Raw genomic sequence first — 72,089 nt, 5'->3', positions numbered from 1 at the left:
CTCGCTCACGCACGGGCTTCGCACGCTCGTGACCGCGCTTGCGCTGCTTGACAAGCTGGATCCAGCCTCTGTTGACAGGGATTCCAAGGAAACTGATTTAACCGTCGGCGGCGGCGGCTTCGCCACTGTGATTTTCCGGCTGATCTTCGAGCGACTCTTTCGCAAGACCTAGGAGTAGTTTTAGAATTTTCAAATTTTGATTATAAGGAAAATTAAAAGCCAAGTTAAAACAAACATGTTGGAACGTGATTGGAAAAATTGAACAAAGTATGATCGTCTAGAGCGTTCAAATCAAGATGTTCTAGAAATTTAAAACAATATTTCAAACATTTAACAAAATTTGAATATTCTGGTAATTTTCTATTGAAATTGGACTTCAAATTCTTCTGACTTGTCAAATAGAGAAGAAAGCAAGTTCAACAGTGAAAATTTATCATAGCAACACAGAATGAGAACCTGTAAGCTAATCCAACTGAGAGCCAGTGATCAAATTTTAAGAAAGATCAATCACATTATAATTAATGACTAAAAACAGAGGTATATCAACTTAACCAAACAACAATCAAATCGTTTACGAGAAATAAAACAATAGAAGAATGAAGTAGCCAAAAATTGTATCCAAATACACAAACGCTCAAACTAAACCAAAGAGATGAGTATACCTTGAGTTTCATTTCGTGACAGCGAGCCACCAAAGCGATGATTCGAAGCTGGTGAGCTCGAATCTCATCAGAGCTAGCTTCACTGGTAAGCCACGAAGCAGAGCGTTTGGATCCACTACTACTTGAAGCTAAGCTCTCGTTCATGCTCACGCTCTCTTCGTCGCTGTAGCTCTTGCTTTTCAGCAACAATTCACCATCAGTGTCGAACCTGCACGTAAAACAACATGAAACTTCAAAAAAAAAAACAAAAAACAAAAAGATAAACATATTTGAATAGCGAAATTAAAATTTACTGTGGAGAGGAGTAAGAAGGAGGTGGCTGTTGGTCGGGGGAGGAGAGAAGGAGAAGAGCTGAAGCGACAGTGCGTTCGAGAGGAGACGGAAAAGGAACTTCTTGTGTCATTGTTTATAAAACGACGACGCTTTTTTTCAAATTGTGGAAATGGCGCGCAAGTAGAAGAGAGAATTATTTGAAAATTTACTCTCTTTTTATCAACTCACTCGTTTAATGGTGTTTCTCAATTCTCACTAAATACAGTATAAACAAATCACACACCTCTCTGTCTCTGTCTCTGTCTCTCTCTCCCTCCATAAACGGTTTTGATTTTTACTTCTACGGATGGAGAGTATTATCACGTGAATTGCACCATTGTGGGACATCAAGTCATCAAGATCGTTGCTGGGGTGTTGGACAAACTAATTATCCTAGTTAGTAATAGGGTACGGCAAAAAAAAGGTATGAGAATTTTACAGGTATGATACGGTAAATGATGAAAAATACATTTGTAAAAATTCTGTCATAAAATTTCGATACGGGAAAAATGTGGTATGAGTATATACGGATTTAATACAACATATTGTCAATAATATGTTTTAAAAAATACGACAATATCAATCTTGATTTTAACACTTTTCATGGACCACTAAAGGTGTTAAAAAAAATACAAAAACCAAACCAAACCAAAAAAACCTGTTAACCCAAAAAACGGTTCAAAAAATTCAAAAAACCAGATTTTCGATTTGATTACCGGTTTAGGGAAAAAAAAAATATATATATATATATATATAATAAAAATAAAAATATATATTATTAATTTTTAATATATATATATATGAATGTTTAATTTTTATTTGGATATGTATTGTTAATGTTTACAATTTAATTTAGGAAAAAAAATTTAAAAAAAAAAAAGTTTTATCCAATAAAATAGGGTTTTCCCCAAAAATCGGTTCAATTTCGGTTTGGAAATTTTCCTGAACTGAAAAACCGGTTCGGTTAATTGCTTTTGAACACCCTTATGGACCACCTAGTTAAAATCAATATAACATTTCAAATACAAAATATTCAATTAAATAATAACCATTAGACCTAACAACATAACACAAATACACAATATTGAGATTCAAATTATAGTCTATAGACTCAAACACAATATATACCCAAGATTCAATTATAGTCTCAAATCAAACACATAACAAAACCAAAATTCAAAATCAAATTAGAGCTTAAAACAAATAAAATACACAAATAATACAACCAAGATTCAAATTATAGTATATAACCGTAATTAAAAATAGAAGTCTTGGACTTGAAGCTTGGGGGAGAGAGTTAAAAGAGAAGAAAAGAAGAGATCAAGACTCAAGAGATGAAGAACTGTTGAAGATTTGAAGAAGAGATGAAGAACTGTTGAAGATTTGAAGAAGAGATGAAGAACTGTCGAAGAGAACTGAGGAAGAAGAGAAGGAGAAAATCTTTTAATTTTAGTCAAACCCCACCCAAAACGACGTCCTTTTGGCTCTTCACTCCATGATTTTTTTGTCTGCAATAATTCGCGAATTATACGGTAGCCTTGATAAAATATGTAAATTCGCGTATAAAACGCGAATTTACTAACTAGGCCAATTACTTAGGTGACATCATTTTACGAATTAATTTATTTAAATAAGAGTTTTTAATGATGTTAATTATGATATATATTATTACTAAATAATGTAACCTTGATATAATAATATGAAAAATAATTATACATAAAATAAGACAAATAATTATCTATACGTGAACTAAATATCATGTTTAAATGTCTTGTATCGTATTAACTTTTTGGTTTAAAAGTCCAAAATTGTAAATGTGAAAATATAGAATTGTCATGCTTGAAAAAGTAAGGTTGACACAGAGCCCAGTCAGTGTAAATAATCAGAGTCTAGGCAGATCCTACAGCCATTCAGATGCAGCCACGTCGCATGTTGGCGTGAGTAGCATGCTCTTGTCAGTGCAGTAGGTGCGCGCCAGACTGATGAAAGGCCAAAGGCCGTCCACGTGTCCAATCCCTACACAAAACGAGGAAATCACTGGAGTAGGTGAGCAACGAGATACAAAGAAGGATTTGCACGGTATCTGCCCCCTTTTTACGGATTTTGTAATCATTACTCTAATTCATCCCACTATAAATAGAGGGTTCATCTCCCGTTTTTTAGGATTGGCTCATTTCACTTTAGATTAGCTAATTTCTCTCTGTACTAGCTTATTCTCTCTCTTGTAATCACTTGTAAGTCAGCTTGCTGAATGCAACTTGACCCCTCATATCAATACAATATCAATCAACGTAGGAGTCGCTTGTTTAAGCATCCGAACCACTTTAAACATTGTTTCTTCATCTTTTTATTCATCTCAATACCCTCATTCACGTGTGATTTCTGGCCCAGCTCAGCATTCCATACGTGCGTTTAGTTGGTGTCAAAATCACGCATCAACAGTTTGGCGCTAAAAGGAGGACTTGATTTAGTATTCGTCCTTCATCAGGAGAATCTCTGACTAATCGGTCCTAAAACAGTAAATGGCTTGCAGATTCGAATCTGAGCGACCCCATAATGGTGAGGGAGAAGTCCCCCAGGTGCAAGAGGGCACTTCGCCCAGTTCCGCAAAATCTCATGGGGGATATTCCCTCAAGCTCACAGCTCGATCCAACCGTCATGAGCTACATGGAGAGGCTCAACAATACTCTCCAAACGGTTAACCAAAGGTTGGACTGCTTGGATCGGGTTGCACCACCCCAATCAAATGAGGTAGTGCTACCACCAAAAACACTTACAGGTCGCATGAAAGCACAGAAAAGGGCGATAGCCCGTGTCGCGCGCACTATAGCACGTCAAAGAAAGGGAAAACAGGTGGCGAACAATGGCCCTAGAGGCTCCGAAGGACCAGCAAACACTGACCGCACCCCGGGTAGAATACCCGTGGCGCAAAGACTCGGTGACAGGTCACAGATCAAGCTGTCCTATACCATATCGCGCAAGCACTCCCACAAAAGTGCAAGGCGGGGAAATTCCCACTATAGCCGAAATGACGACTCCAATCATCGTGCGGGAAGTTACCACACTCGCGGGTCGGTTTGCACCACCGCAGAAATCGTGAAAGTTCCCCAAATCATGCAACTCCATCACATGGCTCTAGCCAGCGTGTGTCAAGATTGGCCAGAGCTGCCGGCAGAGGCGAGAAGGAATCCAACCTACAGTCATTCCTCAAGCGTAACTGTGAGGGTCAACCCACGTTGTAGAAAGTAATCCGCAGGTAGTGTCGCTACCTCAAATCGAAGAGCTGCAGCGAGCTTTGGATCAGCTAAAGGCTCAACAAAATGAGCGAGGTCAAATCACAGAGGCATCTCCCTTTTCTACGGTTGTGTTAGTCGTCTTTCTCCCTTCTAGATTCAGAATGCTCGATATGCGAGCGTTCGATGGGAATTCTGATCCGCAGGATCGTTTGTATGAGTTCAACGACCTGATAGAACTTCATCAAGTTTCTGATTTGGCGAAATGCTGATGCTTGGCAGTGACCCTTAAATCTCACGCCAAACGATGGTTCAGGTTGCTCTCGGGAGGATCGATTAGCTCGTGGAATCAAATGAGCTTGACATTCTTGAGACACTTCCAAGCGAACAGGAAGTTTTCAATGCCTTTAAGCTACCTCAACAACATAAGGCAAGAGAGAGATGAATCCCTCCAATCTTACATCGACAGATTCCATAGAGAGCTCCATAAAGTAGCTTACACTCCCGAAGAGTCCGTCTGACTCTCATCATAGCAGGAGTTTGTCCATAGACAGATCTGTGGAAGGAGCTACAATCAGAGGATGATGTTTCTCTTACCCGCTTTTACAACCTTACAGAGAAATACCTCCGTATTGAGAACTCTGTAGCGGCGCTCCACCACCATGACCCTAGCATTTCAGGCAGTGCGCCAAGTCGAGGGGAAAATAGGAGGACTGATCGTCAATGGGCTAACGATGATCAACAAAAAGGAAAGAAACAGCGGTTTAAGCCCAAGAAGTCTTATGCTCCCGTTCCTCATTGCGATCGCGACAGGAATCGATATACCCTTTTGAATGCATCTGTCTTGGCAATTCTTAACAAGTCAGAAGAGGCTAATCTACTCGAAGAGCCTGAGCCCATGAAAAATCCCCCTTTAGCTAGGAACAGTAAAAAGTACTATCGTTATCATCGGGACAATACGCATTACACCGATGAGTGTGAAGCTCTCAAGCAAGCAGTCGAAGATCTTATCAAGCAAGGGCATTTCAAAGAGTACGTTGATGACTCTGTTCCCGTAAGGGAGAAAAATATAAAGGAACCGGGCAAGAAGCGTCGTGATCGCAAAGGTATCTATAGCGTGGGGATAATCTTTGTGGGACCACACCTCAGGGCAAACTCACGAGGTGCCCAGGAATGATATGCTCGTGAAGCCCATCACGACCTTATCCGTGTGATAAACACGATGTAGCGACCATCAAAGGTTCGCAAAGAGAAGGAGATCACCTTCTTTAAAAAAGACACAGTCCGATTGCATCATTCCCACGATGATGCTCTCGTCATTACGCCCCAAATAGGGCGTTGCGAAGTCCACAGGATGTTGGTGGACAACGGAAGTGCTATGAACATCCTGTTCTAGCGAGCTTTCGAAAGAATGAACTTGGATGAGGCTGACCTAAAGCCCGCCTCAATCCCCCTATATGGTTTTACAGGAGGTCACCTGATCCCCAAGGGGATGATCTTGCTTCTCGTCACGCTGGGTGACTTCGACGAAGTGACCAGGGTCACCGAATTCTTGGTAGTAGATTGCCCCTCCGCCTTCAATGGTATCCTAGGGCGACCTCTACTAAGAAGCTTTAAGGCAGTCACTTCGATCTATCATCTTAAGATGAAGTTCCCCACCCCGACGGGGATAGAGGAAGTAAGCAGATCTCAGCGCACATTTCGCGACTGCTATGTAAGGGCAGTGCAGATGGCATGCAAGGGGAAAGACATTTCGCGCGACATTCCCAGACAGGTAATGGCCATCAGCTGGATCGAGCCACAGCCTGGCCTAGTTGACGATAACATGGATCCTCGTGTCCAAGAATGCCCTTCCAGTGGATCAGTTGAGGATTTATCTGAAGTGTCAGTCGATCAGAGCGAGCCAAGCAGAGTGTTGAGGATTAGAAGTAATCTTAACCCCCAGCTCGCTAGCACTTGACCAGCATCCTCAGAGAGAATATCGATGTGTTCGCATGGTCGCATGCTGACATAGTCAAGATCAGCCCAAATGTCATTTGCCATGCACTGAACATCGACAATGAAGCCAGACCAGTTCGCCAGAAGAAAAGAGCGATGGATCCAGAACGATATGCTGCCTTGAAACTTGAGGTAGATAATCTCTTTCGGAACGGATCCATCCAAGAAATGCTCTATCTGAGCTAGGTTGCCAACCCGATTCTAGTAAAGAAGCCTAACGACCAGTAGCAGACCTGTGTTGACTTCACCGACCTCAACAAAGCATGCCCAAATGACAGTTTTCCCTATCAAAGATTGACCAGCTCGTGGATGCCACCTCTGGGCACGAGCTGCTAAGCTTTATGGATGCATACTCGAGGTATAATCAAATTCTGATCTATGCGCCGGACGAAGAGCATACCTCATTTGTTACAAATCGGGGGCTATATTGCTACAAAGTTATGCTCTTCGGCCTAAAAAATGATAGCGCAACTTACCAGCGGTTGGTTAACCGGATGCTTTCCGAGCAGATCAGAAAATCAATGGAGGTCTATGTAGATGACATGGTGGTCAAGTCACATGTCGCTTCAGATCACATAGTGCATCTCGCTGAGATGTTTGACATCCTCCGAAAGTACAGAATGAAGCTAAACCCTCTCAAGTGCTTGTTCGGAGTGTCCTCAAGAAAATTCCTAGGATACATGGTTAACCAGAGGGGAATAGAGATCAACCCCAAGAAAATCCAAGCTCTCCTCGATATGAAAAGTCCAACCAACAAGAAGCAGGTTCAGAGCCTCAATGGGCGAATAACGGCACTTAGTCGCTTCATATCAAGGGCAACAGATCGTTGCTTGCCATTCTTCAATACCCTAAGAGCCAATAAGAAGTTTGAGTGGACTCCCGAGTGCGAACAGGCATTCTAGAGCATTAAAGAGCACTTTGAAAAACCACTTCTTATGTCCAAGCCTCTCCCGCAAGAAATTCTGCTCCTATATTTGTCCGTCTCTCAGTACGCGGTCAGTGCAGCTTTAGTTTGAGAAGAGAGAAGGGTTCAATGGCCTCTTTATTACCCGAGCAAGCGTCTGCTAGATGTCGAGATGCGATACCCGAAAATGAAGCGATTGGCTTATGCCCTGCTGATCGCTTCCAGAAAGTTGCGACCTTACTTCCACACCCACACAATCCATGTAATGACCAGTTGACCACTCAAGCAAGTCCTCCAGAAGCTAGAGGCATCGGGTAAATTACTCAAGTGGGCCATGGAGCTAAGTCAGTTCGATCTGTAATATAGACCGAAAGCAACTATCAAAAGGCAACCTGTTATCGATTTCATTTCTGAATTCTCATATCAGCCGATAAGAGAATCCGAGTAACAAGCCAGCGAAGTCTCCTAGGAAACTATTCAGAATCTGTCAACCTGGAGCCTATACGTCGATGGATCGTCGAACAAAAAGAGGGTTGGGGCAGGTCTTCTTCTCCTAAGTCCCGAAGGGACTCGTATCCACAGCATCCTCCGGTTCGGGTTCAAAGCGACCAATAATGAGGCCAAGTATGAAGCTCTACTCGTTCGGTTGCAGTTGGCCAGAGAAATGGGATCAACCGCGATCAGCATCCATAACGACTCCATATTGGTTGTCAACCAGATTTTGGGGGAATATCAGGTCAAGGAAGAAAATATGATCTACTATCTAAAAAAGGCTAAGGTCGCACTCGAGCCGTTCAAGCACTTCACGATCATACAGATTCCTAGAGAGAGCAATTATGTGGCAGATGCCTTGGCAAAGATAGCCTCATCGCTGGACTCGGATACACCGGAAAGTATTCTTATTCTGTACATAGAGGCCCCCAATGTCGGCTTAACCGAATAGGCCGTGAATGTAGCAGAATTAGTTTCTTGGATGACTCCTATCATTCAGTATCTCCGAGATGGGATCTTGCCCAGTGACAAAGTCGAAGCAAGAACCCTACGAACAAGATCTGCCTGTTACACACTCGTAGGAGATCAGCTATACAAGCGAGGGTTTAGCGCCCCTCTTTTCCGATGTGTGACCGATGAAGAAACAGATTATATCATGAGGGAGATACATGAAGGAATCTATGGCAATCACATGGCTGCATGATCTCTCGCCAACAAAGTTGTTCATCAAAGGTATTACTGGCCCCTGATTCAAGAAGATGCTTACAACTTTGTCAAAAGGTGTGATAAGTGCCAACAGTTCGTGAACATACCACGAGCTCCTTCCCACCAGCTAATAACCATGACTAGCCCCTGACCATTCTCCATGTGGGGAATCGATCTCATTGATCCCATGCCAGTTGGTAAAAGGGAACTTAAGTATGCGGTGGTTGCGGTTGACTACTTCACCAAGTGGGTCGAAGCAAAGCCCTTAGCCGCGATCACCACCAAAAAGCTGGAGGACTTCGTCTTCAAAAGCATCGTGTGCCACTGTGGGACTCCTCATACCCTCATATCTGATAATGGAAAACAGTTCGATAACGAAGAGTTCAAGCAGTTTTGCGATGAGCTGGGCATCCATAAGAAGTTTGCCTCAGTTGCAAGACCGCAAGCAAATGGTCAAGTTAAAGCTGTCAACAAAACCATCAAACACACTCTGAAGCCCAAACTTGGTGCAGCCAAGGGAAATTGGGCCGATGACCTTCCTGAAGTTTTGTGGGCATATAGGACAACTCTGAGAACCTCTACCTTAGAAACCCTTTTTTCGATAGCATATGGCTATAAAGCGATGATCCCTGTGAAGGTAGGGACTAGTTCACTTCGGAGGGACCTGTTCGACGAAACCGACAATGAAGTGCTAATGAGCGCAAGTCTTGATTTGGTTGAAGAACATCGCAGCAAGGCTCAGCTAAGAGTAGCAGCCTATCAGCAATGCGCAAAAAGATTCTTCGACTCCAAGGTCAGAAGAAGAGACTTCCAGGTCGGCGACCTCTGAAGGAAATCCTCCTCGGTACTAGGGAACTAAGTATGGGAGTTTTGAGACCTAACTGGGAGGGCCCATACCACATCACAAAAGTGATAAGACCAGGGACTTATCACCTTGAAAGGCTGAATGGCTTCAAAGTACCACGAACTTGGAATGATGAACATCTCTGACCATATTATCAGTAATTCCGAACTCATTTTCCCTTGTAAAGATTTTACTTTGTCCTTGCAAATGTAAATAAAATGTATAATTCCGCTCTTTCGTAACCCTTTTTACATGTATAATTATGTTCGCATAAACTTGTTCTGATGTAATTGTAAACAGTTAGAATGCGATCTCATATGTAATGTGTATAGTGTATGAAAATTGTACTCATGAAAGATTGAAAAGAGTGATGTCTTTATTTATTTTAAAAGAAAATACATAAATGAGCAGGATAGAGACTACAAAAGCAATGATTGGCCTTCATCCCCAATTCCCGAAGGCACAACCTTGTTGCCCTTGGGCTGATCGCCAATCACCTGGCTAGCTGTGGGCTCCTCGGGGACATACCCCAAAGGCTCTCCCTAGTTGGGACCTTGGGTGGCCTCCGCCGCATCCTCATCGTCAAGCCGCGTCATGGATCCAAGAATTTCCTGGTATTCCTCCGGGAGGTCGGATACATCCATTTCAGGATTCTTCGGCCGAAGAGCATAAATACACTGAATTGCCCATTCAGCAGCCTTTGACTCGATCTCCTCCCTTTGACGCTGTATCTCATCAGTCAAAGAAGTGACTCTTCCCTGACTAGCGTGGAGTTTGACCTCAAGCGCCTGCCTTTGCTTCTCGGAGGCCTCCCACAACTTGCCCCTTTCCCACTCTACCCGTGAGGCTTACTCGGCTCGTGAGGCCCGCTTGGAGGTCGTTTTGAGCTCTTGGTCTTTCTCGCCAACCTCCTTGGTAAGTCCGACCACTGTCCTCTCGAGCTCCTATATCTCCTCTCCGTGCTTCTCCAGCTCGGCTTTCTGAAAGTCCATCGTGCGAAGAGTGACATTCCTTTCATTCAGGTACTGGTTCGCCGAAGCGATGGATAAGTCCTTCTCTACCTCAACAGCTTCTAAGCTCGTTCTCCTCCCTCAGCACGACCTCTCCCTCGGCAACACCCAACCAGACCTTTTGTAGGGATAATCGCATGGAGAGCAAAGCTTGCAAACAAAAACAGTAGCAAGTTAGCTTGCTCGCTATTGAAGGGGATAAATGTATAGTCCTCGTTGAAGACAGCTTGTTCTACCTTGCTCAGGTGTTGGATGAATGTGGACATCAGGTCTACATGATTGGAGGCCATGAACTGCTTGAATGCCTCTGCGAGCCTGCACTCCAGCAGGGTAAAAACCACTAGCTGCAGATGATCTGAAAGTTGTCCCATCGAGTCCAACACTGGAGTGTCCATGTCCGCGCCTCTAGTAGGAGTCTTGTCGCCCGCCGGTTCCTTACCCGATCTCCTCCCAGGGTCCGCGACCTTGCTTTGCATTGCTCGCGATGCTTCCGAAGCAATGGAATGCCTAGCTGCGACCTCCCGGGCTGAGCGCCCAGATCCTCCGGTTCGGACTCTGACTCTTTGGTTCGAATTTGCTTCCTCTTCTTGGGGTTGTCATCTTCTGCCTTGGGCAAACAGTCAGGGGTTGGGGAGTGCCTGCAGGTCAAACCGGAACACCAACCGAAGGCTGGGGAGCCCTAGTAGGTCGTACCGGAGCTCTTGCCATTGCCCCTTCGACGAGAGGACCGTTGGGAGCAACTCCAGTGGATCGGGTGGTGCCCACTCGGGGGAAGGTGAACTGCCTCGGTAATGGCAATCTGGGCACTTTTGGAGGCATGGGTGCTACACGTGAACGTCGTTAGTAAAATAGTTCGCTGCATGCACAATCAAAAAATAAACCAAGGTTACAAAGCTTACTCGGTGGGGGCTCTAGGGTCGCTTCTGGGTTGAAGAAACTGTATTTCTGTAAATTTGTGGTTGTCACGAGCAATCTAGCATCGCAACTCTCTTCAGGCAGAAAGTCGAAGGTAGTGATCCTATCCGGATCCTCGAGGAGCTCTAGCCTGGTCGTTTTGTTAACTGCAAAGAAAAAAGAGCTTGTTAGCGAAGATCAAAAGAGTTCGCAAATTCATAGAAAAGGGAAACCTACTCGGATCATGGAAATAGCAAATGCCATCGTGACGAAAGAAAAAGGACTTTGTCTCGTATGCTCCTACATTGCTCGAGTAACTGTGTATTCCCCCTTCAATGGTAGGTCGCTTAGAAAGATAGTAAGAATCCTTGTCCTTACTCTTCTTCAGAATGTATGAGCAACCGAGCTCTACCACGGTTAGCTCGCCCAATCCGTTTTCGCCACACGCAATGTACATAGTCACGGCTATCATGTACGCATTTGGCGTGAGCTGAAGTGGTGCGATCCCGAAGTGATCAAGGACTGACCTGACAAAAGGGTGGAAGGGGATCAACCCTCCACTCTTGAATATACTCTCGGAGATCACAGCCAGCCCCCGTGGCAGATTTTGAGCTGTGCGTGTCCTATCTCAAAAGACCTCCACGAGGAGAGTGTATTGATCTACTATCTTTTGAAGATCCTGGCAGTCATCACTGATAGGATCTCTTGAGGGGGACCCGCAAGAGCATCCTGCGCAGGCAAGCTAGTCCCTTCCTCGGCTCTGGTCGTTGGGGGTCCATTCTACTGTGGTCTGTAAAAGTGACAAGCAGGGAATCGATCAGTCCTTGTACACTGTTTCGTACGATGATGTGGAGGAAAAATTAAACACTTCCTCCCTTAAACCCTAGAAAAACCCTAATAGAATATTTTTAGAGCCACCATTCATGGCTCGAACCTAAGGAAAATGTTTCATCTCCGATCAACTACTGGCAGACTGTCATCGCGTGGAAACTACTGAAAGCAAAAAATAGCAAAAATAGCAGAGAAACCATCCTTACCTCCTGGAATGAGAAGAATGAATCCTCTTGCTTCGAATATCAAGTGCGCACTGGTTTGAAAGGCAAAGAATCAAAAGTTCACGAAAATTTCTCTCTCTCTGAGAAGATGAATACTGTGACATTGCCTAAAGAGAACCTGGGTTTTTATAGTGAAAGAAATGACACTTTGGTTTCTCGAAGTCAACTGACGTTTGGGAGGAAAAACGCATCTCACCGTTGATCACGACCATGTGTCGCAGATCAACGAAGAAGAGTGACCGTCACGCTTCAAGAAACCAAATCGCTGTTCTCTTCTGTTGAAAAACTCAAGCGACGGCACGTTTTCCCTCCTCCACATTAAATGCGCCCTTATCCGCATTTAATGCTCTGATAGGAAATGTTGTTTCAGCATGGCTCGCATTTAATGCACATGGCTGTTATTTATTGCGCATAAGATATGTCTGTCAGAACAAAAGGTATTTCATTAAATGTATCCGCTATAGAGGTGCAACGGATAACATCTGAAGAGGTCATTACGAAGAACACTCTTCGTCTTGTCAGTCGCAAAGCGACGTGACTCTTCGATCTTATCCCATGTGAGTCGCGAGGAGACGTGACTCTCAATGTGTATCAGTTCCGAAGCAACGCGATCCCTTGTCTTTAGTAAAGAACTCCAAGTGCAATCAGGCCGTGAACTTCAGAAGAGGATCAAAATCATGGCACTGATATGGTCTAAGAGCAGGTCGCTATCCTTAAAATAATGACCATCTCAGGTCGCATGCATAAAAGTGTTTCCTCGACCTCTTTGTAATCAGGTTGGGTCAACCAGAATCTCTCCGAAAGCATCAAATCAAGGCATAATTGTGTAGTTTCCAAAGTTCGATTCTCAAACCTTAAAAACTAGGGGACTTCTGTTATGCCTGAAAAAGTAGGGCTGACACAGAGCCTAGTCAGTGTAAATGATCAGAGTCTAGGTAGATCCTACAGCCATTCAGATGCAGCCATGTCGCATGTTGGTGTGAGTAGCATGCTCCTGCCAGTGCAGTGGGTGTGCGACAAACTGATGAAAGGCCGAAGGCCGTCCACGTGTCCAATCCCTGCGTAAAACGAGGAAATCACTCAAGTAGGTAAGCAACGTGACACAAAGAAGGATTTGCACGGTATCTGCCCCCCTTTTACGGATTATGTAATCATTACTCTAATTCATCCCACTATAAATAGAGGGTTCCTTTCCCGTTTGTGGGATTGACTCATTTCACTCTAGATTAGCTAATTTCTCTTTGTAATAGCTTATTCTCTCTCTTGTAATCACTTGTAAGTCAAGTTGCGTATATCAATACAATATCAGTGGACGTAGGAGTCGCTTGTTTAAGCATCCGAACCACTTTAAACATTGTTTATCCATCTTTTTATTCATCTCAATACCCTCATTCATGTGTGATTTCAGGGCCAGTTCAGCATTTCATACATGCATTTAGTTAGTGTCAAAATCACGCATTAACAAGAATATATATTGATAATATTTTGCTTCGACGCCAAATAATAGGATAATATGATAAATGATAAGATCATACGACAAAAAATGATAATCAACAAGGATAAGAAATGGAGGATGCTAATAAATATATACAGCATTACTCGAATTATATAATGCATGTCCGTTGAATTCTTGTAGCTTTAAACATAATAGCGTTTGATTCAATTTTGTAAATAATTTGAAATGTGTTTAATAAATTTTATTTTTAAAGTTGTTGTAAGGTTCCACAAGTATAAATTTATGTTTGATAAATTTAGTTTCTAAAGTATTGTTATATGTATAATGACAAATTATTTTTTAAAGTATTTTTATAATTACAAAGCTATTTTTATATATAACAAATTGGACAGTCGTGTTGACCAAATCATTGTCTTAGGACTTACGTGGTTCGTTTGGTGACATTAATGCCGATATTGCCAAGGTTACCTCACTTCACAACCCTAGTGAAATCCTTGACAATATTATTGGGGCACATAAATTCGATCACATGAACTCCGACGACATGGAAGTGGTCCGATCTGACCACTATGGTTGTCCAATTTTTTTAAATTTATAAAAAATTTATCTAAATAATTTGATTCAATTAATTAATTTTAATATAAAATTATTTTGTAATTTGAAGTATTATATAAAAGTATATTTGTAATTATACATTTAGAAAAACAACTTACAAATAATATTGGTTTTTACAAGGCACCTATGACAACTTTTTAAATTCTTTATAAAAAATTTTAAATTGTTTTATAAAACTGACTACTTTATGATCAATACCAAACTTACCTCAAGCCAGAAGTTATAGACACAAAGACGAAAGTTTTGAAACAGATTTTCAAAAGTTCAAGTTAAAGAAAGTCTATTAGAATTAATTTAGTAAATAAACCGAAAAAGAAAAAAAGTACAATTAAATTAAATTAAATAGACTGTGATTGTAAATTACCAGATGTTTAAAAATTGTAAAAAACTATAAAAACTTGTTGAAGGTTTGATATAAATAGTCTTTTTGGGTTAATTTGCATATACATTATAATTTTTCTATAGTCATAATGTTGGAATCAACTTAATTTATTACTATGATAAGGTTATAACTTAATAAAGATGTAGTTACAAGAATTATTATTTTAATTTCTTATTTTGTAATTCATTTTTTAGTAATATTAGAATTTTAATTCATGTTTTAGTAGTATTAGAATTTCAAATTGATATCAAAGAGTCATTGCAGAATTGAGTGATCAGATTCGACAATTTTACTACACTAATCAAATAGATATTAAATGTCTTCCTCAATCATCTATATGAGCAATAAATCGTGTATGTTTTAACTGAAATTACTAGAATTAAACAAAAAGATGAATGAAATAATCCTGAGAATGATAGTACAGAAATACCAAAAGTTTCGTGCCAAAAAGCTCTAAATATGCTTGAGAAACTATAAATATTTTGGCTTCAACAAGAAGATGTCTATGCTGATGACTTATTACGTACCCGCAAGATAAAAGATATGGTAACAAATCTAAAGCATAAATCATTATCCAAACAATTTTAGATAAATATTTTATTTTATCTTAAACCTTTAATGTAACACAATATATATTTTGTAATACACATATAATTATTATTATGTAAAGGTAAGTTCTTTAAGACGGGATCTAGAAAAATTATAACTTACTACAATGTAAAATTTATTCTTATTTATAATTAGCCCAAGTTGGGAGTATAATTTTTTATGACTACATGAAGGTTATTCTTATATAGAATATCATTATAGAGAGGTTTTTCTGCGTAATATATTTTTAAATTTAAAAAAAAAATTAATAATAGAGTTTATAAAGAGTTATAATGGGGCTTGAATAACAACACCCTAAGATGTGAATGAGCGTATATTGACGGCACTCCATGCAGAGAAAAAACTTAAGGGATATGTAAACTTGAACTGGCCATGAATGATATAGATCATTAAGGTCTTGAACGAGTGTATGACAATCCTATATAAGATATATAGTTTGTCGGGGGAAATGAAGAAAGAAGAAACGTAGTTTTGGTTCAGAGAATTTTTTATTAGTGAAAAGATATGATTACCACCGAGATAAATTACATTGAAGATTAATGAGAATATTATATTAAAATGTTTAGTTATATTTGTGAGTATATATAATTAATATATTTGGTGGGGAGGAATAAAATCGGTGGGATTTTTACTGAATTGCTCTTCCTTTTTAATAATAATAATATTATTAATAGTATCACTATTTTTAACCCCCTACATTCAAGAATTTAGCTAAACACCCCAACAACAAAAGTTTGAAATTTAACAAAATACCCCCAACCACTCAAGACAACTGTCGGCCGCTAGCTACCACCACAAGCAGTCTCTAGAACGGCGTACAACTGGCTGGATCTGACCATTAACGGCCATGGATCTGGTCGTTAATGGTCATAGATCTAGTCATTTCTAGTCTTCAATTTGGTTAGAAATGGCCAGATTGGTGCACGAACGGCCATATCCGGTCGGTTGTGCGCCGTTTTGGCTACTTTTGGCTGCAGCTGACGATGATGGCCAACGGTCGATAGTCGTTTTGGGTGATTAGGGGTATTTTGAGTATTGTTTATGTAAATAGGGAGGGTATTTTTCATGTAAATAGGGAAGTATTTTTGCCCAAAAAATTAATTTATGAGGTTACATAAGTCATTTCGCACATTTGGGCTAATTATTATTTATTAGACATGAAAATGTTTATTAATTAAGGGTAAAATTGGTATGAATAATGGATTACCTCGGTAATAAAAAAATAACACCATTTCAAACAGTATTTGAATTACCCCTTATATTACAAACAATAATTGTTATTGGTATTGGTTGATTACCGAAATCTTTCTTAATATCCAAATGTGATAATTGTTGGATTAAAATATAGATTATCAGTGTTACCTTTTATGACCCAAACCAAATGTACAGAAAGGGTTTTAGATCTTAAAATGAAATCTCAGATAAACTTTATTAATAGTGGAATCAATAAATAAAAAGGGAAACAAACATTGGCGAATGAAGTGTGGAGCTAGTAATTAAAAGGAGAAAGTAATGAAAGCTACAGAAAATAATAATACAATTATGTGATGAAATGAAATGACACACAGACACACTTTATTATAAGAAGAAAAGGTGCTTATTAATTAGGAGAATCTAAAAAGAGACGGATCTCCTTAAAAAGACTTGCAAGAAACAAACAAGAAAAATGGAAAGTGTTAGTTCAATTAAAAGAAGTTGGAAAATTATAAATTTGAAGAAAAAGGCTGTTAATTAATAATGCATTCGGTGAAGACAGTTAATGAAAGAAGAAAACCCGCCTAGTATCCATCTATAAGAACGAGGATTAATTCCCAAGGTTGTTGTTAGGGCCAAAAATCGTCCTTGGCCCAAATAGGGAAATAGGACCATTAGCGAAGATGGACCAGGCCCAGTCCTGCAAAGGCCCAAGCCATGTTAGTTCTATTTTAACATGAGGTATAAACCGGCCCAAATCAAGCGGGCACAAGCCTCTCAAACCTAGCCCATTTCCTAGGTCCACGGACGAATCCAGAGCCCACAGCCCTGTCATAGTACTTTCCTACTCCTAATCAACCTCCTATTCAAAGACGCCTTCCTATTCCTGATCACTTTCCTACTTAGCGCATTCTCTTAAACAGAGTTACCTTCCTATTTGGACACTGGTAAGACAACTCACCACGACCCTAATTCTTCTAAGGTTTACATCAGAGTCATATTAGGACTCCTGCTCCCACCAGGATTGGGAGACCAGACGACCACTATATAAGCAGAGGCCAGCCCTCTCACAAAGGACATCGACATTACACCTTCACACTCGAGACTCTTTACTCGAGAGTTTCACTGATTCGCCGTAGTCACAGTCCCCGACTAGACTTCCGGTAATCTCTTATTCCTTAGCCCTCACTATATTAGCCTCTTTCAGCCTTGCTGACTTGAGCCTCGGAGTGCCTACGGCAAACACCACCCCGGTGTTTCCCGTTCGCTTCACGCGTGTGTTTCTCTACGTGTGCAGGTGCAGCGGATCGCTAGTGGCCTCAACCTCACGAGATCAGACCCCCCTTTCCGTACAGGTAGATTTTTACATCTACAGTTTGGCGTCCACCGTGGGGCCTCTAGCAATCATTCGGCATGACGAACCCTGCTACGTGGAGGAATATTCCATGACTGACAATCCAGACGACGCTAACTCAGGCCTCGAGGCCAGACTGGAGGCTTTGACCGCTCTCATGCAACAGAACTTAGACAAGGTGGCCGCACTGGAAGCCGAAAACGCATCCATCAGGGTCGAGAACCAGTCGCTAAAAGAGAAAGTAAGTCGATTCTATGAACTCGAGTTTCTGCCCGACCAAGCACCCCCCAATCGGTTCCGCACCATTATCCCCTCCATGCAACCCCTCCCAACACCAGAGCATCAACCCCGGATTCTGGTAAAGGGCGCGTCCGCTCGACACATTGGCGCTCGACTACTCGTTCTGACTAACGGAGATAAAGATATAACAGGGCGGGTCCAGTCGACCATTCCACTCATGATCAAAAAAGATCTAAAAGTAGAGAATCCGAAGGATCAACCCATCTCCACCATACCAATTCCCCTCAGTAACCAAACACAAACCCCCTCCTGCCTGGCTCACCCTCGCGGGGTGAACGGCCAAACCAAACAACTCCAGCTCTGAGCCCATCCATCCGAAAGACCGAACAATACCGACAACTCCCCTGACGTTCATGTAGGGAAGAACAACAGAACAGGACAATGGGAGTCACCAACCAAGGGATGAACGAAGACACATGCTACCAAGGAACGCACGACGGACTAATCTATCAGTCTACCCCGGGATGACCCCACGAGACGTACCAGACCCAGTAAGATAGGATGACCCGAATATCCCCTTCCCTGTGCAACAGTTACTGGCAAGAGACTGGCCGACGTTGAGGCAGTAATGAGGCGTATCCAGGAATGCCAATCCCAACCAAGAAGAGCAGACCGAATTGTTCGCAAATTCACTTTTGCGGAAGAGATCGCCCTGGCTGACATGCCCAGAAATTCACTATCCCAACATGAAACCATATGACGGTACCACTAACCGACGACCACATAGCCTCGTACAAGCAGCGGATGTTCAAGTTTCCATACCCCGACCGCTTAGAGAGCCTGCATGTGCAAAGTTTCGGTTCTAGTTTGTCTGGTCCGGCGCTCCAATGGTACACGAATCTCCGAACGGATCCATCGATTTTCGCTCACCTGAACCTTTGTGGAACAGTTCGCCAGCAGCAAGAAGCTAGAGAAGTTGTCGGCCGACTTGTACCGAGTATACCAACGGAGAGGGGAACCATTGAGAGAGTACGTAGCGATCAACAAAGAGAAGACTCTATTCATTCCTGTAACCCGAGACCGCTGTGGACGCTTTCAGGAAAGGCCTTCCTCCCAGATGGAGAACTATACAAGGAGCTTACAAAGGGGTTGTACACCATGGAAGACGCTCTGGCCCGAGCCGTTATCCAGATAAGGTGGGAGGAAGATGAGATGAACCGAGCCGCCCATTTCAATAGAACCCAGGCGGAACGACAGGAAACCAGAGCCTAGACCGGCAGAGCACCGCTACCAACCCCCCGCACGGAATATGGGCAGAGCAGGAGACATATGACCGCCAACCCTTGAGAAGTAATAACAGGCATTCGGGATCGAACCAGTTAAAATACCAGAATACAGTTCAGCACGAACCAACCCAGGTCGTAGAGATAATGAAAGGAATGGGATCGTGTCAAGGGCCTGGTAAGCTCAATCCAAGGCAAGGAGAGACACAACCAAGTGGTGCGAGTCCACAACGATCATGGGCATAACACCGCGGACTGCATCGCCTTGCGGCTCGAGGTTGCCGCACTCTTAAAGAGAGGACACCTCCGTGATACTCACTGACAAGGGGAAGAACACCATTAGCCAAAAAGCTCCAAACAACAGTCGCCCCCTCCGCGTGAACCCACACCGAAGGGTTTCTGCTCACTATCTCCGGAGGATCAGCAATCAGTGGGATAATTTACTCATCAGCCAAACGACATGCTAGAACTAGCCATCATGAAGTCCAGTCCATCCAACCGGTCTCGAAGTCATACTCCCATCAGGTAATTCAGTTCGAGGATGACGAACCAATCACCCTAGGCTCCTCACCAGACGCTTTAGTCCTCTCTGCAAATAGCCAACATCCTAGTGAAAAGAGTGTTCGTAGATGGGGGTTCGTCAGCAAATATCCTCTTCCTCGAAGCTGCAAAGCAATGAGATTGGAAGAAGCAAATTCAACAGGCGACCGACACTGCAGTGGATTCAGCTGGAGAGAAATACACCATCGGGGAGATCATCCTCTATCTATGCCGGCGGAGTAAACAAACAGACGTCTTCCTGGTGATCGAATGCCCATCCCCTTACAACGTCATTTTAGGCCGTCCCTGGATCCACGAATGCGGGCAGTCCCATCTACTTTCCACAGACTATCAGATTCTGACCAAGTGGGGAGTAGGGAGATTAAGGGTGACCCTAAAGCTTCCAGAGACTGCTACAAAAACGCCTTCAAAGGCACGGGGAACTCGTCATAGCAATTACAGGCTCGTCCAACTCCTCGAGCAGAGCCGACCAACCAACCATGGAGGAGCTGGATGAAGTGCAGATACATCCGGATGACCAGAGAGAAAACACACATAGGCTCCCGCCTCGACCCGAGACAAAGAGAGAAGTTGATGGTTTTCTAAAACGGAACGAAGACTGTTTCGCCTGGTCCCACGCCAACATGACCGGAATCAATCCAGACGCAATGGTCCACCAGCTCAAGGCAAATCCGGATCACCCGCAGTCAAGCAGAAGAGGAGGAAATTCCACCTGAACGGAACCAGATCATCAATGAAGAGATCGAAAAACTCCTAAACAACGCATGATCAGAGAGGTCCACTACCCCGAATGGCTGCAAACGTCGTAGGCGTAAGAAGAAGAACGGGAAGTGGAGAGTCTGCATCGACTTCAATGACTGAACAAAGCCTGCCCAAGGATTCTTTCCCCCTCCACATATTGACTGATGGTAAACGGAGCAGGGCACGAACTCCTCAGTTTCATGGACGCCTTCTCGGGATACAATCAGATTCTAATGCATGGGACGACCAGGAGAAGACAGCTTTATCACAGAGAAGGGAACCTAGTTACAAGTAATGCCGTTTGGATGAAAAACGCGGAGCCACCTACCAAGTCTGGTCAACAAAAGTTCTTGACCACTTAGGGAAGACCATGGAAGTTTACACGAGACATGCTCTCAAATCCTGATTGCCGAACAACACCTCGACCACCTTAGCCAGGCATTCCCATTCTCGGAAGTACAACATGAAACTGAACCCAGAAAAGTGCTCATTCGGCGTCTCATCAGGTAAATTTTAGGCTATATGGTTACTCAGCGAGGAATAGAAGCAAACCCGACCAGATCAGAGCGGTTCTCAGCATACCATCCCCGACTTGCGTAGAGACGTCCAGCGTTGCAGAAGAGTGGCCGCCCTGAGCCGCTTCATCCAGGTCCGCTGACAAGTGCCACTCTCTTCCACGCCCTCAAAAAATCCAACAAGTTCGATTGGACCCCCTCATGCGAAGAAGCCCTACAACAGCTGAAGAGGTATCTGACTACACCCCGCTGCTCCAAACCCATGGACGGGGAGAAGCTCTACACTTACCTAGCGGTCTCAGAGACGGCCATTCACAAGTGCTAGTTCGAGAAGAAACGAAACAGTCACGGTCTACTACATTAGCAAGTCGCTCCTCGACGAGCAAAACTCGATACAGCCAACTGGAAAAGCTTGCCCTTGCCCTATCCATGCATCCAGGAAGCTCAGACCGTACTTCCAATGCCATCCTGTAGTTGTGATCACCTCATTCCGTCAAGAAAATATTGCACAAACCAGAGCTATCAGGCCGACTCATGCAATGACAGTAGAACTCAGCGAGTACGACGTATCATACCAACCACGCACGCCGTCAAGTCCCAGGCACTAGCAGATTTCATTGCCGACTTCACACAAGCGAAAACGCCCAGGCCGAAAAAGAATTACTTATGTGAACGGCGCACCACCTTCAAAGTGGACTCTCCTAGTAGACGGATGAGTAATGTCAATGGAAGCGGAATCGGATAGTACTGATCACACAGGAGGGAGAAATAGCGGCGTTGTGGGTTCAAGTGCACGAATAACGAGGCCGAATACGAAGCCCTCTTAGCTGGACTTACCTTGGCCAGAGAAATCGGCGCAAGAGACTAGAAGTGAAGTCAGACTCCAACTCGTGGTCAATCAACTACAAGGTAGTACACAAGCACGTGACTAAAAAATGACATCATCTAAGCATGGTCAAAGAGTTGCAGGCCGAATTGAGAGAGTTCTCGATAGTACAGATCCCCAGAGCTGAGAACAACCATGCCGACGCCCTCGCCAACTGGCTAGCACTCCATGTTCTCTGAGTCATCCATCCCCCTCCTATTCATGCAGTGGCCAGAACTGGAAAGAACCATCAACAAAAGTCTCCTATAGAAGCCATGGGCATTGAGCAAGCCGACTGTGGATGACCCGATAGTGAAGTACCTGGAAGACGATAGCTCCCAGCTGGCAAGAACGAAGCACGCGATTGAAAGCAAAGCCCAGATTCACCCTACATGAGGGCAACTCCTCAGAAAGTCTTCTCAGGCCCTACCTCAAATGCATAAGCTAGAAGAGGCCAAAGTGTTCTATCGAACTCCATGAAGGCGAATGCGGCAACCATGCAGGGGGAGTAGTCTTGCTCACGGGTGATCACCGGGGTTACTACTGGCGACTATCGTACCGACTCGATCGCTTACGAAAGGATGCGACAACTGTCAGAGGTTTGCTACGTCTCACACCTCCACTAGAACGACTCCACTCCTTGACACCGTGGCCGTTCATGAAGTGGGGAATGGACATCGTGGGAAAGCTACTACTGCACAGGGGCAACGGGTCTTCATGTTGGCAGTGACGACTATCACCAAGTGGAACGAAGCCGAAGCCTTGGCCCAAGTCAGGAGACGAGAAGTCAAAGCTTTCATCTGAGAAGAAGTGATCTGCCGTTCGGAATACCAAAGAGATTGTCACCGACAATGGTCCCAGTTCATTAGTTAGGCTTCAGGGATTTCTGTGACATGTGGGGAATAAAGTTAAGCTTCTAACAGCCCGCCAACCCCCAGTCTAACGGCCAGGCCGAGTGTCAAACAAAACAATCATACGACACTGAAGAAGGATTACAGAAAGCTAAGGGCGCATGGGCGGACGAGCTACCCGAGTCCTCTGGTCATACCGAACCACGGCTCGATCATTAACTGGCGAAAACCGTTCCCCTGACATATGGTTCAAAGCAGTCAATGCAGCAGAAAATATCAGTTCCATCCACCAGGCTCCAGTGGGCGGACGAGAAATCAAATAGCCAAAACCTTTGCCAGAACCTAGACACTGTGGACGAGCTACGGGAACAAGCGAGCATCCGCAACGCAGTCTACCAGCAACAAGCCGCCCGTCATTATAACCGCAGCGTGAGGATCCGCACTTTCAGGATAGGCGATTGGGTCCTTCGTAAAGTTTTCCAAAACACCAAGGAGATTAACTCTGGCAAACTCGGACCCACCTGGGAAGGCCCCTACAAGATAATCAAAGAAGCAGGGAAATGCGCCTACAAACTCCAGACCCCCGAGGGAAAAGACATCAACAACAGTTGGAATGCCATTCACCTCAAACGTTACTACTCGTAGGTGAACCCCGTTCTTGTTGGGAATTTTGTTTTCATTTCTTTTCATTGTTAATAAAAAGGATGAGTGGGCCTATCCACCTCCTCTCAGACAGTCGGCCTCATGGCCAGATATTTAATGAAGTATTATTCAGTAATTCTCATCTTCGAACCAAGTTACGACCACCTTTAAATCGGCCATGCCTGGTGTACGTACGAACACCTTCAAATCGGCCCTGCCCAATGTACGTACGAACACCTTCAAATCGGCCCTGCCCAATAGACATACGAACACCTTCAAGTCGGCCATGCCCGATGCACGTACGAACACCTTCAAATCGGCCATGCCCGATGTACGTACGAACACCTCCAAATCGGCCCTGCCTGATAGACATACGAACACCTTCAAGTCGGCCATGCCGGATGCACGTACGAACACCTTCAAATCGGTCATGCCTGATGTATGCGCGAACACCTTCAAGTCGGCCATGCCCGATGCACGTACGAACACCTTCAAATCGGCAATGCCCGATGTACGTACGAACACCTTCAAATCGGCCATGCCCGATATACGTATGAACACCTTCAAATCGGCAATGCCCGATGTACGTACCAACACCTTCAAATCGGCCATGCCCGACGTACGTACGAACACCTTCAAATCGGCCATGCCCGATATACACACGGACACCCTCAAGTCGACCCGGATGATGAACTACTCACGCTCGAATCCACCCCGCCCGACTCGCGAGAACACCTTAAGATCGGCCTGCACGATCCAAGACTTGGCACCTTAGGTCCGGCCCCATCCAACCCAAAAACTGAACTAAAGACGCACCGCCACTCATCCAGGTGACTACATACTCGGTCAACCTGACCGAATGAATGATTCCTAAACCGTTGTGTCTGGGTCAGCACCAACCCAGCCCGACATAAGGCCTACATGCCTCAGCCATCAGGCCACGCTGAGGTAACACGCACAAGAATAAAGAAGAGAAACAAAAGAACAGTTCATTCATTCAAGGAGACAACATGAGAAACCAGAACAATCAAAAGTAATATATAGGGCACCAAACGCCCAAGTTCAGAATACAGAAAACGACACAGACGCCAGATAAAAGGGCATCGCAGGCCCCAAAATACAAAAAAAAAAAAAAGTGGGCACTAAGCATCCTCGGCACGAGCCTCATCCTCCGTCAAATCAGTCGCCAGGCAAGCACCACTAGTGCTCGGCCCCGGAGCCAGGCCGCTCACGTCCCCAACGCCCGGCTGACTAAGCTCAGGCGCCTGCTCCTCACCCTGTCCCACCGGATGACCAATTTCCTCTTCCAACAACTCCTGCATAAGCAAAATGTCCTCATCCAGATCCCAATGAGAGGTCCGCCCTTCTTTAAACTCCAGCATGAGCTCGCCTCGGGCCTTAATGATGGCGTCATCAGCAATGGAGATGCACTGCTCCCTGAGGGACTCGGCCTCCGCGGTCCTCTTGGCTAACTCGCGCCGTAGCCTCTCGACCTCAACATCACTATCCCGGAGGCGCTGCTGACTCTCCTGTTCAGCCTTTTGGGATGCTGCTTCCTTCTGCCGCAAACCAGCGTTGGCCTTGGATATATCCTGTATCTGCTTCTCCTGCGCCACGACAGACCTCCTCAGATGGAGACTGCTAGTGAGTACCTGCAAAACAAAACTGAGCAATGAGAACAGAATCAAACAAGAAAAATAAACAAGTACGGCCATACCTGAACGACGCGGGATACACCCTAGTCAGCGACAGCAACCGCACCCATCTGGTTCAGACGCGCCTCGTCCGCTGGGAACAAGAAAGAGTCAGCCAACTTACTCATAGATATCGCGTCCGAGTAAGTCGACGCAGTAGCCGGAATCGTAATAGTGATAGTCCTGGCCTCCTTATCCACAACGGCAGCCTGGGACGACCCGACTCCTACCGAAGGCTGCTGACTCGGTGGCTGCCGACTGGGCGGCGTCGCCAATACATCTTCAACCCTCACATCCGCTCTCACCAACGACTCCCTCTTCCTCTTCTCTCGACGCCTGGCGATGGATTCGCTCGCGCTCGGGACAGTCAATTTTTTCATCAGTGACTCTGCAAGTGCAAACTCTCCAACGGTTAGTGGGTTCAGCCCGGACTCACCAAAAATGATATGGTTGGAGTATCGACTCAGGAGCACATCCCAAGTCTGCTTCAGCGAGGGGAAGGGAGTACCTCTCTGAATAGCCTCTACTCCGGCCCAAAGAATACTGCTCCTCAGATTAGACTCGGCCAGCACTACTCGCCAATCCCTCTGCTCCAATGGGATGGCTAACACCCTCTGGGTAGCTACATCCAAGCCGTCCCCGCTCTGCCCAGCGCGATTGAAATCAAGCTCTGCAAACAAAAAACATAATCAAGATTTAGTAATCAAAAGTACGAAAGAAACAACGAAGTTCTCACCAGTGGCTTGCCACCCGATCGGGATCTCGCCCATGCCCCTATCTCCGAAAACGGCCTAACCCTTCAAGAAAAAAGTAGCGGTCTTTCTAGTTTTTATCACTAGACCGCAGGTCGGTCACCAGATGAGACCGATCGTGCCTCAAGTTCAGCAAATATCGGCCCTTCTCCTTATCGTTCTCTTTCAGGAAGTATGAGTACAGCAGCTCGTGCAACCTGAACACAATCCGATGCCGAACACACAGATCCTCCAAGGCCATCAACAGCCTCCAGGCGTTCGGCATAAGCTGGGAGGGGGCGATGATGAAGTGATTCAGCACCTCCCAGACGAGGCGAGGCACAGGCAACCTCAACCCATCATGAAACCATTTCTCGTACACGCAGACCCAACCTTCAGCCTCCCAGTCAACACGCTCGTACGACCGCGGGGTCCGGACTTTAACAGAACCAGGGATATGATACAGTGTACGGATACGCCACATGTCACCATCCCTCAGCACGGGCGGATAATCCCTGGTCAGAATCCCACTGCCGTGCTGGCTCGGCCCTTCCTCAGAGCTACTACCGGATGAAGAGGGACTGTCAGCCCCTCCGGAGTCTTCCCCACTCCTACCATACCGACCCGAGCCACTCGGTCCAGCTCCACTCGACCCTGGAACAGCCACACTAACTCCGGTCGGCACACCGACCAGAACACTCCCTTCAGGCATTACCACCATAGTCGGGGCACGCTCATACTCGTCCCCCAAGTCCACCTCTTGACTCGAACCTGTGGACGTATCGCCTGACATCGGATCACTCGCCCGCTCCAACCGACCGACTCCTTAAGAAACTAGAACTAAATCACAAGTGTTAACCAACCACAGATCGCCCTTCAACACCGAACGATGCCCTCAAAATCAGCCTCCTCAACATCGGTCGACCCGTTCTACCAAAGTGGAATCTTAGCCAGTCGCCCCAACTAGCCGACCGACCGAAAGAGTGAAAGCTTGCTAGTCAATCTGCCCCACAACGAGCCTCTGCCCTGGGTCGACCCCTCCAACCGAACGAACCTAAGCCAAAATCAATAGAGCACCAACTCGTTCGCCCCAGACGACCGATCCACCTCAAACTTCAAACCTAGCTGTCTACTCACCTCGATCACTAATCCCTCAACCTAAACTTACTCGCCCTGAGTGACCGATCCCCTAATCCACACGCCTCCTCGCCACTCGGTCAGACGTACCGACCGACCCAAACAACGCCAAAGTCGACTTCGTCTTCCAGGCCCAAACCAAAAAACCCAGAAGATTCACCTACGACCAAATTCTTCTCGGATATCCACCGGAAAACTCAAACCCAGGCGTATTCACCAAAGTCCTAACACCAAAACGCTTGGAAACCCAGTTTAAACCCACCCAAAAACTCAAAACACCCTTATTTTACTTCCCAGGAATTTTATCAAAAAAGAAAATCTACCTAAAGCACAGCAAAACGACGCCAAAAGGAAGAATTACCTTGGATGATTGTAGAAGACCACCTTCGCTCAAGAAACGGGGACAAAAACGAAGAAAAACAGGAAAAGAAATTTTTCAGACGAAAACCCAAAACCAACGCAAATGGAAGACGAACAGCCGATTCTCCAAATTTGTAAAGAAAGCGTGAACACATGGCAAATTGCGATTGGCTAGGTGTTAGGAGTCTCTTCGTTTTCCCGCTCTCGAAACGACAGACAGATCACCACCATACACGTGGCAGCGATCCTAACCACTTGGGAAATCGTGGACCTGTACGGATTCCGCATCTCGGTCGCCAGACCCTCCTGGCCGACTCAGCCTGAACATCCAAAAATATGTTCTGACACACGTCCGATATTCGCCCCAACAGTGTACTAGGCCTTTCTATCCGTCCCACCGACTAAGCTTCTCAGGTCAAGAGCCTTCTCAGACGTCACGCATTCAACCGTCCCGGAAGACCCGGTAGACCCGGTCGATCGACGCATGAGCTTGGAGCAGCCCGGGTTAAACTTTTCAGAAAACCATCAAGCCTCGTCCATTCGTCCGTCCGAGGCGAACGAATGGTCAACATGATCGGTCTCCCCACTTATCTGGTCGTCCCAACAGCCCGACCGAATGGATCCCCTCAATAAACTTCCTGAGCTTCGCCCGATCTGGAAGGACGAATAATTCCCCTCGCGCGGTTTCTGTGATAATCGCGCTAACGTACCGAGCGACCTAACCTAGCTTTCAGCTCTTCGGCTCGTCGAACCGATCAGGCACACCGCGTGGTGGCGTGCTCTTGTTCAGGAATGGATACCGACCAAGATCCAATCAAATCACTTGCGTCGGTCAGCTCTTTCCAATGATCGCTCGTCCATGAGGAAGGAACGAGCTCGCCTTGAGCGCAACCTACTCTCTGACTTGAGATACTCTCAACTCAGAGAGTGGGGGACAAACTGTTAGGGCCAAAAATCGTCCTTGGCCCAAATAGGAAAATAGGACCATTAGCGACGATGGACCAGGCCCAGTCCTGTAAAGGCCCAAGTCATGTTAGTCCTATTTTAACATGAGGTATAAACCGGCCCAAATCAAGCGGGCACAAGCCTCTCAAACCTAGCCCATTTCCTAGGTCCACGGACGAATCCAGAGCCCACAGCCCTGTCATAGTACTTTCCTACTCCCAATCAACCTCCTATTCAAAGACGCCTTCCTATTCCTGATCACTTTCCTACTTAGCGAATTCTCTTAAACAGAGTTACCTTCCTATTTGGACACTGGTAAGACAACTCACCACGATCATAATGTCTTTCGAGGGTGTACACGGAGTCATATTAGGACTCCTGCTCCCACCAGGATTGGAGACCAGACGACCACTATATAAGCAGAGGCCAGCCCTCCACAATGGACATCGACATTACACCTTAACCCGAGACTCTTTACTCGAGAGTTTCACTTATTCGCGTAGTCACAGTCCCCGACTAGACTTCCGGTAATCTCTTATTCCTTAGCCCTCACTATATTAACCCTTTCAGCCTTGCTGACTGAGCGTCAGAGTGCCTACGGCAAACACACCCCGGTGTTTCCGTTCGCTTCACGCGTGTGTTTCTCTACGTGTGCAGGTGCAGCGGATCGCTAGTGGCCTCAACTACGGGATCAGACCCCCCTTTCCGTACAGGTAGATTTTTACATCTAATAGATCTTATTGGGAAAAAGAATTCTAAATAAATGATTTGTTAAATCCATGGATTTGATAAAATCCTTCATTTGGTTTAAAAAAAAAAAAAAAAAGTTGAAATCCAGGATTTTTGCAATTCCATCACCCTCTAGAATCTTTATCTTTTAGGGTTTTAAAATGCCAATTGGCAGGTGGGATTTTGCCAAATCATCAATTTTAATAAAATGAGAGATTTGTAATATTTAATTTTTTCATAATATCATTATAATAATTTAATATTCCAATAACCACGCTTTATCTTAATTAAAAGAAATATATTATCGTTTTCTTTTTGAGCTCTCCACCTTACATGGAATCTTGTTAACTGGACTTCTTTTTTTTTTTTTTTTACCAAATCACAAAAAATAATTTATTATAATTGGACTTCTCTATCAAATATAATTTAACTTGTATTTAATTAGATGAAAGTTGAATTTTTATTGGTTTTGGATATTGAGAGTAAAGTTGAAAATTATTTATCAAATCCATGGATTGTATTCATCTAACCAAACATAAGTGTATGGAAATTTGAATCAACAATTCATGAATTTTATATTTAAAACAAACAATAAAATTTATCAATTACCTGGATTTTGAATCCATGAATTGTACAAAATCCATGGATTTTAAAATCTTTCAATCCAAACAAGGTCATAATTCTTTGCTTAGATATACTAAAAGTATTATGTTGAAGAACCAGTTTTATTTTATTTATAAATTTCTTCTTAATATATAAGTAAAACTAAATCTTAATGTTGGATTAATGGTGATTTTTAGAAAAAGTGCTTTGTTGAATGAAAGTGCTTCCATAAAAGCTGAAACCCTGAAAAATGAAATGCTACATTCGTTTTTGGCAAAGTGAAAAAGCCGACAAACATGAAGAAATAGATATTAAGGCGTGAGGCAATGACACGTGGTAGCCTCTAATTTTTATTAGTTTTAACATAATAGTATTAAATGATGCTAATGCTCTTCTTTCCACCCAACAGGGGCCCCAATAACAACTGCTTCCACCACCCATCTAATACACGGATCTTTATTCAAAAATTCGATCACTAATTAAACACTATCAAATTAAAGTAAAAAAAAAAAAAAAACCTAATTTAAAAACAACCAAAAATCATAACCAAAATAATCATCATCAACAAACCCAAATATGCACAAACCTATAAACTAAGATCCAGAACAAACTCTAAGTACCATAACAGAAGGGAAAGAAAGGAAGCAACATCAATCTAGGTGAACACGGTTGGAATCGTTTCATTTAGATTTCTTCAGGATCATGTTTAATTACTATTAGATTCATCTTATTGAATTGATATGGTATTTTACAATTCAGATGCAATAGTATATAGAGAGAAAATCACTTTGGCCCCCAGCCCCTAGTTTCGATTAATTTAAGTTTGCAGGGAACTATGCAGATTTTCGTCAAAGTATGCCCAATAATTTCATAAATGCTTCAAACGAGGACCAAAACAGTGACCTCGTCTGAACTCTATTAGGCTATCAAGGGTAAAGTCGTCTTTTCAACTTTTTTGTTTTATTCAATATAAGATATAATTTTTTCCCCTCCCCTCCCTCCCTTTCTTTCTTCTTTCTCATTTTCTTCCCCACTCTACTTCAACACTTATTCCCTTTCTGCAATCCTCTTTTCGTTTTCATTTTCTGTACCAATGAACCTAATCAAAGTTCAAATCAAACCCTAGATCTAACACCCAATCACAAATCAAGCAAAAATCAAATTGTGTACCAAAAAATAGCCAAAACAAATCCAAATCTTGAACCATGAAGAAATCCAAATCTTGAACTATGAGTGGTGGAAGAAGAAGAAGTTGTGGAAGTGGAAAGAAATAAAGAAAACAAAACAAAAAAAAAGAGGCTGCATAGAACAAGAAGATGAGATAGTGAAAAGAATTAAACAACTAAAGAAATAAGAGATAATGGAAGGAAACAAAGAAAATAAAATAAAATAAAAGGTGCTTTATGTGTTAATCCATTCACATAAAGACAAAGTAAGGTTAACTTGATCTCTTACTCGATGCTGCATGAACAGTTAACGGAAGTTCAGACAGCATTACAGTTTTGGTCCTCGTTTGATGCCTTTATGAAATAATGGGGGGCACTTGATGAAAATCTGCATAGTTTCTCACAAGATTTACCAAAACTATAGGGGGCAAAGAGATTTTCTCTCATAATATATACAGTAAAACCTCTTTATAGTGATACTTTATATAGGAATAAACTTTACACAGTCATAAAAAATTCTAGTCCCAATTTGAGATAGTTATAAATAAAAATAAACTCCATATTGTAATAAGTTATAGTTTTTCTAATTCCCGCCTTAAGGAAAACTGCCTCTACATAGTAATAATTATATGTATATTACAAAAAAATATATGTTATGTTACATTAAAGGTTTAAGTTGAAATAAAATATTTATCTAAAGTTGTTTAGACAATGATTTATGTTTTAGAGTTGTTACCATATATTTTACCTCGTGAGTACGTAATAACTCGCTAACATGGACATCTTCTTGTTAAGCAAAAATATTTCTAGCTTCTCAAGCATGTTTAGAGTTTCATGACACGAAACTTTTTGTATTTCCATACTATCATCCTCAGGATTATTTTCTTTCTCTTCTTGTCTAATTGCAGCAATGATTTATTCTTTGGTTAAACTAAACATGATTTGTTGCTCATTTGGATGATCGAAGAAGACATTAATATCCATTCAATTAGTGCAGTGAAGTTGTCGAATCTGATCCCTCAATTCTACAATGACTTTTATTCTCCTCATTCACTTCATTTGTAACTTGCAATTCATCGACATTGGGGGTCCTAATTTTGTAATGCTTAAAACCATTGGCAATTATCTGTGGCTTCACATCAATTGACCATGCATCAACTGCATTTACAATTTCATCAATGACACTTATCTTTGCTTGTTCTAAGATACGATCTTCTATCGGTTTCAAAAGTAGGCAATTAAAGTGCTGAATTGAAATCCTAAAACTACTACAATATGAATTGAAATCCTAATACTATACTACTAAAGCATGAATTATAAAATAAAAAATCAAACCAATAATTTTTATAATTACACCTTTATTAAGTTATAACCTCCTTATAGTAATAAAATTGGTTAGTTCCACTATTATAACTATAGAGAAGTTTTACTATATATATATATATATATATAAGGTCTTGACAAATTAATTCCAAGATGTCTTGACTAAGAAATATTTCATTAAGAGATGGAAAGAATAGCATGAAAATGTTAAAGAAAGTTTCTCTAACCAATAAAGAGGCATGCATTTCAAGGAAGGTAATTTATGCATTGCGAGGAGACTTTGACATCTTTCACAATCACTTATTTTAAGTGCTATGAGATTTTTCAAGACGGAAAGCCAATTAGGAATCGTCATGCCTAGAAAATAAAATATACCAAGTTGCCTTAGATTTTGAAATGGTTAAAGGCTTTCTAGTACCTGCTCATTCAGACTGTGGTAACCACCCTGATGAGACAATGGAGGGGCACTTTTATTATCTAGCCAAGAAAGTCTACAGTAACACATAGGTATTATTGACTTGGTACCACGAGATAATACATGCATGTCAAGTAATAACAACCAATCACAATTAATTTGAAGCTAGAAGAAATAAACAAAAATTCACAAGTGGCATAAATCCATTGGATGGTGGTAATACCTCTATTGTATTCTAGGTTTTTCTATCAAGCATCTTCCAATTCAATTCTAGGAAGTTACATGTTGCTTAGCTTTTAAATCGGCCAACGTGGCTTCTAAGGTGATATTTTTCAATCCTTGAATTTGTAAAGCTTATCCATTTCACTTAGATTAACATTTTTCCTACTCTTCTCATTTAATACAAACTTGGATAAAGTTCAAAGGCTAGTCAACAACTTCAGTCCACGTGTCATTCCAATCAAGGAATTACATTCATTATTCATAATACATCTAAGGCTCACTATTTTTTTAATATTTCTTGGTCGCTTTTTCGGGAACTCACAAATGATTAAGCATTAGTATTTGCAAATTTTTTAGTATTTTTACTGAATTAGGAAGTCTTTCAAGACTCTTATTATTAGATTCACGAAATATGAAATTTAATACATTTATTATTGATTTCCCTTAATCTCTGCTGATTGAGATTAAGGAGTGATTAAGGCTTCAATCAATCACCTAAATTTATGTGATTGATTGAACTACAGGGATCTGTATTTATTTCTTTCTTATTTTACATTTACAGAACTTGTATAAATTAGCCATTATACAGGTTTACAATACAATATATATAGAAATATACATAAATTTTTATCTCCCTTTTCTTTCTCTTTGGCATACTCTAGCAGTATCATTGTCTTGAACTACTCCTCTTTTGTCTCTGTTTCTCCATTACTTACATGGTATTAGAGCATTACTAAAAGCTTCCGCTTACAATTCAACCTACCTCTCATTCTGTTCCTGAAACAAAACGGATACTCGATTAGAGCCAATCACCTTAGCTCCTCATTTGTCCCTGAAAACAAACAGCAAACACTTTATTAGAAGTCCAGAATCGAGATCAACCCAACAAATACAGAAAACCCAGACGGCCCAACCAATACAATCAACCTACACAACTCAAGCCTATTTTGCTTTATTTTCCTTTTTTTCCAATCAATAAGATGATTGGATTCGTCCGATCTGATCCAGAATCAGAATATGCTCCGTTTCATTGGCATTGACCAAAACAAATGCTAGTGATAAATTCAATCAAACGGTTTAAAAGAGATCATTCATCATTTGGTCATCAAGTTCTAATATATTATTGTAGACACAAAACAAAAACGTGTGGACCACCTATTCTATTTGAAACATAAATCTAATTTTGTAAGTATAATATATTATTGAATATTTTCTTAATGTTAATAATAGAAAATTTTAGAAAATTATGAAGATAAACATCATTTATATCACAAATTAACATATTATTATTTCACTTATCATTGATTGAAAATTCTATGAAATTGCATTAATTTGACTATTTGTGTTTGTTATTCTATTTAATTATAGTTATTGATTTATAGATCTCATTTGGATTGAGAGATTCTAAATAAATGATTTTGTTAAATCCATGGATTTTGGCAATTCCATCACCCTCTAGAATCTTTCATTTTTTAGGGTGTGGGATTTTGCCAAATCCATCAATTTTAATAAAATGGGAGACTTTGTAATATTTTAATTTTCCAATAATACCATTATTAATAATTTAATATCCTAATATCTACCTTTTACCTTAATTAAAAGAAATATATTTTTCGTTTTTTCTTTTTGAGCTCTCTACCTTTACATGGAATTCTTGTTTTTAACTGGGAATTCTTTTTTTTTTTTTTTAACCAAATCACAAAAAATAATTTATTATAATTGGACTTCTTTATCAAATATAATTTAACTTGTATTTAATTAGATAAAAATTGAATTTTTGTTGGTTTTGGATATTGAGGGTAAAGTTGAAAATTATTTATCAAATCTATGAATTGTATCCGTCTAACCAAACATAAGTGCATGAAATTTAAATCAATAATTCATGAATTTTATATTTAAATCAAACAATAAAATTTATCAAATACATGGATTTTGAATTCATGAATTGTACAAAATACATGGATTTTAAAATCGTTCAATCTAAACGAGGTCATAATTTTTTGCTTAGATATACTAAAAGTACTATATTGAAGAACCATTTTTATTTTATTTATAAATTTCTTCTTAATATATATGAAAAACTAAATCTTAATGTTGGATTAATGGTGGTTTTTAGGAAAAGTGCTTCTTGAATGAAAGTGCTTCCATAAAAGCTGAAACCCTGCAAAATGAAATGCTATATTCGACAAATATGAAGAAATATGGTGGTTTTTGGCAAAGTGAAAAATCCGACAAATATGAAGAAATAGATATTAAGGCGTGAGGCAATGACACGTGGTAGACACTAATTTTTATAAGTTTCAACATAATAGTATTAAATGATGCTGATACTCTCCTTTCCACCCAACAGGTGCCCCATTCACAACAACTTCCACCACCCATCTTAATACACGGATCTGCATCCAAAAATTCAATCACTAATTAAACACTATCAAATTAAAGTTAAAAAAAAAACCCAATTTAAAAACAGCCAAAAATCACCACCAAAATAATCACCATCAACAAACCCAAATATGCACAAACCTATAAACTGAAATCTAGAACAAACTCTAAGTACCATAACAGAAGGGAAAGAAAGGAAGCAACATCAATCTAGGTGAACACGGTTGGAATCGATTCATTTAGATTTCATCAAGATCATGTTTAATTTCTATTAGATTCATCTTATTGAATTGATATGATATTTTACAATTAAGATGTAATAATATATAGAGAGAAAATCACTTTGGCCCCGACCCCCTAGTTTCGATCAATTTGAGTTTGTAGGGAACTATGCATTTTTTTTCTCACAAAGATCTACCAAAACTATAGGGGGCAAAGTGATTTTCTCTCATAATATATATAAGGTCTTGACAAATTAATTCCAAAACTATAGGTGGCAAAGTGATTAGAGAAATATTTCATTAAGAGAGGGAAAGAATAGCATGAAATTATTAAGAAAGTTTCTCTAACCAATAAAGAGGCAGGCATTTCAAGGAAGATAATTTACGCAATGCGGGGAGACTTTGACATCTTTCACAATCACTTATTTTAAGTGCTATGAGATTTTTCAAGACAGAAAGCCGATTAGGAATCGTCACGCCTAGAAAATAAAATATACCAAGTTGCCTTAGATTTTGAAATGATTAAAGGCTTTCTAGCACTTGCTCATTCAGACTGTGGTAACCACCTTGATGAGACAATGGAGGGGCACTTGTATTATCTAGCCAAGAAAGTCTACATTAACACATAGGTATTATTGACGTGGTACCACGAGATAATACATGCATGTCAGCCAATCACAATTAATTTGAAGCTAGAAGAAATAAAAAAAAAAATTCACAAGTGGCATAAATCCATTGGATGGTGGTAATACCTCCATTGTATTCTAGATTTTTCAATTCAATTCTAGGAAGTTACATGTTGCTTAGCTTTTAAATCGGCCAACGTGGCTTCCAAGGTGATATTTTTCAATCCTTGAATTTGTAATTTTACCCTCAAGTTGTTTAGCTTATCCATTTCACTTAGATTAACATTTTTCCTACTCTTCTCATCTAATACAAACTTGGATAAAGTTCAAAGGCTAGTCAACAACTTCAGCCCACGTGACATTCCAATCAAGTAATTACATTCATTATTCATAATACATCTAAGGCTCACAATTTTTTTAATATTTCTTGGTTGCTTCTTTGGGAACTCACAAATGATTAAGCATTAGTATTTGCAAATTTTTTAGTATTTTTATTGAATTAGAGAGTCTTTCAAGACTCCTATTATTAGATTTATGAAATATGAAAGACTCCTATTATTAGATTCACGAAATATGGAATGCAATACATTTATTATTGATTTTCCTTTATCTCTGCTGGTTGAGATTAAGAAGTGATTAAGGCTTCAATCAATCACCTTAATTTATGTGATTGATTGAATTAAAGGGATTTGTATTTATATCTTTCTTAATTTACATTTACAGAACTTGTATAAATTAGCCATTGTACAGGCTTACAATACAGTATATATAGAAATATACATAACTTCTTCTCTCTTCTTTTCTTTCTCTTTGGCATACTCTGGCAGTATCATTGTCTTGAACTGCTCCTCTTTGCCTCTCTTTCTCGATTACTTACATGATATTAGAGCATTACTAAAAGCTTCCGCTTACAATTCAACCTAGCCTCTCATTCTGTTCCCGAAACTAGAAGGATACTCAGTTAGAGCCAATCACCTCAACCCCTTATTTGTCCTTGAAAACAAACAGCAAACACTTTATTCAGAAATCCAGAATCAAGATCAACCCTACAAATACAAAAAACTCAGACGGCCCAACCAATACAATCAACCTAAACAACTCAAGCTAAAACACTTAATCTAGGCCTGCAAACCCACACAAATTGAGGGTGGGGCATGACCCACCCAAACCCAAAAAGTGGCTGGATCCGCCACTGCTCTTTCCCTTCCTCCTTTTCTTTGGTGCTGAAATTTGTGTGGATTCTTCCTTCTCAGCTTTTTCATAGGATATATTAACCCCGCACTTTTTCACCTCGCAGTATTTTAGATTTTCATAAAGACAATGAAAATGCAAAAAAACGGAGGCATTCCCTAGTTCATTCCACGCATGTTCATCTCCTTGTTTTTCCACGGACATACCCATCACGCATACATGATCTAGTGGAATGTAGTGCTTTTCCACGTGAGAGTGGAAATGGTAATGCCAGTACTCGTCAAATAACTCAGAATCAAGGAGAGGTGGACCATGATCAACAGGATGATGTGGATTTACAACAAAGCACACATCAAAGACTATTGATTTATAGTTCGTAAGATCTGGTAGTAGCTTGATTATCATAGAAGATCCCATATTTTGATAGCTATACCAATTTGGAATTTCATTTCCAGGGAAACAACCTTGCAAGAATGGTGCTGAATGCTTCCGCCTCTGCACCAAGAAAGTCACTACTTTTAAAAGAGAAGTAGGGCAACAATTAAATTATATAATACCCAAAATAAGAAAGAAAATTATTCCTCAACCTAAAACTACCTCAAAAATAAAGTTCATTTTTAAATAGCCTTTTTAACTTGGAACATAGACGGTGATTCGGTGAAAAGCACCGTCTCCTTTTAAGGAGTTTTTTTTTTTTTTTTTTTTCTCTTCAGTCAGGATACTCATCCCTCAAATTCATATTCCAAATGATGTGCCGTTATATGGGTATTGCCAAATCATTCATACATCATTTTTTTTTTTTTTTTTTTTTTTTTATGTGTCAATGTCATATGTATTGACACATCACTTGAGATATGAATATTTTAGTAGTACTATTGTATTTTTCACTTTAGGATTTTGTTTCTAATCCAAAAATAATAAAATATCAAATTAGATTAACTTTAAAAAATTTTAAAATATATATTATGTAAAGGAGAGAAAAAGATCTACAGACCTCAGCATATAATTCCAGAGCATTTTCCACGTTGGCTTTGAGCACATTCCTATCCAGTTTGTGACAATTGGCAAGCCTGATAGTTGTTCTCCTTAACAAAGGAACACGTAATGCCTCTAATGATGTGCAATTATCTGCATACAAATTATAAAGACCTGGAAGCTCTGGCAAGGATCGAAGCCTTTGGCAATTACGTGCGTGTAAAGTAACCAAATTAGAAAGCTCTGGCAAGGATCGAAGCCTTTGGCAATTACTTACGTCCAATTCAACCAAATTAGAAAGCTCTGGCAAGGATCGAAGCCTTTGGCAATTACATACGTGCAAAGTAACCAAATTAGAAAGCTTTTCGATGCCTGGTATTAACTCAAAATTTTGTCCGACAAGAAATAATTTTCTTAGAAAGGATAATTGGCTGAGATTACCAAATGACTTAGGGATTTGACAACTAGATAGATCTAGAGACTCAAGAGACTTCAAACCTGATAAAAAAAAAAAAAAAAAGCAATACAAATTAGAAAGGTCTATTCAAATGTATTCATCATAATGGCAGTATCATTAGATTTGAGTATGATCAACTTACAACTGGTGTTAGGAAAACTCTTGAGGCTTTTACAACCTCGAAGATTGATTATAGCAAGCTTCTCGAGATATTTTTTAGATGAAAAAACCTTAATCAAACTTGTACAACCTTCTAGAATCAAACTCTGAACATTTGGGATCATTGAGAGGTCTTGGATTCTGGTTAGGAGCTTTGAGTTGCTGAGATTAATGTGTTTCAATTTATCATATTGCTACAAGAAAAAAAAAAAATTAATCGTATTATAATTTTCAATAAAAAAAAAAAAAGAATATTCAAGGTATATATGTACCTGGACAAAATTCAAAATTTTAATCTTGCTACATGGCATGACAAGTGAAACAAGATTCTCTACATCAAAAGTTGATGGCAATGATGGCAACGGATATCCATACCAACAGAAGTACCTTAGTTCAAAAAGAACAAATTCAAGATCTTCAGAAGGATGAACCTTATTATCAATCTCCCCTTCTTTGCATATGTAGCCACCTTTACAGTGTGAGTTGTAAAAGTTGCATGAGCAACCAATATCGCAATAAAAATCCAAGAATCTGAGGTTATGCATGTTTGAGAAAGCGTGGGGATGTAACTTGAAAGGTTTTGCTTTTGACATTTCCAAACGAATGCATTCAATTGCTCCAGTCCCCTAGTGATCAAGAAGTGACAGTAAGTTAGCATCCCATGTGTAATAAGTCTCAATTACTTTTCTCAACTTTCTTATGCTAATATTTAAATATAGTACCTTACTGGGAAAGGGATAAAAGGGTATATACATGCAAGAACAACACATAATGCACATTAAAAAATTTAAAAAATAAAAAATAAGTGAACAAATATGTGTACGAAAAGTTAATGAGGTGATCTCTCACCATGTTTGTCTTCAATACACGATTGATATCTTCACGATGCCATAACCTACTGCGCTTGCCAAGATTTTTTGATTCTTTGGAGACAATTTTCCTCCCCATTTCTTGTAATAAATCATGCATTATTATCTTGTCATTTTCTGGTTGAGTTATGAGAGATTTATCAATGAGAGCACTTACTCCACTCTTTGCAGCAAACCCATTGTCATCTAGGATTTTCATCACAAAATTCTTATCATCTCCATTAAAGAAACATGCAATATCTAGAAATATATTTTTATGTTCATCATCTAATCCATCGTAACTTATTTTCAGCACATCTTCGATCTTCGGATTCGAAATTCTTTCAAGCTTATTCAATTCATCTTCCCATTCTGATTTTGTCTTCTCAAATAGCAAACCACCCAAAGTTTTAAGAGCTAATGGAATGCCTTTAGCAAATGTTAATGCCAATTCAGATAGCTCCATGTAACCTGCAGTGGGTTGATTTTGTTTGAAGGCATGTCGACAAAAAAGTTCAAGAGCCTCATAATATGATAACTCCTTAACCTTGTATATGTAATCCTGCTCCACTCCACAAGTTTTAAGCACTTGTTTATCTCTTGATGTTATGATGATACGACTTCCAGAACCAAAACAATCACCAGTAAACTTTTCTATTTGCTCAAAACATGTTACATCATCAAAACAAATAAGAATCTTCATACTGCAAAGTCTCCTTTTTGTGAAGATGAAATCTAAATTGGCATCTTTATCATCTACTATTGCAAAAAGAACTTTCTGACTCAAATAAGTTAATTCACTTTTTTCACATTCTTTTCGGACATTATCTTGGAAGTGTGCCTTTTCAAATTGACTTGAGATTCTGTTGAATATTGCACGAGCAAGAGTTGTCTTGCCTATTCCACCCATTCCCCAAATCCCAATACTACTTGAAACATCTTTTAACCCAAGACATAATAGCGATTCAACTTCCTCTATTTTTGATTCTACTCCAATGAGGTTCTCGTTGTCACTTGGGGACATTTGGTTCAGTTTATTCAAAATATAGCTGACAATTTCCTCTACCAATGTAGAGTCAGGCCTAGCAAGATATAAAACAGTTTATTCATAAGTTTAATTAAATCAAAGGAGAAACAATAATGCACTTTAATTACAATATCTATGCTAACAAAGTTTTCGTAATTAAGTGATTATTAAAATATATAACAGTTGCCTAATGTACTTAATCTTCCATTGCGCCTTGTGAAACAACAAACAGAGAGTAAAACCCATAGTTGCTAATAAAAAAAAAATAATAACTATTAATCAAAATGTGCAAATGCTTTACATCTGACCAAATTCTCTAAGTTGTGCTCAAACCGTTCTTCATGCTTCACAAATTCTACATTTCTACTCCAAGCATCTCAGTTTGCTTCCTTGTATCTGATGGACTAATATTATTGTTTAATTTCTATATTAATTTCTAACTAATTGCACCTGAATTTTTATTTTTTTTTTATTTTTCTTTTTGTTTCTTCACGCGCTATATTATTTTCTACTAATGTTTTTTTAATTACAATTACAATATCTTACTCCAAGGAAACCTTGCTAATTAAAAGATATATATATATATATATTACTAGGTTTATTTGATTAATTATATATATCAAATATCTAAAATTTATGGATATTTTTGTTAGTTCAGTATATAATAGATAAATTTATTTTCTCCAAATTAAGAAGATAAGTGTCTTCATCTATTCAACCAAACTTATATCCCTTTCAGTTTGACAACTACAAATAAATAAACAAGTAAATTAATATGTGCAACAACAATGAATTTCAATTAACAATTACCTAATGTCACTTGAATCAAATCCGGATAGATTAGCTGCTTTTGTCAAAGCATTCCTCCATCTCATCACCGTCTCTGAACTTTGCTTTTCTTTATGCCTCACAAATGCTTTTTCAAATGACCCTTTTTGGTTTCTTATATCAGACGGATCCGCATGATAAAAAACTGGTAGGATCAAATCTTCTGCTTTCTTGCCTTCAATGATTTTTGCAAGTTCTTCAAGGCACCATCTAGACGTGGCATACCCTTTCGAGAATATAATAACAGCAATCTTTGATTCTTCAATTGCATTCAAAAGTGCTTGTGAAATTTCATCTCCTCTTTCGAGATCATAACTATCAATGAACGTCTTGATTTTCTTTGAATACAATGCTGCATAGAGATGGCTTGTAAAATTTTCACGTGTATCCTCCCCCCTAAAACTAAGAAAAACATCATATTTTTCATAAACTCTAGAAGAAGAAGAAGAAGATGATGATGATGATGCCATTAATAAACTTTAACACTTGATGAAAGACTCCTCAAACTCTTAAAATGTAAGCAATGCAAAAGATATCAAGAACCCAACTCAAAATTTCATGAACTTCACAAGAAGTTTTGTGCAAATTTTGAGTTATTTCTCTGCTTTTATCCCCCGATTTCTATTTTTTTCTCCTGTTTCCTTGAAGTTTCTTTGTGTATGAAAAGGGATTCAATAATTTAAAGACACTTTAAAATATATTATAACTGCGTTTTTACTGTTATAAACGTAAAACTATAAATTTTAGTTAATAGTATTAATATGAAAAATGTTTCTTTTCTTCAATAATGGAATTGATCGAGTAATAATACTGAATGGTAGATTATAAATAAAAATAACGAAAATAAAACATAAAAAAGTAATCCCATTCATACGAAAGGACACGCATTTGCACAAAACTTTTTGACTCTTGCTTTAGTAATTGGCACCGAAAGCTGGCCACTTTGATGAACCTTCCGAGAACTTATGGCACTTAAACTTTTTGACTTTTGACTAAAAAGAAATCATGGTGTCTCTTATAATGGTTTTCATTTTCTCATTTTCTCCAAAGTAGCTTGCCACTTTGATGAACCTTCGTGGCAGTCTCTATTTTGGTCTTTTGTTCACACCTTGTGCAGTCACTGGTTGGGAAGAAAATGCGAAAAGAAAGAAGAGGAAATTGAGAGGATTATCAGTGAGAAAAGTTAGAAACAAATTTGAAGGACTTTATCATAAAGCCTATTTGGCTTTATTTTCCCTTTTTCCAATCAATAAGATGATTGGATTGGTTGGATATGATCCAGAATCAGAATATGCTCCGTTTCATTGGCATTGACCAAAACAAATGCTAGTGATAAATTCAATCAAACGGTTTAAAAGAGATCATTCATCATTTGATCATCAAGTTCTAATATATTATTGTAGACACAAAACAAAAACGTGTGGACCACCTATTCTATTTGAAACATAAATCTGATTTTGTAAATATAATATATTATTGAATATTTTTTAATGTTAATAATAGAAAATTAGGAAGATAAACATCATTTATATCACAAATTAACATATTATTATTTCACTTATCATTGATTGAAAATTCTATGAAATTGCATTACTTTGACTATTTGTGTTTGTTATTCTATTTAATTATAGTTATTAATTTATAGATCTCTTTTGGATTGAGAGATTCTAAATAAATGATTTTGTTAAATCCATGGATTTGGTAAAATCCTTTGTTTGGTTTAAAAAAAAAAAAAGGGTTGAAATCCATGGATTTTGGCAATTCCATCACCCTCTAGAATCTTTCATTTTTTAGGGTTTTAAAATCCCATTTGGTAGGTGAGATTTTGCCAAATCCATCAATTTTAATAAAATGGGGGACTTAGTAATATTTTAATTTTCCAATAATACCATTATTAATAATTTAATATCCTAATATCTATCTTTTACCTTAATTAAAAAAAATATATTTATCGTTTTCTCGTTTTGAGCTCTCCACCTTTACATGGAATTCTTGTTTTTAACTTGGAATTCTTTTTTTTTTTTTTTTTACCAAATCACAAAAAATAATTTATTATAATTGGATTTCTCTATCAAATAATATTAAAATTGTATTTAATTAGATGAAAGTTGAATTTTTATTGGTTTTGGATATTGAGAGTAAAGTTAAAAATTATTTATCAAATCCATGGATTGTATCCATCTAACCAAACATAAGTGTATGGAAATTTGAATCAATAATTCATGAATTTTATATTTAAAACAAACAATAAAATTTATCAAAAAACCCGGATTTTGAATCCATGAATTGTACAAAATCCATGGATTTTAAAATCTTTCAATCCAAAATGAGGTCATAATTTTTTGCTTAGATATACTAAAAGTATTATGTTGAAGAACCATTTTTATTTTATTTATAATTTTCTTCTTAACGTATAAGTAAAACTAAATCTTAATGTTGGATTAATGGTGAGTCTTATAGGAAAAGTGCTTCTTGAATGAAAGTGCTTCCATAAAAGCTGAAACCCTAAAAAATGAAATGCTACATTCGTTTTTGGCAAAGTGAAAAAGCCGACAAATATGAAGAAATAGATATTAAGGTGTGAGGCAATGACACGTGGTAGCCACTAATTTTTATCAATAATGTTATGCTTACTTATGAATTTACTAACCGTCTTACTCACCGTTGTAAATATAAAGCATAGTACAGATACCATAAAAATAGTACGGATACCATATGTAATTTAAACAAATGTGAGTAAGATGGTTAGTAAGTTCGTAAGTAAGTATAGCATTATTGAATTTTTATTAGTTGTAACATAATAGTATTAAATGATGCTAATGCTCTTCTTTACACCCAACTGGGGTTCCATTAACAACAACTTCCACCACTCATCGAATACACGGATCTTCATTCAAAAATTCAATCACTAATTAAACACTATCAAATTAAAGTAAAAAAAACCCAATTTAAAAACTACCAAAATAATCATCATCAACAAACCCAAATATGCACAAACCTATAAACTGAAATCCAAAACAAACTCTAAGTGCCATAACAGAAGGGAAAGAAAGGAAGCAACATCAATCTAGATGTGATAATATATAGAGAGAAAATCACTTTGGCCCCCAGCCCCTAGTTTCGATTAATTTGTGTTTGTAGGGAACTATGCCGATTTTCATCAAAGTATCCCCAATAGTTTCATGAATGCTGCAAACGAGAACCAAAACAGTGACGTCGTCTGAACTCTATTAGGCTATCAAGGGTAAAGTCGTCTTTTCAATTTTTTTTGTTTTTATTCAATATAAGATATAATTTTTTTCTTCGCCTCCCCTCCCTTTCTTTCTTCTTTCTCATTTTCTTCCCCACTCTACATCCACACTTATTCCCTTTCTGCAATCCTCTTTTCGTTTTCATTTTCTGTACCAATAAACCCAATTAAAACTCTAATACAAATCAAATCAAAACCTAATCAAAGTACAAATCAAACCCTAGATCTAACACCCAATCACAAATCAAGCAAAAATCAAATTGTGTACCAAAAAATACAAAAAACAAATCCAAATCTTGAACCATGAGCAGTGGAAGAAGAAGTTGTGGAAGTGGAAAGAAATAGAGAAAAGAAAACAAAGAAAAGGCAAGAAAAAAAAGAGGCTGCACAGAACAAGAAGATGAGATAGTGAAAAGAATTAAAGAAATAAAGAAATAAGAGATAATGGAAGGAAACAAAGAAAATAAAATAAAAGGTGCTTTATGCATTAATCCATTCACATAAAGACAAAGTAAGGTTAATTTGGTCTTTTACTCGATGCTGCATGAACAGTTAACGGAAGTTCAGAGAGCATTACAGTTTTGGTCCCCGTTTGATGCCTTTATGTGTGTGTGTGTGTGTTTTGACAAATTAATTCCAAGACGTCTTGACTAAGAAATATTTCATTAAGAGATGGAAAGAATAGCATGAAAATGTTAAGAAAGTTTATCTAACCAATAAAGAGGCAAGCATTTCAAGGAACGTAATTTACGCAATGCGAGGAGACTGACATCTTTCACAATCACTTATTTTAAGTGCTATGAGATTTTTCAAGACGCAAAGCCAATTAGGAACCATCACGCCTAGAAAATAAAATATACCAAGTTGCCTTAGATTTTGAAATGGTTAAGGGCATTCTAGCACGAAAAATACTATATTCACCGAAAAAATTGCACCGAAAAATTGTACCGAAACAGGTGGAGCTTCTTTTCTCTGCCAGGTGGAGCTTTCGCACAACCCATGTATAATTTGTACATAAACAGCATGCCAGATTCTTTACTAGTTTTTAGAAAAAAGAAAAAAAAAAAAAGGAAAAGGAAAAGGCAAAAAGAGTTGGCGACATGTTCCCAGCCAAAAGAAAAAAGAGTTAATTAAGTATGGACGCCCGTCCATTAAATATGGACGGGCGTCACGGCCGTCCATTCCTTATGGACTGGCGTCCATTAGAGTAGGGACGCCCGTCCATTCCTTATGGACGGGCGTCCATTCTAGATTTTTTTTTAAAAAAAATTTCCATATTTATTTTAAAATTTAAATTTTTTTTTTTTCCATACTTAATAGACGGTCGTCCATTCTTTAAGGACGGACGTCCATTAGAGTAGGGACGCCCGTCTATTCCTTATGGACGGGCGTCCATTACATATGGACGCCCGTCCATTCCAGATTTTTTTTTTAAATTTTTATATTTTAAAAAAAAATTAATAACGTTAAATGCTTGAATGGTCTAAGTCAGGAGACACGTAGGCCGGTACAAAATTTCGGTGTAAAAACCCCGGTGTCTGTAGCATTGTTGTTCTAGCACCTGCTTATTCAGACTGTGGTAACAACCCTGATGAGATAATGGAGGGGCACTTGTATTATCTAGCCAAGAAAGTCTACAGTAACACATAGGTATTTTGACGTGGTACCACAAGACAATACATGCATGTCAAGTAATAACAACCAATCACAATTAATTTGAAGCTAGAAGAAATTAAAAAAATTCACAAGTGGCATAAATCCATTGGATGGTGGTAATACCTCTATTGTGTTCTAGATTTTTCGATCAAGCATCTTCCATTTTAATTCTAGGAAGTTACATGTTGCTTAGCTTTTAAATCGGCCAACGTGGCTTCCAAGGTGATATTTTTCAGTCCTTGAATTTGTAATTTTACCCTCAAGTTGTTTAGGTTATCCATTTCACTTAGATTAACATTTTTCCTACTTTTCCCATCTAATACAAACTTGGATAAAGTTCAAAGGCTAGTCAACAACTTCAGTCCACGTGACATTCCAATCAAGGAATTACATTCATTATTCATAATACATTAAGGGCATCTCCAACCCACGCCAAAATGGCGTAAAAAACACCAAATTGGCGTGGTGCTACAATGCTGCGCCAAATTGGCGTGATACTGTAGCACCACGCCAAAATGGCGCAACACTGTAGTGCGAATAAATATATATATATAATATATATATATATATATATATATATATTTTTTTTTTTTTAATTTTGCTTTTTTTTTGTTTTTGTTTTAATTTTGTAAGTTAATTTGAGTATTAAATTTTACACCAAAAATCAACCAAATTTGAGATTTGTATTATTTAATTTGATTATTATTATAATAATGATATAATTTAAAAAATGATGAAAAATTAAAAATAGAACTTTATTCAATGCAAATATAAACTACAATAACTCAAAATAAAAATTAATACTAATTAAAAATACTAAAATAAAAAAAAATACAACATAAACTCAAATACAATTTAGTATTCCGGTAGATTAGTTTCGGATCCAGTAAGATCATCAAAATATTAAAAAGAACTAGAGTTATTTTGAGATCCTTGACCTTGTTGTTGAGTCTTTTTTGCATAATTCTTAATTGCTCATTTTGAAAAAACTCACGTAGGCTTGGATCGGTTATAGAATCAAATCCTTAGATATGGCATGCTTTTTTTTTTTTTGTGATTATTTTATATTAGAGTAATGTTTTTCTTATTAAATGTAATGTTATTTGATTAAAAATGCTTAATTTTATTAAATTAGTATAATTTTCAAAATAATTATTATTTAATAAAAATATCATTCCCAACATTTAATTGATATATACAAAAATAATGAGTGAAATAGATTAATTGTGATTATTACAATAAAAGAAAAAAAAAGAATATTCTAAAAAAATTCTAAGGAATATTCTTTTTAGTGTAATATTGGTGTTGTGGGTTGGAGATGGAATAGTGTTTTGCACCAAAATTTACACCAATTTGGTTCAATTTTGCACCAAAATTTTCACCAAATTGGTGCAATGGGTTGGAGATGGTCTAAGGCTCACAATTTTTTTAATATTTCTTGGTCGCTTCTTTGGGAACTCACAAATGATTAAGCATTAGTATTTGCAAATTTTTAGTATTTTTACTGAATTAGGGAGTCTTTCAGGACTCCTATTATTAGATTTAGGAAATATGAAAGACTCATATTATTAGATTCACGAAATATGGAATGCAATACATTTATTATTGATTTCCTTTATCTCTGCTGGTTGAGATTAAGGAGTGATTAAGGCTTCAATCAATCACCTTAATTTATGTGATTGATTGAATTACAGGGATTTGTATTTAGTCTTTCTTAATTTACATTTATAGAACTTCTGTAAATTAGCCATTGTACAGGCTTAAAACAATAATATAGAAATATACTAACTTTTCTCTCTTCTTTTCTTTCTCTTTGGCATACTCTGGCAGTATCATGTCTTGAACAGCTCCTCTTGCCTATCTTTATCGATTACTTACATGATATTAGAGCATTACTAAAAGCTTCCGCTTACAATTCAACCTAGCCTCTCATTCTGTTCCCGAAACCAGAAGGATACTCGGTTAGAGCCAATCACCTCAGCCCCTTATTTGTCCCTGAAAACAAACAGCAAACATTTTATTAGAAATCCAGAACGGAGATCAACCCAACAAATACAGAAAACCCAGACGACCCAACCAATACAATCAACCTACACAACTCAAGCTCGAACACTCAATCTAAGCCTGCTACAACCCACACAACTCAAACTAGGCCTGACCTAGCCCTTTGCCCATATGGAATGTCAGGTTATAACCTAGATTCTTTTACCCACACAACTCAAACCAGACCTAACCCAACCTCATTTGGAATACCGGGTTTCAATCCAGATTCTTTTCCTCAATCGGGTTTGGATCCAAATACGAATCCCTACATATACCCTTTTCGCATTGTGCCAGCCATCGGCAACAGTCGCCCTAAACCAGGTGACGTGCTCTTCTCACTAATCTCTGATGGACCAGAATTCATCAAACAAACCCTCACAGGATCCAATAATTATGCCTTTTGGTCTTGTGATTTCCAACGTGCCCTTATCACCAAAAACAAAGACCCTTTCCTTGGTGAAGCCTTCCAACCGCCACCACAACCATACCTTCAACACCACTGGAGCCATTGCAATATGTTGGTTCGGTCATGGATCAACAACTACCTTTCAATAGAGGTGGCAGAGGGGCTCCTACTGAAAAAAATGGCCATCGAGATTTTGCCAACATCAAGGAGATGTATGGGAAGTTGGATCTCACCAAAACATCTAACCTCCGACAACGCCTCATCGAACTCAAACAGGGAAAAACCTCGGTCACAACCTATTTCATTCGGCTCTCTGCCATTTGGAACGAGTTGGACGTCGTCAAGGAAACATTTGAACGGCCACCAGAAACCCTCTACCAGTATCAGAGAATCCGAGATCGTGACAAATTGTCGCATTTCTTACTCAGTTTGAATGAAGGTTTCCTTTCTTTCAAGACACAGATCTTGGCCACATCCCCACCACCCTCTCTCCATCAGAGTTTTCAACTAGTGGTGCAAGGTTGAGAGAAAATGGAGAGAGGTTGCGGCTAGGGAAAAATGAGGGTGAAAAATCCTCAAATTTATATGAAGAAATGAAGGGCCCAGATTCACTCTCTCGATCTGACGGCCAGAACTCATAGCGTTTTTAAATGCATCTAATGGCTCAAATTATGCCACATCACGGCATGGGTCAAACATGTCAACCTCTTGGTCAAACAAGTCAAATGGGTCTGGTAATGGGTCAAACAAGTCTGGAAATTCAAGATCCAATAGAGGGCGATCATATTGTGAATACTGCAAGAAAAGAAACCATGATCGAGAACATTGTTAGAAATTACATGGTCATCCTGATTCCAATAGCAAGGATAAAAATGGTAATTCTTCTTCTTTCCATGTTGATTCTCTTGCTTCTAGAAATCAGTCAACACCCATTCTCAATCCGAAACAATATAATCAGTTGCTTCAACTGCTGAACATTGTCCCGACTGCTCCCACCGCACCTTACTGCTTCAATTTAATTACAACTGATATGTGGCTTATTGATTCAAGGGCAAGTGATTACATAATTTGTCACCCAAAATCTTTTACCACTATTTCCACTACCTCATTCACTTCCGTTCATATGTCGAACAGGAATATAACACCAGCCACTCATATAGGGACTGTCCAATTATCTGTAACTTTATCCCTTAAAAATATGCTATGTGTCCCTACATTTCATTTTAACCTCATCTCAGTATCCAAAATTTGTGAAGACAATAGTTGCACTGTAAAATTGTCTTAACATATGTGAATTTTAGGACCCTTTGACTATGAAACTGATGGGCTTGTGTAAAGTTAATAGAGGTCTATGCTACTAGGTACCTGCTGAGTCTTCTAAAGTTTTTCTTACTTGTATTACAACCAATAAAATTTCCAATTGTAATACAATGATTAATAAAAATTCCTTTACTCTTCATCAAAGATTAGGTCATAGTGCAACTATCCCTCAACCTCAGTGTCCTATTTGTCCATTAGCTAAGCAAACCCAAATTAATTTTTCCACATAACACTTCCACTATGAGCCAACCTTTTGCCCTAATCCATCTTGATATTTGGGGCCCATATCACACCCCAAATCATGATGGATCCAGATTTTTCCTAACCATTGTTGATGACTTTTCCGAGGGTACATAGACATTCCTTATGCAATCCAAAACCCAAACACTTACTCATATTAATTTTTTTTTTATCCATGGTCACCACTCAATTTCGTACTTCCGTCCAAAGGGTTAGAATCGACAATGCTAGAGATTTTTTCAATCATAATTGTTCATCTATTTTTTTATCACTTGGCATACTGCATGAAAGTTCTTGCACATATACTCCACAACAAAATGGGGTTGTCGAAAGAAAACCCTGTCATCTGCTTGAAGTCATGTGCCCTCAAACACCAAGCCCATATACCCATCTCCTTTTGGGGTGACTGTGTGATCACATCCACATACGTGATCAATCGCATGCCAACCAAAGTTCTTCATGGCAAGACTCCTTATGAGGCATTATTCAAGAAACAACTAGCTCTTGACCACCTCCGACTATTTGGCTGTCTTTGTTATGTTGTCACCCTTGGCTCACATGACAAGTTTAGCATCTGAGCCACCCACTGTATTTTAATGGGATACAACATGCTCCAGAAGGGTTACATGCTATATGATCCAGTTGAAAATAGGTTCTTGATCTCTAGAGATGTTGTGTTTCATGAAGACATATTTCCATTTGCCACCAAAGATACTATTTCATCTACATCACACAAGCTAGCTCTTGAAGATAATACACTACTAGACCTTCTTTTCACTATGATACTTGCGCCTCCAGTTTCTCAACTCGACCCTCCTACCTCTGACTCTAACACAATAGCCACTAATGATCCTCCAGTAGAATCACCTATTAAGATTCCTACAGTTGTTTCCCTACCAGGATCCCGTGATCCAATTCCAATTGTCCTTACATGCCGCAGCACTCGACAGACTCGACTACCAATCTGGACAGCAGACTATAAGTGTCCCGCCATTTCAAATTCTTCAGGTACATTACATCCTACCTCCAATTATGTGAGCTATGATCGTCTCACTCTTGTACACAGAGCTTGTATTAGTCACATCTCTCCCAACCACGTACCAGTTACTCAAATGATGTTCAACACTCTCATTGGTGTCAAGCAATGGCTGATGAACTTATTGCTTTGACTCAAAATCATACTTGGGGTCTAGTGTCTCGTCCCTCTCATAAAAAACACATTGGCTGTAAATGGGTCTACAAAATCAACCATCGTGCTAATGGCTCCATTGCATGTTACAAAGCTCTATTGGTAGCCAAGGGATTTACTCAACATGATAGATTTTATTATCAAGAGATTTTCTCCCTTGCAGCCAAAAATGTCATTGTTCATGGTTTCCTTACAGTAGCTTCTTTTCGTGACTGGCCTCTCCATTAAATGGATGTTCATAATGCATTTCTTCATAGTGATCTACATGAGGAAATTTATATGGATCTTCCTCTTGAAATTTACAAACAGGGGGAGAACACAGTATGTCGTTTGCAAAAATCCCTTTATGGCCTAAAACAAGTATCCCGGCAATGGAATGAGAAATTCAGCCAAGCTCTCACCAACACAGGATTTTTTTAGTCCAAACATGACTATGCATTATTTACATGGCACAAATGTAAAACTTTCATTGCTCTAATCATCTAGTCGATCATATTCTTATTATAGGAAATAATGAAGCACGCATCAAATCCTTGAAAGAGCATCTCAATAGAACTTCCGAATAAAGGATCTAGAAAAGCCAAAATATTGGTTCATTGAAATTGCAAGATCCCCAATAGGAATATCTCTCAACCAACAGAAATATGTTCTGGAACTCATTTCTGATTCTGGGCTATCAGGATGCAAGCCAAGTATTATTCCAGTAGAACAAAAACACCAAATTGACTACTCAAGAATATGACAGTGGGATATCATCCTCTGAAGATGATCTACCTCTAGAAGACCCCTCAAAGTATTAGAGACTTGTTCGGCGATTGATCTACCTTACCATGACTTGTCCACACATCAGTTATGCAGTCTACATTCTTAGTCAGTTCATGCATGGACCTAAATGATCTCACTTGGATGCAACGTTAAAGGTTCTGAAATACTTAAAAGGGTGTCCTGGTTTAGGACTTCTTCTTCCTCGAGACAAGGGTTTGGACATCACAACTCATTGTGACTCAGACTAGGCCACATGTCTGATGACAGAAAAATCAATTATAGGTTTCTGTATCAAGCTGAAGAGAGCTCTTATTTCTTATAAAACAAAGAAACAATCAAGATTATCTCTTTCCTTAGTAGAAGCCTAATATAGAGCCATGGGGAAAACAACATGTGAGATCATCTGGATTCTAGGGTTATTGGAAGATCTAGAAGTACAAATAAGAAAACTTGTTCTTTTATACTATGACAATAAGACTACAAATGACATAGCAGCAAATCCAGTATTCCATGAAAGAATGAAACATATAGAAATTGGTTGTGACTTTATCAGGAGCAAAATATAAGAAGGGATAATTAAGACTTTACACATTCGTACTTCAGAACAACCAGCAGACATCTTCACAAAGCCATTATGCAGCAAACAACATTCATATCTACTTAGCAAGCTTAGAGTTTTTGATATCTACAAACCACAAGCTTGAGGGAGAGTGACGAAATATGGAATTCAATACATTTATTATTTATTTCCCTTGATCTCTGCTAGCTAAGATTAAGGAGCGATTAAGGCTTCAATCAATCACCTTAATTTATGTGATTGATTGAATTACATGGATTTGTATTTCTTTCTTTCCTATTTTACATTTACAAAACTTGTATAAATTAGCCATTGCACAGGCTTACAATACAATATATACATAAAATTTTCTCTCTTCTTTTCTTTCTCTTTGGCATACTCTGGCAGTATCATTGGCTTGCACTGCTCCTCTTTGCCTCTCTTTCTCGGTTACTTACATAGACAAGTCAAGAAAACATACGTACATGTTTCAATTTTCCAATTGAATTTGGTAACTTCTTAATACTTGAACTCTTCAAATCTAATGTGCGCAAGATCTAAAACCTGATAATATTTTATAATAATTGGACCTATTCAACTCATTTATGACATGTAAATTATCTAACAATAAAAATGTTCTCATATGACTAACTCTGACTAACTCTAAGCAGTGTTGTTAGAATATCACATAATGGCTCTAATTGGGAATCAAATGAAATGTGACGAGCTCTAACGTCAAAAGTTGTTGAATCCAATTTGGCCAACATACTATCAGTTTTGGCAACTATGTTGCAAGGTCATGCATGACATCATGTATCTTGCATTGGTACTTCCTTTCCATTCATCCAATTTTACATTGTGAAGAAATGACCGAGAAACTAAAATGCTCATTAGCAACATCTTCTAGACATAGATTTGTGTTTGATGGCTGAAGAAATCCTTGCGCCATCCAAAGTTTAATCAATGACTCTTTGTCAATCTCATAATCTTTGGGAAACAATGCACAATAAGCGAAAAATTGTTTCAAGTGTGACGAGAGATGGTCATAACTCAATTTAAGAGTTGGTAAGATATCACTTCCTTCTTGATCTATTTTTGAAAATTCTTCTTACATAAAGCACGACCTATATGCTTCATAATTTATTGTAGTATAGCAAACAACTTGTTGATGCCAAAATTCGTACCAAACATGGGATTACAGTCTTGCCCTATGGTCTATGATAATCTTCCCATTTTGCCCTTGGATTGATGTCTCTAAGGGTTAAAGTTGGGTTTCACTTGGAATGCTTAGTAAGAGGCTCTTCAATATGAATTATTGTATATCATTCCATGTCATTAGCCTCTTTTACATAGAGAAGTTAAGAGAGTTTTAGGAGAATACTTTCCGTACCGGAATAGGAGATCAAGTAAAAGAAGGAATGTGAGTGTTTTATGAGACTATGCGAAAAATATCAAGAACGAGAACTACAAGTTGGTGAGAAAACTGATGGAAACTAAGTGTGCAGACTTGAGAACCAAGAACAATAGAGGCCTCACAACTCTAGACAACTGCGAGTCCGACTAGAATCTTTCTTATAGCCAGGTTTCATATTAAATTTGAATTCGACTTTTTATTGTCTCTCACTTTCCATTTCACCTTCATGGATGGCTGAAATTATTTCTCTCCTATTCTTGATATTATTGCAGAATTCTCTCCATACATACCTTAGAGGGAAAAATGCGCCATGAGGTAGACAGCCCTATAATTATTGGAAGCGTGATCAAAAATCAAAGATTGCATTAAACCACCCTAACGCAGGCTTAAAACAATTAGCCAACACAATGTCAATGGTTGCTGCCCTTCTGGCAACTTTAACTTTCGCTGCGGCTTTTACATTACCAGGAGGCTACCATACTGATGATAATGACAAACCTCCTGAAATAAAGCATTCAACAGTTGATAAAAATAAACCCGAACTAGGTACCGCAATCCTCATAGAGAAATCATCACTTAAGGTATTTGTGTTGGCTGATTCACTTGCAATGTGTTTTTCATGACAATGGTGTTTCTCTTAATTCTAGCAATGGTTGGTCATCCTACCTTCTTGCGCTTAGCAATTTTTTATAGCAAGAACTTGCTGAATATCTCCCTTTCCGGAACGTTGGTCGCCTTTATAATTGGATTGTACACTGTAATATCACCAGAGAGTGAACGGTTAGCCATCATTGTCGTCGTCATAAGCTCCAGTGTTCCATTTCTCATCAAATTTTTGCACCGGAAGTCTTCCACTGCAAACCCTCTTGTTATAAAATATGTCAAGGGAAAAATGAAGAAACTCGTAATCACCTACAGCCCTGGAAGAAGGCGTTCAAATCTTAGTCATGGATACAGTCAAGGCAAATCACCTCACTGGTACCAATCTATTTGATATAATAACTCAAGACCATTCTGTTTTCTTGTTTTAATGTCATGCACCCTTCTCTAATCTTTCTTTTAGGATCTTGTTTTAATAAGTTTTATTAGTTATATATTTGTAAAATATAATTTAGATTATAACATGATTGCTAATATGTATTTTTTTAATTTTTTTTATATGATCATTCAATGTGTTAGCGTCTTGCTTTCATTGTAATCATTTAAACAATTTGCTAATTGGGATCCTTGTAGAATCTCGTTTTCATTGTTGATTAGAAGCCTTCTTGGCATTTCAGTATCTTTAAAACATTGGTGTGAGATTTGGATAATTGTTTATGTACTCTTTCATTTCACAGAAAATTTAAATATAGTTTTTGGTTTTTTCAAAAAAAAAAAAAAGAAATAAGAAATTTTATGAATGAAATGTTTTCAATTATATATTTTTTTTTAAAACAATTTAAAAAAATGCTTTTCTCAAATTGTTGTAACTTTTAATTTTGAAAACTATTTTTAAAATATCATGTCAAATATATTGTCAGATATTAAAAATAAAATTATTTCACAATCACAAACGGCTAATTTAAGTTATATGAATAAAACTATGTGCACTAATCAATGTGTACTAATTCAAGTACTAACATTGGAAATTTGAAATTCCTTCCAAAAAAAAAAATTCAAATTTTCAATGTTAGTACTTGGATTAGTACAAATTGATTAGTGCACATAGCAGTACTCTTTTTTCAAAGCTTTGGTGACTCTAGGTCCGTTTAGTTCATTATTCTGATGGTTTTTAGAATAATATTTTGAAAAAAAATTAAATTGGGCGGGTATTACCCTAGTTGGAATAGGAAAATAACTAATAGATAAAGGCGTCGTTTGTTTCGCTTTTGGGAATACTATTATTAGTATTTCCAAAAAAGTTAAACAGTAAAATGTCGTTATTCCTAAAATATTATTTTATATTTTTCAATTTCTTTTAAATCTCCTAAATTTGTTTATTTAATTAAATACTCCCAAATATTTTTTTTAGAAATTGCAAAAACACGCCGACCAGCCTCCGGCGGTAGTGGCTGGTTGTCTATATTTAATGGGTGGATTGGGGTGTTTTTGTTAACTTTTAATATTTTCATTATATGGGTGTTAAGTAAATAAACAAACATAAGAGATGTTTTTGTTAATTTCTAAATCCTACATCGTAATACCCCTAGTTAGTAAATACGCATATAAAATGCGAATTATACGACCAACCGTATAATTCGCGTATAAAACACGTATTTACGTATTTTATAAGGGCTACCGAATTATACGCGTATAATATAAATATTCGTATAATTCGCTTATTATTCGCGAATTATTGCAAAAAAAAAAAACTGAGCTTTGTTATTCGCGAACAAGCATGCGGCCATAGCTTCTGGAGGAAGGTAACAGAGCTTTGTTACTAGTATTTGAAGAAGCAATCGAAGAATAAGACAAGGAAGAGGAAGAGGAAGGTTGTCTAGTGTGTAAAACACATTCATATTCCAATATTCATTGATAATACAATCAATTTCAATATAAAATCTCCATGGAATATATGCGGAAGTAAATGACAAACCTCCGGCCATAGCAATTGTTGTTTGTACTTCTTGCTCCTTTATAAATTACGAGATCTTCCACTAACTGCAATTTTGGAGTGATGGTTTTGAAACTAAAAATAAAAACTGCATCAATGGGGACCTGTAAAGTCTCTTTCTTATATGCAGTTGTCTTTCCATCAAAGACANAAACAAAGACAATGAAATTTTACATGCACCAATAAAGGTAATGGAAATTTTTTTTTTGAAATATTGAGAACCCATTCCTTTTCTTTATTATTTAGGTGCTATATTTGATCTTAGAATTAAATTAGCACGTTTAGAAAATGGTTTTGACAGTTTAAGTGAAAATTTACAAACCGAAGCATATGTTAATCAAATAGGAGAGGTAAAAAATAGTCTTTTCGATGTATATTTCCAATATGAAAACAGGTATAGGAACCCGCAGTCGCAAAGAGGCGAAATATCCAGAGAAGCTATATCAGAAGAAAAAACAAATGAAGACTTATACTCTTGGAATGCACTGAATAGGCCGAAGAGGACCCGAATTCGAAGCACAGCCTCCTCTTCAGAAGCACCACCACCACCACCAACAACAACAACTAATATACTATCCTCCATGGAGTCGCAGAGTAATGAACTTCAACAATATTTGGCAACCCCCGAAATGTTTCCAACAGATCACTTTGATATCTTACAGTATTGGAGAGCCAGAAAATGTATTTTTCCGGTATTATCAAGACTTGCCTTGGATGTTTTCGCTATTCCTGTCTCAACTATCTCATCCGAACAAATATTTAGTGCAAGTGGAAGGATTTTAAATGAAAGGAGGACTAAACTTGCTCTAAAAATGATTGAAGTCCTCACATGTCTTCGAGATTGGGAACGATCGCACCATCAAGATCAATACGAGGTTATCAACAATACTTTAATAAAATCATTTCAATTTTGTAATATAGATGATACATATAAGGGAGGTCCTAGTGAACCACCCCCAAATTAGTTGTTTTGTAAAATGTAATTTGTAAATTAATTGTCAATTATTGCACTCTTTTTTCTTTACCAAGTTTTTCTCCCATTGGGGTTTTCTTGGTGAGGTTTTTAACGAAGCAATAATTGTTGTAATTTCTTATTTTATTTTTTGATAAATGAATAAGTCTAATTTTTCTTATATTACAATTTTATTGTATTAAAATTGAATTAATATTTGAAATGTTAACAAAAAAAAAAAATTGAATTGAATTGAATTATTGATATTTGAAAAGTTAACAAAAAACAATTATATTTATAATTATTTATTTGAAAAGTTGAATAAAAAAACAAAAAAAACAAGAAAATCGGGCTAACCCGGCCCGAACCACTGCCTAACCCGGCCCAAACCGCCGCCTAACCCGGCAGGTTAGGTTGGCGGGCTGGGCTGGGCCAGCAATTTTCTCCAAAATGGCGGGCCTAACTCGGCCTACCTTTGTTGGCGGGCGGGTTAGGCCCGGCCCGTCAAACTTAGCAACCCGCCGCGGGCCGAGCTGGGTCGGGCCAAGCGGGTTGCTTTCCCACCTTTAAGCCTAATATAGAGCCATGGGAAAGACAACATGTGAGATCATCTGGATTCTAAGGTTATTGGAAGATCTAGAAGTACAAATAAGAAAACTTGTTCTTTTATACTATGACAATAAGACTACAAATGACATAGCAGCAAATCCAGTATTCCATGAAATAATGAAACATATAGAAAGTGGTTGTGACTTTATCAGGAGCAAAATATAAGAAGGGGTAATTAAGACTTTACACATTCGTACTTTAAAACAACCAGCAGACATCTTCACAAAGCTATTATACAGCAAACAACATTCATATCTACTTAACAAGCTTGGAGTTTATCTACAAACCGCAAGCTTGAGGGGGAGTGACGAAATATGGAATTCAATACATTTATTATTTATTTCCCTTGATCTCTGCTGGCTAAGATTAAGGAGTGATTAAGGCTTCAATCAATCAGCTTAATTTATGTGATTGATTGAATTACATGGATTTGTATTTCTTTCTTTCCTATTTTACATTTACAAAACTTGTATAAATTAGTCATTGTACAGGCTTACAATACAATATATACAGAAAATTTTCTCTCTTCTTTTCTTTCTCTTTGGCATACTCTGACAGTATCATTGTCTTGAACTACTTCTCTTTGCCTCTCTTTCTCGGTTACTTACATAGACAAGTCAAGAAAACATACGTAGATGTTTCATTTTCCAATTGAATTTCGTAACTTCTTAATACTTGAACTCTTCAAATCTAATGTGCGCAAGATCTAAAACCTAATAATATTTTATAATAATTGGACCTATTCAACTTATTTATGACATGTAAATTATCTAGCAATAAAAATGTTTTTATATGACTAACTCTGACTAACTCTAAGCAGTGTTGTTAGAATATCACATAATGGCTCTAATTGGGAATCAAATGAAATGTGACGAGCTCTAACGTCAAAAGTTGTTGAATCCAATTTGGCCAACATACTATCAGTTTTGGCAACTATGTTGCAAGGGCATGCATGAGATCATGTATCTTGCATTGGTACTTCCTTTCCATTCATTCAATTTTACATTGTGAAGAAATGACCGAGAAACTAAAATGTTCATTAGCAACATCTTCTAGACATAGATTTGTGTTTGATGTCTGAAGAAAATCCTTGCGCCATCCAAAGTTTAATCAATGACTCTTTGTCAATCTCATAATCTTTGGGAAACAATGCATAATAAGCGAAACATTGTTTCAAGTATAAGGTGAGATGGTCATAACTCAATTTAAGAGTCGGTAGGATATCGTTTTCTGCTTGATCTATTTTTGAAAATTCATCTGCCATAAAGTATGACTTATATACCTCATAATTTATTGTAGTATGGTAAACATCTTGTTGATGTCAAAATTCGCACCAAACATGGGATTATAGTCTTGTTCATTGGTCTACCATAATCTTCCTATTTTGCCTTGGATTAATTTAGGCTACGGTCAAGTTTCATTTGGAATGCTTAGTAAAAGGCTTTTCCATATGAATTAGTGTATATCATTCCATGTCATTAGTCTCCTTTATATAGAGAAGTTGAGAGAGTTTTAGGAGAATGCTTCTTTTGGTGGAATAGGAGACTGAGTAGAGGAAGGAATGTGAGTGTTCTACGAGAATATGAGATCTTATTTCTCTTTGGAATTGGATCCTTGTCATATTAACTTTNGAAAGCAGATTAGACTTGCCAACACCAGAGTCACCAATCAACACCACCTTGAAGAGGTAATCATAGTCATCTTCAGCTCTGTAGCCAGCCATAGATGAAGAAGAAGAAGTGCTTTAGAACAACAACAACAACAAAAATACAGTTGATTCAGAGTAGTTAAGTGAGATCTGTTTGTAAAAAAAAAAAAAAAAAAAAAAAAAAAAAAAAAAAAAAAAAACACAAAAAAGGGTAAAATAAGATGTAGAGAAGCGTGTTTTATGTTAGAGGTTGACTGGTCTGGTCTGGTCTGGTCTGGTCTGGTCTGGTCTAGACTGTTTGGCTGGACTCCAAACCAAACAATTTAAGGAGAAGTGGAGGATGTCTTTTTTGGTTTATGGGATTGAGAATTTACTGTAATACTCACCTTTTGCTTTTCTTTTTTTATTCTTTCTGTCTTTTGGTTTTGGGAAGTTTAGGGAGGCTATAAGGATATACTTGACTTTTCATGAGGGATTTTAATCGACATTTTGGGTGGTCCTCGGGTGATTACTATGGCCACTGTGAGTGATTAAAGGCTTAAAAGAACAGGATCATTGGTAATAGAGGAAATATATAACTTTTTTTTTTTTAATTTTAAATATATTTCTTATCCAATTTGAAAGAATTTTCTGTTTTGATTTAGTATTAATTTATTGATTTTGTATTGAAATAATAGTAATATTTGGAATAAGAATTTAATTTTTTTTTTTAACAATAAGTATGTTTAAAATATGAATTTTCAAAATCAGGTAGTTCATAAAAGTGTTAAAACTAATATTAATATTATCGTATTTTTTAAAATATATTATTGATAATATATCGTATTAAATCCGTATATATCTATATCATATTTTTTTTATATCCAAATTTTATGACTAAATTTTTATAAACGTTTTTTTCATCGTTCGTAAAATTCTAACTTTTTTTTTACCATAGTCGTATTTACTAACTAGGCTTAATTTTCTCTATTCTCTAATCTCTTTCTTTGTAAATCATGACTCTTTCGTTATACGTTGCGGCATCGTTTTCTCCTCCTCTGAACTTCTTCAAATTTCCGCCGCCGTCGTCCTCGTCCTCGTCGTGTTTTCGAGTAGTGTGTCGTGGCGGATCCCACGCGCCGTACGCCGCGAGTGAGCTGAAGGTGGCGTTGCACGACGCTTTGGACTCTACTGGAATCGATACAACCTATGCCCGAGTAATCATTCTCCTTTCTTTTTTTTTTTTTTTCAATCAATTTTGATTCTTTTATTGATTTATGTTCATCCTCTAATTGTGATTTTTATAATTTAAGTGATTTCCCTATCTGGGTTTGTTGGTTTTTGGAGTTTTTCGTAATGGGTCTTGTTATATTTATCATGTTAATGTGTCTGTGTTTTCATGAATTTGGATGCTTTTATTGAGGATTTATCCTCTGTGTGTGCGTGTGTGTGTGTGTGTAATTTTAGTGCTTATCTATCTAGGTTTATTGAGTCAGATTAACGTTTATATTGTGCTTTTGCGCAATTTAAGTGCTTTTGCTATCCGGGTTTGTTGATTTTTGGTGCTTTTCATTGTTGCTCCTGTTATATTTATAATCTTAGCATGTCTGCTTTTCAGCAACTTTGGTCCTCTTAATGAGCCAGATTGATACTCTTCATATGATTCTATATAATCTAAGTGACTTTTTCCATATGGGTTTGTTGATTTTTGGTATTTTAGATTGTTGGTCTTGTGTATTTCTTTGGTGATATCATAGTGAAGTCATGTTTATAATATTAAAATGTCTATTTATCATGAAGTTTGATGCTTTTCTTTTAGTCAGATTAATTTTTATCTTCTTATTTTGCAAAGTCTAAAAGTTTTTGTTATTTGGGTTTGTTGACTTTTCATGCATTACGTTGTTGGTCTTGTTCTGTATTTCTGCGGGTGATAATATTGAAGCAACATCGTATTTATAGTATTTAGTCTCAAATTAGCAACATCATTTTAGTAATATATAATGCATGACCCATAGGCCATAACTGTTACTGTTTTCAGATTGTCTGTGGTCTGGATCTTAATAAGCCAGTGTCAGAGTGGTCTTGTACTTATGTAATTTCTAGTTTCCATATTATATTGTAGTATCAAAATCTAATCCTCGAAAAATGAAAAGGGCCCAGATCGTTTCACAATGTCTACTTCTGGAATGGAATTTATTTGGAATCTTTATCAATAGAACCTTGGATATAAGCAAATTTGGATATTATCTCTTTCACATGATCTTTTGTATTTAAGGGTTCTGGTTTCATTGTCATTACAGAACTTTCCTTATTGAATTTGGTTTATCTGTGGAAGTCTAGAATANCATAACAAGAGAAAAGTATGTTTATATACTAGGTTTAAGAGATTAAACCTAGTTTTACAAGAATTCCTATTCCTAAGCCCAACCCAAAAAGGAATTAATAACTTAAAAGGAATCCTACAGCGATTATACATGGAAAAGCCCAAAACCGCCTACGGGCTCGGGGGCGCTGCCCCCGCGACCCCCGCCCGCTCACCGGGGAGCGGGGCACCAGCCCGCTGACCGAGCAGCGGGACCCCCGAGTGCGTCTCCGTTACCCATTAATGCTGAAGTAGTCGACAACTCCAACAGTACCTCTCTTGTGCTGGCCTTACATTGTTGATCAGTTCCACAACGAAAGCTACATTTGCGATACGTGGAAGGTAGGATTAAGGTTAAACAGAGATGAAAGAGGGATCATTACACCAGAAGAAATTAAAACTAAAGTGGAGGAACTGGTGGGAAATGGAAAATATAGAGCAAGTGCTTTAGGTCTCAAGGAATTGGTCATGAGTAGCATCAAAGAAGGTGGGAGCTCCTACAACAATTTAATGAATTTCATTCTATGGTTGAAATCATAGATCATTATATTACTTATTGCTATTCCCTGAGGAGGATTAATCTGTGCCAATTTCAGAGGAGAAATAATTCAAATTTTTGTTTTGTTTTTTTGTTTTTTTTCTGCTTTTTTGGTGAGCCGAAATAAAATTTCATGATCAATCTAGGATTCCTTTACGGTTTTCACTTGACCATGTCACTCTGCAATGGCATTTTTGATATCTCAAAGCAAATCAGCTATTGCTCCGCGTATCTCGGAATATCAAAAAACAAATGATGTTCGATAAACGAGAATGAAATAAATTAGTTCATATATCTCTTTTCTGACCCAATTTCCTGACATTTCACTCAAATGCGCATCAATTAAGACCTGTTTCCAGGCTGTGGAACTAATAAAAAATTCTGTAGAAGAACAGAGACAAAATTACAGCCCATACCCACATGGCCAACAGGTTATAAAGCAGATTAGAACAGAGAAATACATTAAAAAGGATAATTAATTAAGCTCATCCATGTCCCAACTTGGGATTCAAATTAATCATCAGTAAGATCAACAAATTAGGCTTTCAGACTCTGATCTCATTGACTTAGATATTACCTAAAAGGCACATTGAATAATAATAATAATAAAAAGTTGTTGAACCTGCTTCATCAACAAACTTATGCACGTCAAAATATTTTAATTGTTGACAATTATCTCAATCATTTATGCAACATCAAACTAATTACATTATTACAAAATAGGGTTTAAAGAAATCAAGAATTCAAACTACAGATCCAATCCACCCTTAATCATCTCTGTTTTTTCAGGAAAAAAGGTCAAAAGATAAAGACAGAAGGAGGACCAAGCTACACATATGCCTCAATAAGAGACAAGCAGTAACCCAACTGGAGGTTGATAATGAGCATCATCCGGTGCATCAGACGACAGCGAAAAGATAGCTGAGAATGAGATTACATGGGGACCCTCCACAATATTTATAAAACTTGTAATCAACATGATATATAAGAAGCCAATGCTTGTTCAAAATCAAGCTGGAAAGAGAGAGAAAACTGAAATGACTCGTCCACATATTCTGGTAATACCTTTTCCAGCACAAGGTCATGTAATTTCTTTACTTGAGCTTTCACATTGCTTAGTGAAGCATGGCCTCAGGGTCACGTTTGCAAACACAGATCATACTCACAAGCGGGTCATCAACGCCTTGCAGGAAAAGAACTATGTAGGAGATGATGAAGAAATCCGCCTGGTATCGATTCCAGATGGATTGGAACCCTGGGAGGATAGAAATTGATTAGGCAAGTTATGTGAATCACTTGTAGGGTGATGCCTGGGAAGCTGGAGAGTCATACAAGAGATCAACAACAAAGAGGAAGATGAAAAGATCACTTGTGTCATTGCTGATATGCATGTTGGAATGACCCTGAAAACGGCAAAGAAACTGAAAATTAAAGGGGCTGCGTTTATGCCGATGGCAGTGGCGTCTCTGGCTTGTACTACCATATTCCAAAGCTGATTGATGGGAATCATTAACAAAGACGGTAAGACACTAATAAACATTTCTTTTTTCTTGTGTTCTCTTCATGATAAGACTAGATTTGTAACATTGATGAAATGATTTCCTTAATTATTTTAGGAACTAGACGGGAGACATATGATTCAGTGGGGCGAAACATTCCTACAATCAGCAATGCAAATCTTATCTGGAACGTTGGCGACTTAATCACCAGAGGAAGATTTTCCTACTTATTGAGAAGGGCTCAGAAGTATACAAATGGAAGCTGACTACCTGATTTGCAACACGAGGATGACCTTGAGCCTGAAGCATTCAACTTGGTCCGAAAGTTCTTCCAATTGGACCTCTTTTAGCAAGAACAGACAAGGAAATTCAGAGGGATACTTCTGGCCAGAAGACTCAACTGCTTGAAATGGCTGGATCAACAGCAACCTAAACTCAGTCATTATGTTGCATTTGGCAGCTTCACAGTTTTAGACAAGATCCAATTCCAAGAGCTGGGCGCTGGACTTGAACTTACCAACAGGACATCTTATGGGTTGTGAGGCCAGAATTACTGATGCAATGAAGCCTACCAGAAGGCTTACAGAAAGGGTAGCCAATCGTGGGAAAATGGTGGGTTGGGCACCTCAGCAGAGGTTCTGAGTCACCCTTCCATTGCCTGTTTCAAAGCCATTGTGGTTGGATCCACCATGGAAGGAGTAAGCAATGGGCTTCCTTTCTTGTGCTGGCCATACTTTGCGACCAGTCATTAATGAGGGCTACATTGCTGATATTTGGAAGGTGGGATTGAAGTTTAACAAGACGAAAGTGGGATCATCACACGAGAAGAAATTAAGAGCAAGGTGGATCAAGTGCTTGGTGATGAAAATTCAAAGCAAAAGCTTTGGAAACCAGGAATCTGCATTGAAAAGTGTCAAAGAAGGTGGTCTGTCTAACCAGAATTTCAAGAAGTTCATTGAATGGATAAGAGCATAGGAACTGGAATAGATAACTAAGTATTAATGGATCATTCTCCTCGAACAAATAAACTGTCATTGTTGTGTTGCATAACTGAATGATAGACAGTTTCTAAAATAAATGTATTATGTCTATGTTCATTAATGTGATCTCAGGGCTCATCTTTGATATTCACCTCCGTAAGCTGACCTGTTTCCCAGGCAACTGAAAGTTTAAACTACAGTTAAAGACAAAAATACAGCCCAAACTACACGCCAACCAGGTCACGAACAACTTCATCACACACATGCGCGACTCGCGTTTCAGAATAATTCATTCTTTACTCAGATGCATGCATTGGTTACTGGTTTGGTGCTCCTCCGATGAGATGACGAACTTTTACGATATAATATTATAACAGATGAATCTGAGAGAAAGGTCACAGATATTATGGTTAAAACAAGTAAATTATAGCAATAGACAAAATATAAAGTTTAAGAAACCAATAAAACGAAGATAATTTTAACAATTCAACTCAGTCGCTGGCCATTATCGTCTCTAACTTCATACATGATAATGATATGATTCTATCCATAACTCATATAAGAGTAGCAAAATCCCAAGCGAAACTCGCTGGAATAGCTCAGATCAACAGATCATAAGAGAAGAAAATGACAAAACAAGACTGCATTCAGTACGAGACAAGCAGTACCCAGCTGGGGTTAAATGGCTAATTTCTAAGTTGATGAAGATAATTGTTATGTGTTTGTAATTTGGGTATAACGATATTAACCCTAAAATGCCTTTTTGCATGGTTGAATTTTAACGGTGGCTGGAAAAAAAATTTTGAGACGTTCTGGGTGGGAAAACTTATTTACGCCTTACTTTGGGTGGGAAATTGTCATTTCCCAAGAAAAAAAAAATGTTTTTGCACATGCTTCAGCTGCATTTAGCATAGAACTTGTTTACATTTTTCACCTAAAAGGAATAGCATGGTTTGATTAGTTATCGATACAATAACTAACGAATAAATAAATATTCCCTTAATACCAATAACCAATCATTTATAGATAATATAAATGTAATTCATGAATCCCTAATAACTAGAAATGTTTTAAAAAATTCTGAACATTTAATTTTCAATTTTCAAGATTCATTCATTGTGACTTTTACTTTTCCAAAATTATTTAAGATGACTCATTAATCTAAATGTTTCCACGCATTTGAATATAACAAAGATAACAAGCATATGTCCCAACTTAGGTTTAGAATAACTAATTCATTAGTGAGATCCCGAGAAGAGGAAATTTGAGCATTAGCTCCTCGTTCATAGCCTCAGCCACATAGATGAATTTCTTGAATAAAATTTTTGCAACGGCTGAATAGTAGAGGAATAAGTTGAACTAACGGGAATGAGCAATCCATATGTCCTGGTCCTGGTAATTCCTTATGCTGCACACGCTCATGTAAACCTGTAATGGAGATTTCACAATGCTTAGCTAAGGATATATGGCCTCAAAGTCACATTGTGAAGAGGTGCAACGCAAGCGAGTCCTTAATAGGAAATGTATCATTGCAATTACCAAGACAAATTTAAGCTGAGGTCGACTTACAACTATGTACGGAAAAGCAGAGTTATTTAGTTATGATAAAGTGGGTTTGGATAGAACTCAAGCTCAAAAGCTAGTTAAGAGAGAAGGGAGTCAACAACTTATATACACCATAACAGTTTACTATTGGGACAATCTGAGACAAATTCAACTTCTAACACCTCCATTTACACTCGGTGTATAGGTCGGGTTCCAAACCTATCATCACCCCAACCAAAAAGGGGGAGAGACGACTCTGATACCATGATAAAATGGTTTGGGTAGAACTCACTCCCAAAAAACTAGCTCAAGGAAGGAGGGGGCTCAACACATTATATGCACCATAACAACCCACTATGGGGCGATGTGGGATAATCAACTCTAACAAGATCAAGGCATGGGGATTTCTAATCGATGGTGGGGGTCATCCCTACTATTTATAAAAATCTTTATTCTTCTTCTTTTGAAACTTTATTCAAGTTCAATAAGAGACAACACACATTACCTAAATGGGGGTCATAAGGAATATCAATTAGTGCGGAAGGTGACAGTAAAAAATCAATGATACAACACAAAGGAAACATAATAACCTAGTAAACCAAGTTAGGAGGTGAGCAATGGAAAACATACATTCGAGATTAATAACATAAAAATAAAATCACACTACAAAAAGACAAGATATTTACATTGTTTGCCATAACCCGTCTACATCCACGGATGAGAGAAATTCACTATAGTTTCATGAACACAATATACACAATACCATAAACCCAATACACAATTAATTGAACAAAAACAATCACGGTGTTTTATAACTTTTACATCAAATACTTAATTTTCATATTATAAGAGCAATACTATGCTTACAACTGAGTTGTATAACTAAGTCATACAAACAGACAAACAACAAAGATCAGGGTAGTCATTTTACATAGATTTTATGTAATTTTTGTCTATTTGTATGACTTTTTATAAGCAAATCATTATTGTTCTCATAATTGGTTCTCATCCTTATATTATGAGACATTATATCATACCTGTATATGGAATATTCTATTTTTAATAAAATTTATATTTAATTTCTAATATGACTCCTATAATTATATTTTATTATAATTATATTCTTTATTAAATATTTTCCTAAAGTCATAAAATTTTATATGGGAACAAATAAGAAGGTGAGTCAGAATATCCTGGTAAATCATATAATTTATCAAATAGCCACTCCAAGGTTAAGTCGCGAAGGTCCACAAAAGCTTAGTCTCACTCTGAGTTTGTTAAGTCCGAATGGTCCTCAAAAGCTGTTCCTTGTAAGTGTAGGCATGTTTGGCCACAATTAAATCGTATGTTTCGAGTTAATCGTGATCGATTAACACTAAACATAAGATTCATTAAAGGTAATCATGATTAATAAAGGCTTAGATATTCTTGTGCAGAGTGCACCAAATGATAGTTACACCAAGCTAATCTGTTTCCAGGTGGCAATTGAAAGCTGGAAAATCATGATGAAAGAAATAATGAAGAAGATGGAGCGTTATAAATACTAGCTCATATAGCAATGAACTAGTAGACGAACCTGACAATGACAAATTCGTTGACAAAGAAATAATTTAATGCAGGCACATTTGTACCTATGTTTGCCTCCTACTTGGATGAACCGTTAATCTGAGAGCTACATACGTATCTATCACACTATAACTAATCAAGAATTTCTATACAAATTGAAATAAACGTTTTGTTTTATGAAAGTTCAATTAAATCATAATATTAGGAAAAACAAAAAAAATAAGCACAAGCATTTATCCTTATAAAACAAAGCAAAGTTTGCTCATAGGAACATACAAACACAAAGTAAAATGAGTGCTGCACATATTCTGGTAGTTCTTCCAGCACAAGGCCATGTAATTCCTGACTGGAGTTTCGTATGCTTCGTTAAACATGGTTTCAGAATGTTTGTGTAACAGAGACTATAATCACAAGGGGTCATCAATGCATTACAGAAAATAATTCCATGGGGATGGAATCCATCTGGTATTGGCAGCGGTCAGTTATCGATACTTTGGCAAGGGAATTCAAAGGATACTTTTGGCAAGAAGACTCAGCTTGCTTGGAATGTCTCGATCAACGGGAGCCCAAATCTTTATTTATGTTGCATTTGGCAGCTTCACAATTATGGATAAGATCCAATTGGGAGTTGGCACTAGGACTTTGAACTCACCAACAAGCCATTCTTATGGGTTGTGAGGCAAACATTTCGCGATAATGCCAATGAAGCCTTCCTAGAAGGTTTTCAAGACAGGGTAACCAATCATGGGAAAATGGTGGGTTGGGCGCCGCAATAGAAGGTTTTGAGTCATCCTTCAATTGCCTACTTCTTTAGCCATTGTAGTTGGAATTCAACCATGGAAGGGTTAAGCAACAGGCTTCCTTTCTTGTGTTGGCCTTACTTTGTTGACCAGTTCATTGATGAGAGCTATATTTGTGATGTTTGGAAGGTGGGATTGAAGTTCAACAATGATGAAAATGGTATAATCACATGAGAAGAAATTAAAACTAAGATTGATCATGTTGTGTGTGATTTTGCAAGAAAGCTCACAGACCTCAGAAGCTCGCAGAGATGTAGTTCGACCTAAAATCAACTCGAACCAAGAACAAGCTCGACCTAGAATCAGTACGATCGAGTTGAAGCTCATCATAGCAACCAATCCTAACAGTTGTTCGACAGATAAAAAATAAGCTTTAATCTCGGATATTTCGGAAGGGATAAAATCAACACTGCTAGCAGCGTAATCTCAATGCTCAATCATAAAGATCACGGGATTGCATACCAAATCTGATCGCAATCCCAAACTTATCTCTCTTTCCTTTTACTAAAACTTGTATAAATACCCCCTTTAACTATGAGAGAGGGGTTAGCAATTTGTTCTAGGTATTCTATTTATTTCTCTTGTAAGCTCTCTAAAGCAATAAGAGAACAGTGGACGTAGGCTTAAGTTTTAACTTGCCGAACCACTTTAAAAATTGTTTGTGTTCTTTACTTTATCGCATTTTACATTACATTGCTGGTTTTCATTAAATCATGCACACATCCGTTTCAATTTTCTCAAGGTCAATCAGATCACTCGAGTTGGTGCAAATTTTTGTATCAACATTTTGGCATAGAAGAAGGGCCCCTGACTAGCTCTCATAGTTCCTGCAAAGACAGGCAATTTTAGTGAACAATTGATCACCTAAAATCCCCAATGGTTCATATGAGATCCAAGGCAACCACCAGAAACAATGATAATGCGGAAGCCACCCACCAAGAGGCGAATCAAACTGCTATTCATAGCCAACCACTAGTACCAACGGCGCAGCAAGTCGCCAATTAGCTGGGGGAAAGGACCTCTAACCCAGAAAATGGCCAATCGATGGAAATGATAAGGTCTCTAGTTGTACAGGTGGTGCAACAGAATGTGGCAGAGTTGAGGAACGAGTAACAGGCCAACTAGAGCCTCGATCAGCCACATTTCACAAAGCCTACTCCCAACAGGCAGAATGACTCAGCTGGCAACCAATCTGGCTCGTTAGAAGAAAGGAGCGACTGTCACCCCAAATGAGAAAGGGCACATTCCTCTCATGAGCATGAATCTTGGGAACAAGCTAATCCCAGAAGGTGACCAGGCAAGTAGCCCATAGGGAAGAATGAAAACAATGGTCGCCAGAGGGATTCTTGTCCTAAAAGACGTAATGCCCAATGCTAGCGTGCTGGTTTTAACCCACACTAAAGGCAAGCTCAAACCTCGCAAGCACGCAAGGTCAACTATGTACGCCAATCTAGGAATAACCAATGTTCCAATTTTAACCAACATCGCAAGCAACAAGCGGAGGAGCATGACAACACCTACTACCCCAACCATCATGATTCCACCTCATGCACTAGTGCGCAAGACAAAATAGGCTTGCAAGCGATCGCTCTTAGGGCTCATCTCCTCGAGGTAATATTGAACAAAGCTTGCGAGCAGAATCCTCTTCATAATGAGGATTTGGATCAGGTGTAGAGAATGCTCGATGATCTAAGAGCCCACCAGAATAATTTAGCGGAAGAGATAATGAGCTCTCCATTCATGGAGGAAGTCCGTAAGGCACCACTCTCCCAAGGATTCAGGGTGACAGAGAATAAGTTTGATGGGAAAGGAGATCCTAGAGACCACCTAAATACCTTCAACGACCTAATGGAATTACATTAGGTCTCTGACTTGGCCAAGTGCTGTTGTTTTGTGGTCACTTTAGTAGGATACGCCAAGAGGTGCTACAAAAGGCTTAAGGCAAACTCAATCCAATCATGACATCAATTCTCCTCGCTTTATCTCCAGCAATTCCAGGTGAGGAGATAGTTCGCCATGCTACTCAGTTACCTGAGCAATATTCATCAAGAGAAAGACAAATCCCTAACCTCATATTTAACTAGGTTCTAGAACAAGCTATCCAAAGTTGTGAATGCTCTGTAAGAGTCAATTCGGACCTTATTGAATGTTGGAATAAGGTTGAAAACGGAGTTGTGGAAAGAACTCCAAAGTGAAGACTATGTAAGTTTGGCCACATTCTACAAAATGGCAGCCAAACATCAGCGAGTTGAGAGCTCACTATAGCCTTAACCAGTAGCTCCTCAAGAAGAATCTCTGACCAGTAGCAAGATCAACCAGCAGATAAAAGGAGAGGCCAAGATCGAGGTGACAGGGACCAAAACAGGTTCTAGACAGGGCAATGAACAAGTCCTCATCAGGAGAGACAACATTTTCCTCGATATGTAGAATACACTCCTTTGGTAGAGGATGTACCTCACATCTACAAGGTCTCTCGCGAGGCCAAAAGGTTGCCTCCCCTAGAGAAAATAAGGGAAGCACCTAGTGGAAGGGACCAGCAGAAGTACTACGGGTTCCACAAGGATGTCAGGCATAACACCAATGATTGCAGAGCTCTAAAAGATGCAATCAATGACCTAATAAAGAGGGGTCATTTGAAAGAGTGTGTCAAGGGGAACCAAGCTCAAAACAAGCAGAATGACCAAAGCGAACAACCTCCACCCCTGCCAGTCAACGACGTCATG

General features: G+C 38.5%; 3 protein-coding genes across 3 annotated transcripts in view; all 3 read right to left on the bottom strand.

Moving 5' to 3' along the window:
- Positions 1-1,065, bottom strand: part of LOC116115664 — a 1,200-nt gene extending 135 nt beyond the window's left edge. Inside the window, exons 1-3 of the mRNA XM_031401795.1 lie at positions 956-1,065; positions 663-870; positions 1-168 (exon numbers count right to left, since the gene is read on the bottom strand). The exon at positions 1-168 is cut by the window's left edge and continues 135 nt beyond it. Coding sequence (XP_031257655.1) covers positions 1-168; positions 663-870; positions 956-1,065 — 486 coding nt within the window. The remainder of the gene's footprint in view (positions 169-662; positions 871-955) is intronic.
- Positions 1,066-36,642: 35,577 nt separating this feature from the next.
- Positions 36,643-40,515, bottom strand: LOC116115612 (disease resistance protein RRS1-like). Its single transcript, XM_031401744.1, has 5 exons — positions 39,603-40,515; positions 39,026-39,379; positions 38,737-38,947; positions 38,157-38,635; positions 36,643-37,657 (listed from the first exon to the last, which is right to left on the bottom strand). Exons 1-5 carry the CDS (start codon positions 40,509-40,511, stop codon positions 37,085-37,087), a joined length of 2,526 nt encoding a protein of 841 aa, XP_031257604.1. The 5' UTR covers positions 40,512-40,515; the 3' UTR covers positions 36,643-37,084.
- A 919-nt stretch (positions 40,516-41,434) lies between these two features.
- LOC116115663 (TMV resistance protein N-like) lies at positions 41,435-48,914 on the bottom strand. Its single transcript, XM_031401794.1, has 3 exons — positions 48,779-48,914; positions 48,339-48,357; positions 41,435-41,852 (listed from the first exon to the last, which is right to left on the bottom strand). The coding sequence occupies exons 1-3, from the start codon at positions 48,912-48,914 to the stop codon at positions 41,435-41,437; spliced, it is 573 nt and encodes a 190-aa protein (XP_031257654.1).
- Between the last annotated feature and the right edge of the window lie 23,175 nt (positions 48,915-72,089).

Source organism: Pistacia vera, unplaced genomic scaffold (assembly GCF_008641045.1).
Source record: "Pistacia vera cultivar Batoury unplaced genomic scaffold, PisVer_v2 Contig749, whole genome shotgun sequence".
Classification (NCBI taxonomy): Eukaryota; Viridiplantae; Streptophyta; class Magnoliopsida; order Sapindales; family Anacardiaceae; genus Pistacia; species Pistacia vera.
This window is presented reverse-complemented; position numbering and strand designations above follow the sequence as displayed.

Bases quoted from the DNA above. Each gene is read 5' to 3' on its own strand.
- LOC116115612 (XM_031401744.1), bottom strand. From the start codon at position 40,511: ATGGGTGGAATAGGCAAGACAACTCTTGCTCGTGCAATATTCAACAGA. The intron at 38,948-39,025 runs GTACATATATAC...TTTTTCTTGTAG, and splicing joins AAATTTTGAATTTTGTCCAG to CAATATGATAAATTGAAACA. The intron at 38,636-38,736 runs GTAAGTTGATCA...TTTTTTTATCAG, and splicing joins GAGTTTTCCTAACACCAGTT to GTTTGAAGTCTCTTGAGTCT.
- LOC116115663 (XM_031401794.1), bottom strand. From the start codon at position 48,914: ATGGCTCCAGTGGTGTTGAAGGTATGGTTGTGGTGGCGGTTGGAAGGC.